The sequence below is a fragment of the Cherax quadricarinatus genome, chromosome 31, assembly GCF_038502225.1.
Source record: "Cherax quadricarinatus isolate ZL_2023a chromosome 31, ASM3850222v1, whole genome shotgun sequence".
Lineage (NCBI taxonomy): Eukaryota > Metazoa > Arthropoda > Malacostraca > Decapoda > Parastacidae > Cherax > Cherax quadricarinatus.
The window spans coordinates 10,329,750-10,401,445 of record NC_091322.1 but is presented as its reverse complement, the minus strand read 5'-3'; the positions used below and the strand labels follow the sequence as shown (position 1 = coordinate 10,401,445).

Here is a 71,696-nt window from a genome sequence, read left to right as displayed (position 1 = left end):
CAGGCTAGCAGTGAGTACCCATGCTAGTAAGTCAGGCTAGCAGTGAGTACCCATGCTAGTAAGTCAGGCTAGTAGTGAGTACCCATGCTAGTAAGTCAGGCTAGTAGTGAGTACCCATGCTAGTAAGTCAGGCTAGCAGTGAGTACCCATGCTAGTAAGTCAGGCTAGCAGTGAGTACCCATGCTAGTAAGTCAGGCTAGTAGTGAGTACCCATGCTAGTAAGTCAGGCTAGTAGTGAGTACCCATGCTAGTAAGTCAGGCTAGTAGTGAGTACCCATGCTAGTAAGTCAGGCTAGTAGTGAGTACCCATGCTAGTAAGTCAGGCTAGTAGTGAGTACCCATGCTAGTAAGTCAGGCTAGCAGTGAGTACCCATGCTAGTAAGTCAGGCTAGCAGTGAGTACCCATGCTAGTAATGCAGGCTAGTAGTGAGTACCCATGCTATTAAGTTAGGCTAGTAGTGAGTACCCATGCTAGTAAGTCAGGCTAGTAGTGAGGACCCATGCTAGTAAGTCAGGCTAGCAGTGAGTACCCATGCTAGTAAGTCAGGCTAGCAGTGAGTACCCATGCTAGTAAGTCAGGCTAGTAGTGAGTACCCATGCTAGTAAGTCAGGCTAGTAGTGAGTACCCATGCTAGTAAGTCAGGCTAGTAGTGAGTACCCATGCTAGTAAGTCAGGCTAGTAGTGAGTACCCATGCTAGTAAGTCAGGCTAGTAGTGAGTACCCATGCTAGTAAGTCAGGCTAGTAGTGAGTACCCATGCTAGTAAGTCAGGCTAGTAGTGAGTACCCATGCTAGTAAGTCAGGCTAGTAGTGAGTACCCATGCTAGTAAGTCAGGCTAGTAGTGAGTACCCATGCTAGTAAGTCAGGCTAGCAGTGAGTACCCATGCTAGTAAGTCAGGCTAGTAGTGAGTACCCATGCTAGTAAGTCAGGCTAGTAGTGAGTACCCATGCTAGTAAGTCAGGCTAGTAGTGAGTACCCATGCTAGTAAGTCAGGCTAGTAGTGAGTACCCATGCTAGTAAGTCAGGCTAGTAGTGAGTACCCATGCTAGTAAGTCAGGCTAGCAGTGAGTACCCATGCTAGTAAGTCAGGCTAGCAGTGAGTACCCATGCTAGTAAGTCAGGCTAGTAGTGAGTACCCATGCTAGTAAGTCAGGCTAGTAGTGAGTACCCATGCTAGTAAGTCAGGCTAGCAGTGAGTACCCATGCTAGTAAGTCAGGCTAGTAGTGAGTACCCATGCTAGTAAGTCAGGCTAGTAGTGAGTACCCATGCTAGTAAGTCAGGCTAGTAGTGAGTACCCATGCTAGTAAGTCAGGCTAGTAGTGAGTACCCATGCTAGTAAGTCAGGCTAGTAGTGAGTACCCATGCTAGTAAGTCAGGCTAGCAGTGAGTACCCATGCTAGTAAGTCAGGCTAGCAGTGAGTACCCATGCTAGTAAGTCAGGCTAGTAGTGAGTACCCATGCTAGTAAGTCAGGCTAGTAGTGAGTACCCATGCTAGTAAGTCAGGCTAGTAGTGAGTACCCATGCTAGTAAGTCAGGCTAGCAGTGAGTACCCATGCTAGTAAGTCAGGCTAGTAGTGAGTACCCATGCTAGTAAGTCAGGCTAGCAGTGAGTACCCATGCTAGTAAGTCAGGCTAGTAGTGAGTACCCATGCTAGTAAGTCAGGCTAGTAGTGAGTACCCATGCTAGTAAGTCAGGCTAGTAGTGAGTACCCATGCTAGTAAGTCAGGCTAGCAGTGAGTACCCATGCTAGTAAGTCAGGCTAGTAGTGAGTACCCATGCTAGTAAGTCAGGCTAGTAGTGAGTACCCATGCTAGTAAGTCAGGCTAGTAGTGAGTACCCATGCTAGTAAGTCAGGCTAGTAGTGAGTACCCATGCTAGTAAGTCGGGCTAGTAGTGAGTACCCATGCTAGTTAGTCAGGCTAGTAGTGAGTACCCATGCTAGTAAGTCAGGCTAGTAGTGAGTACCCATGCTAGTAAGTCAGGCTAGTAGTGAGTACCCATGCTAGTAAGTCAGGCTAGTAGTGAGTACCCATGCTAGTAAGTCAGGCTAGTAGTGAGTACCCATGCTAGTAAGTCAGGCTAGTAGTGAGTACCCATGCTAGTAAGTCAGGCTAGTAGTGAGTACCCATGCTAGTAAGTCAGGCTAGTAGTGAGTACCCATGCTAGTAAGTCAGGCTAGTAGTGAGTACCCATGCTAGTAAGTCAGGCTAGTAGTGAGTACCCATGCTAGTAAGTCAGGCTAGTAGTGAGTACCCATGCTAGTAAGTCAGGCTAGTAGTGAGTACCCATGCTAGTAAGTCAGGCTAGTAGTGAGTACCCATGCTAGTAAGTCAGGCTAGCAGTGAGTACCCATGCTAGTAAGTCAGGCTAGTAGTGAGTACCCATGCTAGTAAGTCAGGCTAGTAGTGAGTACCCATGCTAGTAAGTCAGGCTAGTAGTGAGTACCCATGCTAGTAAGTCAGGCTAGTAGTGAGCTAGTAAGTCAGGCTAGTAGTGAGTACCCATAGTAAGTCAGGCTAGCAGTGAGTACCCATGCTAGTAAGTCAGGCTAGCAGTGAGTACCCATGCTAGTAAGTCAGGCTAGTAGTGAGTACCCATGCTAGTAAGTCAGGCTAGTAGTGAGTACCCATGCTAGTAAGTCAGGCTAGCAGTGAGTACCCATGCTAGTAAGTCAGGCTAGCAGTGAGTACCCATGCTAGTAAGTCAGGCTAGTAGTGAGTACCCATGCTAGTAAGTCAGGCTAGTAGTGAGTACCCATGCTAGTAAGTCAGGCTAGTAGTGAGTACCCATGCTAGTAAGTCAGGCTAGCAGTGAGTACCCATGCTAGTAAGTCAGGCTAGTAGTGAGTACCCATGCTAGTAAGTCAGGCTAGCAGTGAGTACCCATGCTAGTAAGTCAGGCTAGTAGTGAGTACCCATGCTAGTAAGTCAGGCTAGTAGTGAGTACCCATGCTAGTAAGTCAGGCTAGTAGTGAGTACCCATGCTAGTAAGTCAGGCTAGCAGTGAGTACCCATGCTAGTAAGTCAGGCTAGTAGTGAGTACCCATGCTAGTAAGTCAGGCTAGTAGTAAGTGAGTACCCATGCTAGTAAGTCAGGCTAGTAGTGAGTACCCATGCTAGTAAGTCAGGCTAGTAGTGAGTACCCATGCTAGTAAGTCAGGCTAGTAGTGAGTACCCATGCTAGTAAGTCAGGCTAGTAGTGAGTACCCATGCTAGTAAGTCAGGCTAGTAGTGAGTACCCATGCTAGTAAGTCAGGCTAGTAGTGAGTACCCATGCTAGTAAGTCAGGCTAGTAGTGAGTACCCATGCTAGTAAGTCAGGCTAGTAGTGAGTACCCATGCTAGTAAGTCAGGCTAGTAGTGAGTACCCATGCTAGTAAGTCAGGCTAGTAGTGAGTACCCATGCTAGTAAGTCAGGCTAGTAGTGAGTACCCATGCTAGTAAGTCAGGCTAGTAGTGAGTACCCATGCTAGTAAGTCAGGCTAGCAGTGAGTACCCATGCTAGTAAGTCAGGCTAGCAGTGAGTACCCATGCTAGTAAGTCAGGCTAGTAGTGAGTACCCATGCTAGTAAGTCAGGCTAGTAGTGAGTACCCATGCTAGTAAGTCAGGCTAGTAGTGAGTACCCATGCTAGTAAGTCAGGCAAGTAGTGAGTACAGGCTAGTAGTGAGTACCCATGCTAGTAAGTCAGGCTAGTAGTGAGTACCCATGCTAGTAAGTCAGGCTAGTAGTGAGTACCCATGCTAGTAAGTCAGGCTAGTAGTGAGTACCCATGCTAGTAAGTCAGGCTAGTAGTGAGTACCCATGCTAGTAAGTCAGGCTAGTAGTGAGTACCCATGCTAGTAAGTCAGGCTAGTAGTGAGTACCCATGCTAGTAAGTCAGGCTAGTAGTGAGTACCCATGCTAGTAAGTCAGGCTAGTAGTGAGTACCCATGCTAGTAAGTCAGGCTAGTAGTGAGTACCCATGCTAGTAAGTCAGGCTAGTAGTGAGTACCCATGCTAGTAAGTCAGGCTAGTAGTGAGTACCCATGCTAGTAAGTCAGGCTAGTAGTGAGTACCCATGCTAGTAAGTCAGGCTAGCAGTGAGTACCCATGCTAGTAAGTCAGGCTAGTAGTGAGTACCCATGCTAGTAAGTCAGGCTAGTAGTGAGTACCCATGCTAGTAAGTCAGGCTAGCAGTGAGTACCCATGCTAGTAAGTCAGGCTAGCAGTGAGTACCCATGCTAGTAAGTCAGGCTAGTAGTGAGTACCCATGCTAGTAAGTCAGGCTAGTAGTGAGTACCCATGCTAGTAAGTCAGGCTAGTAGTGAGTACCCATGCTAGTAAGTCAGGCTAGTAGTGAGTACCCATGCTAGTAAGTCAGGCTAGTAGTGAGTACCCATGCTAGTAAGTCAGGCTAGTAGTGAGTACCCATGCTAGTAAGTCAGGCTAGTAGTGAGTACCCATGCTAGTAAGTCAGGCTAGTAGTGAGTACCCATGCTAGTAAGTCAGGCTAGTAGTGAGTACCCATGCTAGTAAGTCAGGCTAGTAGTGAGTACCCATGCTAGTAAGTCAGGCTAGCAGTGAGTACCCATGCTAGTAAGTCAGGCTAGCAGTGAGTACCCATGCTAGTAAGTCAGGCTAGTAGTGAGTACCCATGCTAGTAAGTCAGGCTAGTAGTGAGTACCCATGCTAGTAAGTCAGGCTAGCAGTGAGTACCCATGCTAGTAAGTCAGGCTAGCAGTGAGTACCCATGCTAGTAAGTCAGGCTAGTAGTGAGTACCCATGCTAGTAAGTCAGGCTAGCAGTGAGTACCCATGCTAGTAAGTCAGGCTAGTAGTGAGTACCCATGCTAGTAAGTCAGGCTAGTAGTGAGTACCCATGCTAGTAAGTCAGGCTACTAGTGAGTACCCATGCTAGTAAGTCAGGCTAGTAGTGAGTACCCATGCTAGTAAGTCAGGCTAGCAGTGAGTACCCATGCTAGTAAGTCAGGCTAGTAGTGAGTACCCATGCTAGTAAGTCAGGCTAGTAGTGAGTACCCATGCTAGTAAGTCAGGCTAGTAGTGAGTACCCATGCTAGTAAGTCAGGCTAGTAGTGAGTACCCATGCTAGTAAGTCAGGCTAGTAGTGAGTACCCATGCTAGTAAGTCAGGCTAGTAGTGAGTACCCATGCTAGTAAGTCAGGCTAGTAGTGAGTACCCATGCTAGTAAGTCAGGCTAGTAGTGAGTACCCATGCTAGTAAGTCAGGCTAGTAGTGAGTACCCATGCTAGTAAGTCAGGCTAGTAGTGAGTACCCATGCTAGTAAGTCAGGCTAGTAGTGAGTACCCATGCTAGTAAGTCAGGATAGTAGTGAGTACCCATGCTAGTAAGTCAGGCTAGTAGTGAGTACCCATGCTAGTAAGTCAGGCTAGTAGTGAGTACCCATGCTAGTAAGTCAGGCTAGTAGTGAGTACCCATGCTAGTAAGTCAGGCTAGTAGTGAGTACCCATGCTAGTAAGTCAGGCTAGTAGTGAGTACCCATGCTAGTAAGTCAGGCTAGTAGTGAGTACCCATGCTAGTAAGTCAGGCTAGTAGTGAGTACCCATGCTAGTAAGTCAGGCTAGTAGTGAGTACCCATGCTAGTAAGTCAGGCTAGTAGTGAGTACCCATGCTAGTAAGTCAGGCTAGTAGTGAGTACCCATGCTAGTAAGTCAGGCTAGTAGTGAGTACCCATGCTAGTAAGTCAGGCTAGCAGTGAGTACCCATGCTAGTAAGTCAGGCTAGCAGTGAGTACCCATGCTAGTAAGTCAGGCTAGCAGTGAGTACCCATGCTAGTAAGTCAGGCTAGTAGTGAGTACCCATGCTAGTAAGTCAGGCTAGTAGTGAGTACCCATGCTAGTAAGTCAGGCTAGTAGTGAGTACCCATGCTAGTAAGTCAGGCTAGTAGTGAGTACCCATGCTAGTAAGTCAGGCTAGTAGTGAGTACCCATGCTAGTAAGTCAGGCTAGTAGTGAGTACCCATGCTAGTAAGTCAGGCTAGTAGTACCAATGCTAGTAAGCCAGGCTACCAGTGAGTACCCATGCTAGTAAGTCAGGCTAGTAGTGAGTACCCATGCTAGTAAGTCAGGCTAGTAGTGAGTACCCATGCTAGTAAGTCAGGCTAGTAGTGAGTACCCATGCTAGTAAGTCAGGCTAGTAGTGTGTACCCATGCTAGTAACTCTGTCTATATGTGAGTACCCATGCTAGTAAGTCAGGCTAGCAGTGAGTACCCATGCTAGTAAGTCAGGCTAGTAGTGAGTACCCATGCTAGTAAGTCAGGCTAGTAGTGAGTACCCATGCTAGTAAGTCAGGCTAGTAGTGAGTACCCATGCTAGTAAATCAGGCTCCCAGTGAGTACCCATGCTAGTAAGTCAGGCTAGCAGTGAGTACCCATGCTAGTAAGTCAGGCTAGTAGTGAGTACCCATGCTAGTAAGTCAGGCTAGTAGTGAGTACCCATGCTAGTAAGTCAGGCTAGTAGTGAGTACCCATGCTAGTAAGTCAGGCTAGTAGTGAGTACCCATGCTAGTAAGTCAGGCTAGCAGTGAGTACCCATGCTAGTAAGTCAGGCTAGTAGTGAGTACCCATGCTAGTAAGTCAGGCTAGTAGTGAGTACCCATGCTAGTAAGTCAGGCTAGCAGTGAGTACCCATGCTAGTAAGTCAGGCTAGTAGTGAGTACCCATGCTAGTAAGTCAGGCTAGTAGTGAGTACCCATGCTAGTAAGTCAGGCTAGCAGTGAGTACCCATGCTAGTAAGTCAGGCTAGTGAGTACCCATGCTAGTAAGTCTAGTAGTGAGTACCCATGCTAGTAAGTCAGGCTAGTAGTGAGTACCCATGCTAGTAAGTCAGGCTAGTAGTGAGTACCCATGCTAGTAAGTCAGGCTAGTAGTGAGTACCCATGCTAGTAAGTCAGGCTAGTAGTGAGTACCCATGCTAGTAAGTCAGGCTAGTAGTGAGTACCCATGCTAGTAAGTCAGGCTAGTAGTGAGTACCCATGCTAGTAAGTCAGGCTAGTAGTGAGTACCCATGCTAGTAAGTCAGGCTGCTAGTAGTGAGTACCCATGCTAGTAAGTCAGGCTAGTAGTGAGTACCCATGCTAGTAAGTCAGGCTAGTAGTGAGTACCCATGCTAGTAAGTCAGGCTAGTAGTGAGTACCCATGCTAGTAAGTCAGGCTAGCAGTGAGTACCCATGCTAGTAAGTCAGGCTAGTAAGTCAGGCTAGCAGTGAGTACCCATGCTAGTAAGTCAGGCTAGTAGTGAGTACCCATGCTAGTAAGTCAGGCTAGCAGTGAGTACCCATGCTAGTAAGTCAGGCTAGTAGTGAGTACCCATGCTAGTAAGTCAGGCTAGGAGTGAGTACCCATGCTAGTAAGTCAGGCTAGTAGTGAGTACCCATGCTAGTAAGTCAGGCTAGTAGTGAGTACCCATGCTAGTAAGTCAGGCTAGCAGTGAGTACCCATGCTAGTAAGTCAGGCTAGTAGTGAGTACCCATGCTAGTAAGTCAGGCTAGTAGTGAGTACCCATGCTAGTAAGTCCCATGCTAGTAAGTCAGGCTAGTAGTGAGTACCCATGCTAGTAAGTCAGGCTAGTAGTGAGTACCCATGCTAGTAAGTCAGGCTAGTAGTGAGTACCCATGCTAGTAAGTCAGGCTAGTAGTGAGTACCCATGCTAGTAAGTCAGGCTAGCAGTGAGTACCCATGCTAGTAAGTCAGGCTAGCAGTGAGTACCCATGCTAGTAAGTCCCATGCTAGTAAGTCAGGCTAGTAGTGAGTACCCATGCTAGTAAGTCAGGCTAGTAGTGAGTACCCATGCTAGTAAGTCAGGCTAGTAGTGAGTACCCATGCTAGTAAGTCAGGCTAGTAGTGAGTACCCATGCTAGTAAGTCAGGCTAGTAGTGAGTACCCATGCTAGTAAGTCAGGCTAGTAGTGAGTACCCATGCTAGTAAGTCAGGCTAGTAGTGAGTACCCATGCTAGTAAGTCAGGCTAGCAGTGAGTACCCATGCTAGTAAGTCAGGCTACTAGTGAGTACCCATGCTAGTAAGTCAGGCTAGTAGTGAGTACCCATGCTAGTAAGTCAGGCTAGTAGTGAGTACCCATGCTAGTAAGTCAGGCTAGTAGTGAGTACCCATGCTAGTAAGTCAGGCTAGTAGTGAGTACCCATGCTAGTAAGTCAGGCTAGCAGTGAGTACCCATGCTAGTAAGTCAGGCTAGTAGTGAGTACCCATGCTAGTAAGTCAGGCTAGTAGTGAGTACCCATGCTAGTAAGTCAGGCTAGTAGTGAGTACCCATGCTAGTAAGTCAGGCTAGTAGTGAGTACCCATGCTAGTAAGTCAGGCTAGTAGTGAGTACCCATGCTAGTAAGTCAGGCTAGTAGTGAGTACCCATGCTAGTAAGTCAGGCTAGTAGTGAGTACCCATGCTAGTAAGTCAGGCTAGTAGTGAGTACCCATGCTAGTAAGTCAGGCTAGTAGTGAGTACCCATGCTAGTAAGTCAGGCTAGTAGTGAGTACCCATGCTAGTAAGTCAGGCTAGTAGTGAGTACCCATGCTAGTAAGTCAGGCTAGTAGTGAGTACCCATGCTAGTAAGTCAGGCTAGTAGTGAGTACCCATGCTAGTAAGTCAGGCTAGTAGTGAGTACCCTTGCCAGTAAGTCAGGCTAGTAGTGAGTACCCATGCTTTTAAGTCAAGCTAGTAGAGAGTACCCATGCTAGTAAGTCAGGCTAGTAGTGAGTACCCATGCTAGTAAGTCAGGCTAGTAGTGAGTACCCATGCTAGTAAGTCAGGCTAGTAGTGAGTACCCATGCTAGTAAGTCAGGCTAGCAGTGAGTACCCATGCTAGTAAGTCAGGCTAGTAGTGAGTACCCATGCTAGTAAGTCAGGCTAGCAGTGAGTACCCATGCTAGTAAGTCAGGCTAGTAGTGAGTACCCATGCTAGTAAGTCAGGCTAGTAGTGAGTACCCATGCTAGTAAGTCAGGCTAGCAGTGAGTACCCATGCTAGTAAGTCAGGCTAGTAGTGAGTACCCATGCTAGTAAGTCAGGCTAGTAGTGAGTACCCATGCTAGTAAGTCAGTGAGTGAGTACCAATGCTAGTAAGTCAGGCTAGCAGTGAGTACCCATGCTAGTAAGTCAGGCTAGCAGTGAGTACCCATGCTAGTAAGTCAGGCTAGTAGTGAGTACCCATGCTAGTAAGTCAGGCTAGTAGTGAGTACCCATGCTAGTAAGTCAGGCTAGTAGTGAGTACCCATGCTAGTAAGTCAGGCTAGCAGTGAGTACCCATGCTAGTAAGTCAGGCTAGCAGTGAGTACCCATGCTAGTAAGTCAGGCTAGTAGTGAGTACCCATGCTAGTAAGTCAGGCTAGTAGTGAGTACCCATGCTAGTAAGTCAGGCTAGCAGTGAGTACCCATGCTAGTAAGTCAGGCTAGTAGTGAGTACCCATGCTAGTAAGTCAGGCTAGTAGTGAGTACCCATGCTAGTAAGTCAGGCTAGTAGTGAGTACCCATGCTAGTAAGTCAGGCTAGTAGTGAGTACCCATGCTAGTAAGTCAGGCTAGTAGTGAGTACCCATGCTAGTAAGTCAGGCTAGTAGTGAGTACCCATGCTAGTAAGTCAGGCTAGTAGTGAGTACCCATGCTAGTAAGTCAGGCTAGTAGTGAGTACCCATGCTAGTAAGTCAGGCTAGCAGTGAGTACCCATGCTAGTAAGTCAGGCTAGTAGTGAGTACCCATGCTAGTAAGTCAGGCTAGTAGTGAGTACCCATGCTAGTAAGTCAGGCTAGCAGTGAGTACCCATGCTAGTAAGTCAGGCTAGTAGTGAGTACCCATGCTAGTAAGTCAGGCTAGCAAACATATTTATTAGAAAACGTTTCGGTCCTGGGACCTTGATCACTTACGTGTTTGCTTACGTGTCTTTCTAAACCAACTTGTCGGTATTTATTACCAAGGTTTATACCATGCTCAAGTTTCCATAACCTCTCCTCACCTATTATCCTTGCCCATTTAATACATAAAATGTGTTAGTACACTGTGGATGGCATCCAGGAGGGAAGCGCTTAGAAAACAGGTTCTGCTGGAACTGTACAAGGAAACGCTGTATCTGCTGCAATCTTTGGTAAATGACGTTGACCCAATCTTTAAAGAAACTTAACACAAGACTTTAAAGTGAAAAGCACAATTTGCAGAGGAACATATTAAACCTTAGACGTTTAACATGTTCCAGAAGAATAAATTTCTCAGCACGAGCCCTCTGCCAAATCTTGTAGAAACATCTTTCCTAAATGACCTGGCTGAACTTAGTGTAGCCTTGTTAAGCGAGATTTTAAAATATGTAATGTTTAATATTGGTAAATGTCTGCAGTTTTACATAAATTTCTGGTTTGATCTAAACCAGTGTTAGACATGGCTTGTGATATTATTTACATTGAAAAATCTTTGTGCTTTTAGGAGCCAAGAAGAGAGCTGGTATATGATGGTTACTGAAGCAATGCTAAAGAGGGCTAGTGATAAAATCTCCCTGACTGCCAACTTAAGAACATAAGAAAGGAGGAACACTGCAGCAGGCCTGTTGGCCCATACTAGGCAGGTCCTTTACAATTCATCCCACTAACAAAACATTTGCCCAACCCAATTTTCAATGTTACCCAAGAAATAAGCTCTGGTATGAAAGTCCCACTCAAATCCAACCCTTCCCACTCATGAACTTATCCAACCTAAATTTGAAACTACCCAAAGTCCTAGCCTCAATAACCCAACTAGGTAGACTGTTCCACTCATCAACTACCCTATTTCCAAACCAATACTTTCCTATGTCCTTTCTAAATCTAAACTTATCCAATTTAAATCCATTACTGCGGGTTCTCTTTTCGAGAGATATCCTCAAGACCTTGTTAATATCCCCTTTATTAATACCCATCTTCCACTTATACACTTCGATCAGGTCTCCCCTCATTCTTCGTCTAACAAGTGAATGTAACTTAAGAGTCTTCAATCTTTCTTCATAAGGAAGATTTCTAATGCTATGTATTAATTTAGTAATCCTACGATGAATGTTTTCTAACGAATTTATATCCATTCTGTAATATGGAGACCAGAATTGAGCTGCATAATCTAGGTGAGGCCTTACTAATGATGTATAAAGCTGCAGTATGACCTCTGGACTTCTGTTGCTTACACTTCTTGATATAAATCCCAGAATCTATTTGCCTTATTACGTACACTCAGGCATTGCTGTCTTGGTTTAAGGTTGCTGCTTACCATAACCCCCAAGTCCTTTTCGCAATCTGTATGGCTAAGTTCTACATTATTTAACTTATAAGTGCTAGGGTTATGGACACTCCCGAGCTTCAGAACCTTGCATTTATCTACATTGAACTGCATCTGCCACTTTTCTGACCAAGAATAGAGTTTGTCTAAATCCTCCTGAAGTTCCCTAACATCTACGTTTGAATCAATTATCCTACCTATCTTCGTGTCATAGGCGAATTTGCTCATATCACTAGTAATTCCTTCATCAAGATCATTGATATATATTATAAACAACAACGGGCCCAAGACTGATCCCTGTGGAACGCCACTCGTTACTGATCCCCACTCGGATTTAACCCCATTTATGGACACTCTCTGCTTCCTGTCTGTGAGCCATGATTCGATCCACGAGAGCACCCTTCCCCCAATGCCATGAGCTGCTACTTTCTTCAACAGTCTTTGGTGCGGAACTCTATCAAATGCCTTACTAAAATCTAAGTAAATAATATCAAATTCTTTATCGTGGTCAACAGCCTCAAAAGCTTTACTGAAGAAAGTTAATAAATTAGTTAGACAAGACCGGCCTCTTGTGAATCCATGCTGAGTATCATTAATCAAGCTATGCTTATCGAGATGGATTCTTATAATCTCAGCTATAATTGACTCTAGTAATTTGCCTACAATTGAGGTCAGGCTTATTGGGCGGTAATTTGACGGTAACGACTTGTCCCCTGTTTTAAAAATAGGAATTACATTAGCCATCTTCCACATATCAGACACTACACCTGTTTGAAGAGATAAATTAAAAATATTAGTTAATGGTTCACAGACTTCCATTTTGCATTCCTTAAGAACCCTTGAAAAAACCTCATCAGGACCCAGTGACTTATTTTGCTTCAGTCGGTCTATCTGCTTCACAACCATTTCACTAGTGACTGTGATGTTACATAATTTATCTTCTTCTGGCCCACTGTAAAAAATAATTACCGGAATATTATTAGTGTCTTCCTGTGTAAAAACCGAGATAAAATAATTATTTAAAATCGAACACATTTCATTCTCTTTGTCAGTAAGATGCCCATAGTTATTTTTAAGGGGACCTATCTTATCTCTGACTTTTGTTCTATATACCTGGAAAAAACTTTTTGGGTTAGTTTTAGAATCCCTAGCAACTTTAATTTCATAGTCCCTTTTAGCTTTTCTTATCCCCTTTTTAATGTACCTCTTAATGTCAATATACTGATTCATAAGATGACCCTCGCCTCTTTTGATACGCCTATAAATTCCTTTCTTATGCCCTAGTAGATATTTCAGCCTATTATTCATCCATTTTGGGTCATTTCTATTTGATCTAATTTCTTTATATGGGATAAACGTTCTTTGAGCAGCATGTATAGTGTTCAGAAAACTCTCATATTGATAGCTCTCTTCGTTACCCCAGTCTACAGATGATAAGTGTTCTCTAAGCCCATCGTAATCTGCTAAGCGAAAATCTGGGACTGTTACTGAGCTATCCCTACTATCGTATTTCCATTCAATGCTAAATGTAATTGATTTGTGGTCGCTAGCACCCAGTTCTTCTGAAACTTCTAAATTATTAACAAGGGATTCATTGTTTGCCAGAACTAAGTAGGTTCAGACACAAACTGCTTCAAAAAACAATCCTGAGCTACTTCTAAGAAGTCGTATGATTGTAAATTCCCAGTCAAGAAATTCCAATCAATATGACTAAAGTTAAAGTCTCCTAGAATTACTACATTATCGTGCCTTGTGGCCTTAAGAATTTTCTCCCATAGTAGTCTCCCCTGGTCCCTTTCTAAATTTGGGGGACGGTATATCACACCTAAAATTAATTTTTCATGCCCCTCTGAAAATTCTATCCAAACAGACTCTGTATGTGTTACTTCAGACTTAATACCCGTTTTTATGCAACAGTTCAAGCGATCTCGGACATACAATGCCACCCCACCCCCCTTCCCGACACTTCTATCTACTTGGAACAATTTAAAACCCTGAATGTGACATTCTGCAGGCATGTCCCGACTTTTTGAATTAAACCACGTCTCAGTAATGGCAAATACATCAATGTTACCTGCACTAGCAACTAGTCTCAACTCGTCCATCTTATTCCTAGCACTGCGACTATTTGTGTAATAAATATTTAAAGACCCTCCTCTTTCTTTACCCTTCCTGCTCCTTTCTGTTACTCCACTAAACCTATTACTGTCCTTGTCAATTAGTGCCACTGGCTTTCCAATATCCACCTCATTTTGCCTATTACTAGTTCTCCTAGTACTCATGTTACATCCCTGCGACTTCACAGTTTTCCCGCCAAAACCCATACCACTAACTATTCCTAGTTTAAAGACCTAACAGCTCCCTCCACTGCGTTAGCCAGTGCTCCCACCCCACACCTAGATAAGTGAACCCCATCCCTGGCATACATGTCATTTCTGCCATAGAAGAGGTCCCAGTTGTCAATGAATGTTACCGCATTTTCCTTACAGTATTTGTCCAGCCAGCAATTGACACCAATTGCTCTGGACAACCATTCATTTCCAACTCCACAAGACTACCACCTTCTCCCATCATGGACTACAGTCCCACTACTCGCACCCTCTTCCACCCTTCCGTACAACCACCACCTATCACACCACTTCTACCGCTGGACTGGCCAATACTTTGACATGATCCACAAGCTACCAGGCACCTACCCAACGTCAATTCTCCGCTTCAAAACCAAGAACCTTAATTTCATTGCTATGGCCAACTTCATGAACAATAAAGGTAAAAATGCAGAACATTCGTTAGCACTAGATGCAAAAAATAAATTAAATATCGTTAAGTTTTAAATTGAAATAAATTAAACAGCTTTGAGATTTATGGAACTGTTTTTTTTTTTTTTGTCCTCGAAATACTAGTTAAAATGTATCCTTTAGAATTCTCTGGCTAAGATAGGTTACTGTATCTATATTTTTTTTCTTTATCTAGATTTTTTGAGTCTCAAAATCGGGCCTCTTATTAGCATGTGCTGCCGGTGCCTCGTGACTGGATCCTCTTTCGTTTTACAGTTGTGTAGGGCATTATGGGAGTAATTGATATTTTACTTTGGCATCTAAATGTAAAAACTAAGGAAAACACTAAATATAAGTGAAATGTAATTAGATAAAGGTGTAAAAGATGTATTCGTAAGAGAACGCTGACATAATCGTTAATTAAAAAATTTCCTTCACGCGGTCAGCAGTGTTTGTCATTGATCACCGGCACCGTCAAACCTTCACATTTCGTAGAGTACTAATCAGATCTCTTAATTGACTATTACTAAAGCCACAGAATTTTGTTGCTTATTTTTAATTTAAAAATGTTAGACATTTAGGGCAAGTTTTAGATTCTTTGAAGTTGGAGTTAATTGATGATGGCTATTTTAATTTGATATGTTTACTCGAGTAGTTCTTTTATATTTTTCGTACATTTATGCTTAAGAACTGTTATCGTTGTGCTACATTAATTTAGATGCGAAATAGTGATAAAGCAAGTTGCCTAAAGAATTTCCAAATTTTCAGTCAAGCTTCTAATAGATCTTGCATGTACGCAAGGACAGGCTTGAAGAATGCATCCACTAAAGATTACAAGTTCATAATGGTTTTGGCAATTTATTAATGGTTTCAGGGGAGCACAACTGCTACAGTTACATCTTCCACCACTCCCTGGACATGGAACGCTACGAGCTTCACCAGCAGGTGTTTACAATGGGAGCTTTGAACTTTGAGGCCTTCACTCTGGGCAGTGGACTAGACCCACACACCTACCTCGCCGTAGCTAACTCCAGCAAGGATGTTAACGATGGGTTGGGTAAGTAACTATTAACATTGTTTGAATAATGGTGAATACATATTTATCTTGGTTCTCGAGCAACTGTTATCGAGGTTCTTAAGAGCTCTTGGCCAAAGGCATTAGAAGTATTCTTGGCTTACTCTAGAGTATTTCATTACCCAATCGCTGTTTAACCCCTACATGGTTTAGCGATCAAAAATGAATATAATCGGGCTCTGCCCAATTAAACCATACCAATTATTTAATTAGTACGTTCCAAAATACCACTGCAAATACCAAATATTTATTCATTCAAGTTATAAGGGAAACTTATAACTATCGCTTTTATAATGGAAAGTTCGTACTCTTCCAGGAGATCCCCACCGCTCACGCTGTTCAGTGGCTAGCTATCCAGGTACGCTCTTGTCTACTGATCTTAGTAAAACGTTAAGTGTTTTAGGCTCCTGACGTAAGGTATTCGTATTGATAAAACAGGCCTACATATGTTTTTGCTCATCTCTATGAACTCTTTCCATAAATGCTCACACTGTATATTTTTACCCAATCCCCTACAAAGTAGTTACCATTAACCCTCGTTATATAAGAGTCTTGACATGAATGTTGGTAGTGGGGGAGAGGTTGAGGGAGAAGAGGGTTAAAAGTGAAGAGTACACATTTAAAAATTTATTGGAACTTCTCCGGTACAAAGTTGATAATTTATAACTGTTTTGTGATTAAATTTCCTTACCCTAGGTAACATTTTAAGGGAATACACTGGTTTACAGGAAACGTTAGTACTTACTAACGTTAGTACTTGTTTCTTAATTAAAAATTGAGGTTAAAGGCTAGTTAAAATTGTTACATCATATCATGTAATCTATCTTAAAACTGCCTATTCGTGCCAATACTTCAATGCACCTTTATCCAGTAAGCGTTGTAAAGGTAATTAAAGTTGCCCAATGTCTTTTATAAAAAAGTTTCTGTGAAGAGCTTTAAAATCTTGCCGTGCCAAGTCGCTTTTCACTTTTCAACAAAGTGGTCGTATCCCACAGGCAGGGTGACCCAAAAGAAAAAAGTTTCTCCTTATAAACTTGATATATACGGGAGAAGAGGTTACTAGTCCCACGCTCCCGACATAGTAGTCGCCTCTTAAGACACGGATGGCTCACGAGGTTACTAGTCCCACGCTCCCGACATAGTAGTCGCCTCTTAAGACACGGATGGCTCACGAGGTTACTAGTCCCACGCTCCCGACATAGTAGTCGCCTCTTAAGACACGGATGGCTCACGAGGTTACTAGTCCCACGCTCCCGACATAGTAGTCGCCTCTTAAGACACGGATGGCTCACGAGGTTACTAGTCCCACGCTCCCGACATAGTAGTCGCCTCTTAAGACACGGATGGCTCACGAGGTTACTAGTCCCACGCTCCCGACATAGTAGTCGCCTCTTAAGACACGGATGGCTCACGAGGTTACTAGTCCCATGTTCCCGACATCATAGTCGCCTCTTAAGACACGGATGGCTCACGGAGGAAGAATTGTTCCACTTCCCCATTTAGATAAGACGAAATAACAAAAAAAAAACTGGTAATATAACAGAGGAAAAGTCAGTCACCCACACACACACACTCTCTCTCTCTCTCTCTCTCTCTCTCTCTCTCTCTCTCTCTCTCTCTCTCTCTCTCTCTCTCTCTCTCTCTCTCGCTCTTTATCTCGCTCTCTCTCGCTCGCTCTTTCTCGCTCTTTCTCTCTCGCTCTTTCTCTCTCGCTCTTTCTCTCGCTCTTTCTCTCTCTCGCTCTTTCTCTCTCTCGCTCTTTCTCTCTCTCGCTCTTTCTCTCTCTCGCTCTTTCTCTCTCTCGCTCTTTCTCTCTCTTGCTTTCTCTCTCTCGCTCTTTCTCTCTCTCGCTCTTTCTCTCTCTCGCTCTTTCTCTCTCGCTCTTTCTCTCTCTCGCTCTTTCCCTCTCTCGCTCTCTCTCTCGCTCTTTCTCTCTCTCGCTCTTTCTCTCTCTCGCTCTTTCTCTCTCTTGCTTTCTCTCTCTCGCTCTTTCTCTCTCTCGCTCTTTCTCTCTCTCGCTCTTTTTCTTTCTCGCTCTTTCTCTTTCTCGCTCTTTCTCTCTCTTGCTTTCTTTCTCTCGCTCTTTCTCTCTCTCGCTCTTTCTCTCTCTCGCTCTTTCTCTCTCTCGCTCTTTCTCTCTCTCGCTCTTTCTCTTTCTCGCTCTTTCTCTCCCTTGTTTTCTCTCTCTCGCTCTTTCTCTCTCTCGCTCTTTTCCTTTCTCGCTCTTTCTCTTTCTCGCTCTTTCTCTCTCTTGCTTTCTCTCTCTCGCTCTTTCTCTCTCTCGCTCTTTTTCTTTCTCGCTCTTTCTCTTTCTCGCTCTTTCTCTCTCTTGCTTTCTCTCTCTCGCTCTTTCTCTCTCTCGCTCTTTCTCTCTCTCGCTCTTTCTCTCTCTCGCTCTTTTTCTTTCTCGCTCTTTCTCTCTCGCTCTTTCTCTTTCTCGCTCTCTCTTTCTCGCTCTTTCTCTTTCTCTCGCTTTCTCTCGCTCTTTCTCTCGCTCTTTCTCTCGCTCCTTCTCTCACTCTTTCTCTCTCGCTCTTTCTCGCTCTTTCTCTCGCTCTTTCTCTCTCTCGCTCTTTTTCTCTCGCTCTTTCGCTCTCGCTCTCGCTCTTTCTTTCTCTCGCTCTTTCGCTCGCTCTCTCTCGCTCTTTCTCTCGCTCGCTCTCTCGCTTTCTCTCGCTCTTTCTCTCTCGCTTTCTCTCGCTCTTTCTCTCTCGCTCTTTCTCTCGCTCTTTCGATCTTTCTCTCTCGCTCTTTCTTTCACTCTCTCTCCCTCTTTCTCTCGCTCTTTCGCTCTCGCTCTCGCTCTTTCTCTCGCTCTTTCTCTCGCTCTTTCTCGCTCTTTCGCTCGCTCTCTCTCGCTCTTTCTCTTTCGCTCTTTCTCTCGCTCTTTCGCTCGCTCTCTCGCTTTCGCTCTTTCTCTCTCGCTTTCGCTCTTTCTCTCTCGCTTTCTCTCGCTCTTTCTCTCGCTCTTTCGCTCTTTCTCTCGCTCTCTCTCTCTCGCTCTTTCTCTCGCTCTCTCGCTCTTTCTCTCTCTCTCTCTCTCTCTCTCTCTCTCTCTTTTTACACAGGGTTTGACAAGGTTGAGGATCCCTAGCTTTATTGACAAGCTATTTACAGGTTAAGGATTCCTAACTTTACTGGCAAGCTAAGAGCTGTTACCTACATCAGCTCATTTGAGAGCATTTTTATTGTTATGAGACATAAAAGTAGGGAACAGGATGAAGTTGGAGCCATCTGTGGGCCAGCATTTTCATTTGATCAACTGACTTTATCTCGTTGACATCATTATGCTGTACGAATGTGTTCCATACTCGAGTCATCCTGGGTATGTATGATCTCAGATGGAGTGATGTTTTGGAGAAGGGTACAGCCAGAGTGAAGTTGCTGCTGGCTGCCCGTCTTGTGGCATAAAAGCTTGTTTCACACTGTCCTCGAAGTGGATCCAAGTGTGGTACTTTGACAATATTGACCTTGTACATAACAGTAAGGCCACCCACATCCCTCCTATGTTGAATGCTCTGCTGAAATGACAGATCTATCCAGGATGGGTCCAGGCGAGAGATGAGACGTCTTGCTCTGTTCTCTACTGTCAAGCAGTCGCAAATAAAAGGGGGGGGGCAGGCAAACCAAGAAAGTGGAGCATACTCAAAGTGTGAGCGTACTTGTGCCTCGTACAGGATCTTGCAACCCCTACTGTCAAGCAGATGCGAGATACGGCGAAGTGCTGTAAGCTTCCTGGCTGCCTTGTTTGCAAGATTTACAACATGGTTCTTCATGGTTAGTTTGGAGTCATATTTCACCCCAAGGATATCAACTTCTCCAGGTGCCAACACCCTCCCATTCATCCTTACTACTGCACCAGCATTACCATTATGGTGCCTAGAGACGATCATCATTTGCGTTTTCTCAGGTGCAAATGTTACTTGCCATCTATTTCCCCAAGCTGATATAGCTCTCAGCTGGTGATTGATGTAGCTTAGAGCAGCTGGCATTTCTTCTCTTGGATAAGTGAATGTCAGTGTACAGTCGTCTGCATATGCATGTGATTCTGGGATGAGATGAAGAAGGTCGTTGAAGTAGACATTCCATAACAATGGACCCAGCACGCTTCCTTGTGGAACACTTGCCCCAATAGGATGTCTTGCTGATTCTGTTCCATTGAGAACTACACTTAGAGATCTACCATGAAGGTAATCACTGAGGAAACATAGCGTAGAGCCTGCAATTCAAAGTGCTTGAAGTTTTGCCAAGAGGCCCTGGTGCCACACCCGGTCGAAAGCGCCAGCAATGTCCAGTGCTACCACACAGCTGACTTTGGATTCATCCAGTGACTGGTGCCACTTAGTGGAGAGGTTTAACAACAGATCAGCAGCAGAGTAACCTTTCCTAAAGCCATATTGACGATCACAAAGTAGAGTGGTAGTCAAAAAATTCTGTCATTTGTCTTGAGATTATCGTCTCAAGGATCTTACCAGTGATTGACAGGAGTGACACTGGTCTGTAGTTGCTGATTTCTGCTCTGCTCTTCTTTTTGTGAACAGGGACTACATTTGCCTCTTTCCATAGAGAGGGCCATTTACACTGTACTAGGCAGTGCTGAAAGATGCGAGTTAGAGGTGCTGTTAGCTGGTCTGCACATCTTCTCAGCAATCTTGGGCTCAACTTGTCTGGGCCCACAGCCTTTTCTTGGTCAAGCGATTTAAGAAGGAAATGCACCTCCTCCTGCCTTATTGTCACCTGGAGTTTACCTGGAGAGAGTTCCGGGGGTCAACGCCCCCGCGGCCCGGTCTGTGACCAGGCCTCCTGGTGGATCAGAGCCTGATCAACCAGGCTGTTGCTGCTGGCTGCACGCAAACCAACGTACGAGCCACAGCCCGGCTGATCAGGAACTGACTTTAGGTGCTTGTCCAGTGCCAGCTTGAAGACTGCCAGGGGTCTGTTGGTAATCCCCCTTATGTGTGCTGGGAGGCAGTTGAACAGTCTCGGGCCCCTGACACTTACTGTATGGTCTCTTAACGTGCTAGTGACACCCCTGCTTTTCATTGGGGGGATGGTGCATCGTCTGCCAAGTCTTTTGCTTTCGTAGTGAGTGATTTTCGTGTGCAAGTTCGGTACTAGTCCCTCTAGGATTTTCCAGGTGTATATAATCATGTATGTCTCCCTCCTGCGTTCCAGGGAATACAGGTTTAGGAACCTCAAGCGCTCCCAGTAATTGAGGTGTTTTATCTCCGTTATGCGCGCCGTGAAAGTTCTCTGTACATTTTCTAGGTCGGCAATTTCACCTGCCTTGAAAGGTGCTGTTAGTGTGCAGCAATATTCCAGCCTAGATAGAACAAGTGACCTGAAGAGTGTCATCATGGGCTTGGCCTCCCTAGTTTTGAAGGTTCTCATTATCCATCCTGTCATTTTTCTAGCAGATGCAATTGATACAATGTTATGGTCCTTGAAGGTGAGATCCTCCGACATGATCACTCCCAGGTCTTTGACATTGGTGTTTCGCTCTATTTTGTGGCCAGAATTTGTTTTGTACTCTGATGAAGATTTAATTTCTTCATGTTTACCATATCTGAGTAATTGAAATTTCTCATCGTTGAACTTCATATTGTTTTCTGCAGCCCACTGAAAGATTTGGTTGATGTCCGCCTGGAGCCTTGCAGTGTCTGCAATGGAAGACACTGTCATGCAGATTCGGGTGTCATCTGCAAAGGAAGACACGGTGCTGTGGCTGACATCCTTGTCTATGTCGGATATGAGGATGAGGAACAAGATGGGAGCGAGTACTGTGCCTTGTGGAACAGAGCTTTTCACCGTAGCTGCCTCGGACTTTACTCTGTTGACGACTACTCTCTGTGTTCTGTTAGTGAGGAAATTATAGATCCATCGACCGACTTTTCCTGTTATTCCTTTAGCACGCATTTTGTGCGCTATTACGCCATGGTCACACTTGTCGAAGGCTTTTGCAAAGTCTGTATATATTACATCTGCATTCTTTTTGTCTTCTAGTGCATTTAGTGATCCAATAGTTGAGACAGACAGGAGCGACCTGTTCTAAACCCATGTTGCCCTGGGTTGTGTAACTGATGGGTTTCTAGGTGATCTTGCTTCTTAGGACCCTTTCAAAGATTTTTATGATATGGGATGTTAGTGCTATTGGTCTGTAGTCCTTTGCTGTTGCTTTACTGCCCCCTTTGTGGAGTGGGGCTATGTCTGTTGTTTTTAGTAACTGTGGGACGACCCCCGTGTCCATGCTCCCTCTCCATAGGATGGAAAAGGCTCGTGATAGGGGCTTCTTGCAGTTCTTGATGAACACAGAGTTCCATGAGTCTGGCCCTGGGGCAGAGTGCATGGGCATGTCATTTATCGCCTGTTCGAAGTCATTTGGCGTCAGGATAACATCGGATAGGCTTGTGTTAATCAAATTTTGTGGCTCTGTCATAAAAAATTCATTTTGATCTTCGACTCTCAGTCTGGTTAGCGGCTTGCTAAAAACTGAGTCATATTGGGACTTGAGTAGCTCACTCATTTCCTTGCTGTCATCTGTGTAGGACCCATCTTGTTTAAGTAGGGGCCCAATACTGGACGTTGTTCTCGATTTTGATTTGGCATAGGAGAAGAAATACTTTGGGTTTCTTTCGATTTCATTTATGGCTTTTAGTTCTTCCCACGATTCCTGACTCCTAAAGGATTCTTTTAGCTTAAGTTCGATGCTTGCTATTTCTCTGACCAGTGTCTCCCTACGCATTTCAGATATATTGACCTCTTTTAGCCGCTCTGTTATCCTTTTCCGTCGCCTGTAAAGGGAGCGCCTGTCTCTTTCTATTTTACATCTACTCCTCCTTTTTCTTAGAGGAATAAGCCTTGTGCATACATCGAGTGCCACCGAGTTAATCTGTTCTAGGCATAAGTTGGGGTCTGTGTTGCTTAGTATATCTTCCCAGCTTATATCGGTTAGGACTTGGTTTACTTGGTCCCACTTTATGTTTTTGTTATTGAAGTTGAATTTGGTGAATGCTCCCTCGTGACTAGTCTCATTATGTCGGTCTGGGGCTCCACGCATACATGTCTGAACCTCAATTATGTTGTGATCTGAGTATATTGTTTTTGATATGGTGACATTTCTTATCAGATCATCATTGTTAGTGAAGATGAAGTCTAGTGTATTCTCCAGTCTAGTAGGCTCTATTATTTGCTGGTTTAAATTTAATTTTGTGCAGAGATTTAAAAGCTCGTGTGAGTGTGAGTTTTCATCAGAGCTGCCTCCTGGTGTTATTACTGCAACAATATTATTTGCTATATTCCTCCATTTTAGGTGCCTTAAGTTGAAATCCCCCAGGAGCAAGATGCTGGGTGCAGGAGCTGGAAGATTTTCCAGACAGTGGTCAATTTTTAACAGCTGTTCCTGGAATTGCTGGGATGTTGCATCCGGAGGCTTGTAGACTACCACAATGACTAGGTTTTGGTTCTCGACCTTTACTGCTAAAACTTCCACTACATCATTTGAGGCATTAAGCAGTTCTGTGCAAACAAGTGACTCTGCAATGTACAGGCCAACCCCCCCCCTTTTGCCTGTTCACTCTGTCACATCTGTATAGGTTGTAACCTGGGATCCATATTTCGTTGTCCAAATGATCCTTTATGTGGGTCTCAGTGAAAGCCGCGAACATTGCCTTTGCCTCTGCAAGCAGTCCACGGATGAAAGGTATTTTGTTGTTTGTTGCTGGCTTTAGACCCTGTATATTTGCAAAGAAGAATGTTATCGGACTGGTGGTATTGTTGGTACTGGGGGGGGATTTTTTTTTCCGGCATTAGTATCTGTATCTGTTGGTTTGGAGTGGAGGCCATCGACTGTGGTTCCACTCCAGGAATGACTGGATTTGGTGTACGATTTCTGCCATTTCCTGCCAGTTTTTTTTCCTTCCTGGCACTAAAAACCTCTCCCTCTTGAGTGGCTGTGGCTACCCAGGTTTTCCCATGGCCTGGATGTTTTGTATCTTTTTGTCCCCTTTAGATGGTATGCCTGGCAATTTAAGTTATAGCACAGTCTTTCCTGTACTGAAGAGGTACACAGTTCAGGGTGAAAAAGCTTACAGGAAGGGAGTTTGCATTTTCCTGTTGTCATATGGGCATGGCATTTTCTAGGGTGGTCATAGTTGCATCGTCCCAGACGATCACCACTGACAGTTTTGACACAGTTCTTGCAGCTAGCCAATGAGGGTCCCTTGCTGCATCAGGAACTTGCATTTTGGTAGCAAAGTGTTCGGCAAAGAGGTCCACCTTCTCTTGACTGCTAGTAGAGATGGTCCCATCCTGTCGATTTAGAGGTGGAATGAGTTCATCAGGCAGATAACCTTGTCTGTCCTTGACCAGGGACCATCAGGTTTTGGAGCCTACCCTACCTGATGCTAGCTTTCTTTTAGTGTCCACCTCCCATTTAGCAATGGCCCACTTTTGAACGTCACCATATGCCTACAGGCTTGCCTATGCAAGTTCCTGTTATAGGTGGTAGAATGTCTCTTATACCTTCGCCGTGCTTTGTACTTAGCAGTAGCAGCCTCTCTACAACGAAAGCCAAACCAAGGCTGATGTGTAGGCTTCGTCACATTGCCGGTGAGGAATGTGTTCTTGTTGTAGATTAAGGATGTGTCCAGTGACGGTTTTCACTTGGTTGCCAACATTCCCTTGGAGAAGAGCATTCCAATCGGTGGTGGCGAGCTCAGAGCAAAGGGCTGGCCAATTACCTCTTTCCCATAGCCAGGTTGTGCGTGTGGACTCCTCATCTCGCTCTGTTGGGATCTTAAGTGTCGTAAAAACAGCCTTGTGGTCAGACGATCCAACGTAGCCGAGGGGTTGACAAGTGACTATGCCTTCTGCCAGATCACTCACCACTGGATCAAGGGAGGAGCCAGAGATGTGAGTAGGGAAATCAACAATGTTTCTCATGTCAAATACTGCAAGAAGGTCATCAAAGTCCCTCTGTATAAGGTGTTGGTTGAGGTCACCAACAATTGTGATATGTTGACAGTTGTGTTGTAGCAGAAGGGAGTCAATATTTTCCATTAGGAAGTTGATGGGGTCTGCATGTTGCCACTGAGGTCTGTACATTGCACATGCTAGTACAGAGGTACTAGTGTTTATGCAGAGCTCTTTCTTTCTCTCTCTTGCTCTCTCGCTCTTTCTCTCGCTCTTTCTCTCTCTCGCTCTGTCTCGCTCTTTCTCTCTCTCGCTCTTTCGCTCGCTCTTTCTCTCTCTCGCTCTCTCTCGCTCTTTCTCTCGCTCTCTCTCACTCTCCCGCTCTTTCTCTCTCGCTCTTTCTCTCGCTCTCTCGCTCTTTTTCTCTCTCGCTCTTTCTCTCTCTCGCTCTTTCTCTCTCTCGCTCTTTTTCTCTCTCGCTCTTTCTCTCTCTCGCTCTTTCTCTCTCTCGCTTTTACTCTCGCTCTTTCTCGCTCTCTCTCTCTCTCGCTCTTTCTCTCTCGCTCTTTCTCTCCCGCTCTTTCTCTCCCGCTCTTTCTCTCGCTCTCGCTGTTTCTCGCTCTTTCTCTCTCTCGCTCTTTCTCTCGCTCTTTCTCTCGCTCTTTCTCTCTCTCGCGCTCTTTCTCTCTCGCGCTCTTTCTCTCTCGCGCTCTTTCTCTCGTACTCTTTCTCTCTCGCGCTCTTTCTCTCACTCTCTCACATGCATGTGTAGTGCGAGATATGCATGTGTAGTGTTTGAGACAGAAAAGACACCAGTAATCCTAACATATAAAACAATTACAGGGTTTGTTTCTCACAATTGGCAGGACGGTAGTACCTCCCTGGGCGGTTGCTGTCTACCAACCTACTACCACAGGACGGTAGTGCCTCCCTGGGTGGTTGCTGTCTACCAACCTACTACCACAGGATGGTAGTACCTCCCTGGGTGGTTGCTGTCTACCAACCTTCTACCACAGGACGGTAGTACCTCCCTGGGTGGTTGCTGTCTACCAACCTACTACCACAGGACGGTAGTACCTCCCTGGGTGGTTGCTGTCTACCAACCTACTACCACAGGACGGTAGTACCTCCCTGGGTGGTTGCTGTCTACCAACCTACTACCACAGGATGGTAGTACCTCCCTGGGTGGTTGCTGTCTACCAACCTACTACCTCCATCGTTTCTCACTATTGTCCTAACTGCGCTATTTGGGTCAGAAATGTTAATGATCCACACTAAGCGTACTTGGCATTGTAATTAAAGATGTATGAAGCGCACACTGGATATATTGTGTATCTGATTATGGTTTTGAGTGTCTGATTATGAGGCTTCATGGTGAATGGAGAAATGTGATGGGTGGGTGGACGCTGCACATAGAGAGGGAGGCTTGGGGGAAGTAGGACAGGGACGACGAATGGAGAATTATTAGAGATCGAGAATAACGGTAATAGGGTGGGTGTTTCATATAGGGGTTGGTTGTGGTGGGAGAGGTTAAAAAAAAAAAACAAGTGTTTTTTAAATCTTGTTTATGTAATGGCTGACACTGATATTGCGAAACTTTTTTTTTTATTTACACTAGAAAAGTTGGCAGCTTTAGTTGAATACCCAACCAAATGACTAAGTTTGCTCTCGTGGAAAGAGATAATTTGGGGAAGAGGTATCTAACTTCTTTGGTAGTGGACATGATTTTGCTAGCCTTCACTTGAGAAGACTGAGCTTTTAAAACAAATAGGTCAAGGACCCTAAGGGGAATCACATCTCTAGCTCGTGTTTCCTGCTATGAGTGGAAGGCTTCAGCGTCGGGTGATCTGAAGGCTGACTGCCTTCCATGAAGGGTATGTTTAATAAATGACGTTAATCTCTAATGGAAAATGTTCAAATTTTTCATGTGTGGTTGTCAGACGCAGCAACATTTTGTGATCTTTATGCAAGGACGGAAATTATTTCCTAACCTATAAGTATGACTTCAACCCTGGTTTCCCCCCTGCCCCCAACTGGTGACTCCTCCAGCTGCTTCATATCACATGTGCCGTATATAAACCCCCATTTTCCGTGCACATGCCCGACTGAATCTCTCCAGGCTGAGGCACTGATTACCTAAAACTTTTATACTGTTCTCTGTATTGTCCGGAAGTCACCGGCTGGCGAAGTTTCCACAGTAATACCCAAGTGTTCTCATTCATCAACTTGTCCGTTTTTATAAACTATTATATAAAGTAACTGCTTCGGCTCATTTCAAAAGCACAGTCTTGTCTAAGGTATTCTAACCTCCTTTCCCCTGGTATGCGACCCACAGCAGCCGACTAATACCCAGGTATCTGCTTATTGCTAGGTGAACAAGAGTAAGGAAGCTTTACCAACGTTTAAACCTTTGCCGGGTATCAAAGCACGGACCCTCAGTACGCGGGTGGTGTACGCTACCAAACGAGCCACGGAATGAAATTTATCTTGTAACGATTATAAATGTACAAAAAATTACTGTCATAGAGGTCTTAAGTCTTGGTCAAATACTTCCCTACATTATAATTGAAGTCTTGGGATAATCTGGCCTTAAAAAGTTTACAAAAACACAGATCCTTATTGAACTAGATCTAACTTCTCTCAAACATAATAGACTGGTGACTGCAGACAGTAATTATATTGTGGTTTCATGAAGGGGAGGGGGAGGAGGAAACGGCAAAAGTTGAGCATACTACCTGAAGACGTCCAAGAATCTTTAGAATAAAATTAATTTGCAACATTTGCTATTCCAACAACTCGCTCTTGTCAAAATTTCAGAAAAATAAATAAGTTTACTCATCATTAGGGAATGTGCTAACGTTTACAAATGTTAACTGTTGCGCCTCGGATAGTCTTGCCTAAAAGTAAATGGCTTATTAACGAACGTCAGTGAGTGATACTGCATTTTTTTGCTCCAAGTTTTAACACGGTGAAATACAAAATACAAAAACGTTAGATGCCTTGTTAAATAATTCCCATCAGTTTTAATAGTTTAAATGGTAAAATCAAGGCTGTTCTGTATCTTCCGTAAGTTCTAAAATACTTGCAAAAAGACTGCTCGAACAAGAATAGGTCTAATCTCTAATCGTGCAATTTTTTTTGACTATTTTCAGAAGCTGGGAAATACTAATCTCTAAATTCAGCCTCGGGAACTAATACCAGTGTATTTCAGGTGGAGGACGGTGTGTTAGTGGCTGTGGCTAATGCACTCTCGGGAGTCAAGTTCTACCAGTACAACGGGTGGAGGTTCATTCCCACCACACGTCAACACACTGGTGGCCCTTTCAGTGCTGGCGTTACCTCCATGGCTGCACTCTCCTGGAACGGCAACATCATGATGGGTGAGTGGATCAAGAGGTGTTATGTGGAATGGGAAAGAGCGTTGTTGTGGATGTTCATTATAAGTACTAAGCTCTGGCAGGTCATTCAGTGCAGTAAGCGAGGCATGCTCCTCTATCAACAAAAGACTGAAGTTAACCTACCTATCTACCTACCTGGGTTGGGGGGGTTAAATTTGATTGTATCGGTTAATGCATGGGCGCGTTGGCAGTGGTATATACGAGGAAAGGTACTTTAACAAGGTGAGCGAGGTGATGGTAAAATGTTAAGTGCATCAGGTCATGATTAGTGAGCAAGGTGATAAAGATGGATGAAACATTGTTGTAAACGAATGAGTTGGTCTGTAAAGCAGGTGACTGGGAGAGGGAGGAAAACATTCAGATGATGGATAGCTAGCCAGATAGCTTAAAAATTTGGTAAAAGCGTTAGACTCCAGAGGTCCTTGGTCAGACTCATAGACGACCAAATGACAACCCCACTTATCGCAACAGTAAATGCTTACCTGGGATTCTCCTATCCATAGCTAGGTTTAGGCTGCGGAAAATTAGCTGAAGTATATATTTGCCTCAAAAGGATGAACACAGTCTGGACACAAACTTGTATTTTAAGATTGGAAAATAAAAATAAAAAAAATTCTGGAGGTGTGACCAACCACAATACGGAATACTCTTCCCCACAAGTATCTTCTCTTTACACTTTGACTTTCAGCAGAGACACTACTCTAGAGGTGAGTGGATGTTGTGTTAGTATTGCAGAGGGTGTAGGGTTCATTTGGTAGAAGGCTATAATCAGATTTGAAGGTTTGCCTGACAATTTTCTTAAGATTAAACTCCTGATAAGGTTTGCGATATGAAAGATTTCACTTTGATTTTCTTTAATTCAGCTCCTGAAACTTCTTTAATTTACCACAAAGGCATAATGTAGTACCATAAACTCCCCTGATTACACTTAGTGAGGGGCACTAAGGAGTCTGATTCAGTTAAATTTGGAGTTTTAATACCTATAGTAGAGTAACACTAGTCTACCTCTTTACCCGAATGATTCCAAAACTGTTTGCGTCTTTCTCCACTAGGAGTTTCATATGAGAGCAGAGAGTTGGTGTAGAGAACGTATTGCCCAGCTGAAGAATGAAAACCTGTTGACGCTGGTGCACCAGGTGGAAGGAACCCCGAAAGTAGCTCAAACCTATACCTTCACTGTGCCTGTGACCATCGTTGGCAACCTTAATGTGCAAGGGCAGAGTAGTGCCCTCCAGGTAAATTTAATTTTTTGCTTCCTCTTCACGATACCTTAAAGCTGGTGAACTGTTCTTGATTCAAAGAGCTGAAGCAGTTTCCCCTTCATAGGATTTTTTTTATTAACCTGTCAACAAAGCCACCGGTAATAATTTAGGTACTAAGTTATTGGGGGTTACAGATTTACATTAGAGGACGCGACCAGTGGCTCCCTGACCGTGTGAACCTGCTGGAGAGCCTCAGGGTGATGCTCTATGACAAGCTGCAGCAAGTGCGTCAACGTCTTGACGATACTATACCCTTGACTGGCCCTACCACCTGGCCTGGTAAGATCTTGACACTGATGCTCCAAATCTTTAAGGTATTCAAATCGAACGATTGTACTTAGTGCAATACTATGAATTAATATAGTTGACTAAGAATAATTCCTTGTAGTTCATCATATCTCGTTATCGTTCAGTTGAGTACTTCAATTATAAAGGTGCATAAAACAAACAAGATAGAAGTTTTCCTTGTACGGTATGTCATAGAAATATAAAAATCTTCTTAAGATGCTAATTTTTTTTAAGGCCATGAACAGAGGTGTATAAATTTAACTTTGCGCAAAAAAATTTGTTAAAGCATAGCGTACTTATAGTAAAGGCATTTTTACGTAAAGAATAGTTTCAGGCGGCATTTATTAGGCTGCTGTTGTGTACCTGCTAATCTGTTGATGGTTCTGGGGGTTGTGGCCCGGTCCTAAATCAGACCCCCCCCTTCCTGCTTACTGGTCTGATCAGTAGCACAACTGGCAATAACATTTCTGTCAACAATAATCATCAGCATGCAGACTAAAATTTCCCAGGCTAATAAAGGTCGGGCGGGGCTGGGGCTGATGCAACATTGGCACAGTCAAGTTGAACAGCATGAGGCTGCTAACCCTGGGATGACACTTTCAGGTATATTTTGCAGGATTTTGCTTGGGTAGATGTGCATAAAAAGCAAACAAGGTCGTAGTTGTAATACTCGTTCGAAATGTCTTCCTCAGCTGATTTGCACTTAGCCCATTTAGAGGCTCGGGGGACTGACAGCATTTCTGTGGTTGACCTTCTGGGATCTCTTGTTAATAACAAGGTCATGGAAAAAGGAACGTGTATATCTAAGACTATCCGACCTGTCTCATCTGAAGCTTGACCACATTCACTTCCAGCATATGGAAATGCAGGTGCGTCAAGCAGAAATTAGCTACGTATTTCACTTTGGGTTAAGTTTAACTTTAGACTTTAAACCATGTGGCTGTTAATGTATTCAATTTTTCATTAAATGTCATACTCTGGATAGTTTTCAAATGTATGATGTGCTGTACTTTGTCCTGAAGCTGTGCTGCTAAAACTGATTGAACTTTTAGATATTAAGTTTAGATTAACTTTACTTTTTAAAGGTCAGGCGTTTCTCTATATAGTATAAAGCTGTAAAATAAGTTTATAATTTCACAGGCGAATGTGGAAGTAGCTATGCTACAGAATCGAGCAATAGCTGAGTATGTCACCCTGGGAGGTACACACACAATGAGTGGCCAGGTGACTTTTCTTAGGGTCATCAATGCTTCGCAGGTGACTTCAAGTGGATCACTTGATACAATCTTTGTCAGCCCCAGCACACTGCTGCTTGTAAACACCTCACAGACGCATACTGGTACGTCTGCGTCTGTGCTTTAAACTGTTTACTGCAGGAAATTATGTAGATTTGCCCCCATTACCCTTGACTTCTTAAAATACGTCCCATTTAAACTAAGCATACTCTTGATTCACTTCTCTTAACTTTATGTACTGTGTTTGCCCATACCAATATTTCTAACTCAAAATTTCGCTCTAATCTGCCCACGTCTTTCTTTTGTCCAATACACACTTTGCTCCCGTCACCATACACCTGCCCTCAATTATCACCACACTTGTCATATACATGTTTGTACCCGCCACATACGTAATTCCTCTTGGTTCCGCAGGGTTGATCAGGTGTACTACCCTGGAGGCTGTAGCTCTCAACGTCCACACCATTAATAACATAAACACTGAGCAGCTGTTTGAGAACCTCGTCACCAGTGACAACTCTGCCATCATCACTGGTAAGACGTGCGACTGTATTCCTGAAGGAATTTTAAGCTCTGTTCCTGACCCATCCTTTTTCTTATGAGAGGGCTTAAAGGCGAAAAATATGAAAATAATTTTCAGAACAAGTTTGTGTAGTTTTCTTAGTGGTTGAGATAAGTTATTGCGTAAAAGCACTACTGAAGGCAAGATGAAAGTAATGAGTCTTGGTTTTGAGTTTGCGGTTTTTAATTTTCAATTTACTAGTCTTCCCTTTAGGGTGAAAATTTGTCCAAAAAATTTAGTATACAGATATGTGGTGATAGATCAGAGACCCGGCATGTGCTGGTAATTTTAGTTTGTTCCCTTGAAAGCCATTCAAAATGTATTATAATTTTTTAAACTATTGAGTAATTTTATAAATGGTCAAATGGCCAAGAATTTATATTTGTAATATGCGGGTGAACTTTTTTTGGATGTCCTGTACTTAGCGGTATATAAACTACAAATTAGCTCTCGATACAAAGGCACTGAAATGTCTAGTCAATCCTTATTTTCCTTAATCTAACGAGTCTAGTACGTTGCTTACTGACCTCGGCAACTATAACTTTCCCCACACCTTGCTCATGGTAGCAGTATACCCGATTCATACACCAGCAAACCGAAAATTGTAGCAGTCGACACTACTTGCTACCTCTTCTGGCTCGAATTCTCCACCCTCTAAGTTTCTTAGGCTTGGTGCAGAAGCAGTGCAGGTGGGACTTCAACGCATTTTTCAATAGTTGGTCTTAGGGCGTTTTTAACATGAAAGTAAACCAGTTTGAGACTGGTAATATATTACCTGTGGTTTTAATGACTGCTGATAAATTTTAATGGAAAGTACTGAATTTTGTTTTCGGTCTTCGATATTTCAAGTTTCTCAAGTTGACCTAAAATTGGAATGCATATTAAAGATGGTCTGGTTTTCAATAACACATTTTAGTGTACTTTCAGGTGTTTGTAGGTGAACATTAATTAGCCCGTTAAATTTATCAACCGTTTATAGAGGATGTTTTGCATGAGTGCTAAATAAATTCCACAGCTGTTTTTTTTTATCTCCTATGACTTAAAAAAAAATTTTTAGTATCGACGGTATGCCCAGGTTCAGGTTACTGACAGTCTCGGCTGAGTGGTTGAGGGGAGTAGACGTGTGCTGGGGATCTGGACCTACTAATTCGCAGGCCTACCCATTTCTCCCGACTGATAAGTCATCATTAAAACTTCTAATGTTGGAAGACAGCTTCAGTGTTGTGAGAACTCTTATGTGCGAGTTGTGACTAAGGATATACCTAGTGAAACACTGGAAATAGTTTCCCTTTTTGCAAAGGTCCTCACAGGCCTCTGCTTCCCCTCTGCCTTTCATTTGACCTCAGCCTTTCGCCTCTATCAACATACAGTGTAGAGGCGAATTTTGCTAGTCCACTGCTAGTCGTGCCTCTCAAAATGCTCACAACTCATCGCTTTACCAACCTGAGGAATAAGGACGAGTTTGCAGTCCTACGTGAGTTGGTAACCCAGGTGTCCACACACTGAAAATTCGTCTTTCACTCCAAGACACGTGTGCTAGAAGTTCTGCAAGTTTGGGAGTGAGTAACAATTTGTATGAGTATTGCAGTGTTTGGTAACTCTTGAGAAGTCTGCCTCAGCCTGTGACCTTGAGCGAGGCACTGCATCACCTGTCTGAGACTTTCGCCCATATTGACTATGTGAAGAAAGGCGAATGTGTGTGCTCAGTTACCCCTGCTGTTCTCCTGTATCCCCAACTCTCCGCCTTTAAACTCGGCCGTTCGCCTCTATCAACGACGTGCAGTGTAGAGGTGTATTTTGCTGCCCCGCTGGTACTCGAATATGTGAGTTCCGCAAGTGCTGCAGATTTGTTGTAACTATTTGCATGAGTGAATTACGCTGACTTAGGACATTGTGCTACCATCAGTACCTACGTAGGCTTAAAATGAGTGAGGAATGTCTGGCCTGCTGGGTGACCTTGAAAATGGCACTATAAGACCCGCATGCCACTTACACCCATACTGCGTGTGTCTAGTGAGGTGAACGTCCCTTCCTCGACTTTCCTATTCACCGGTATCCCTTAACTCGTCGTCATTATCTACATATGGGATAAGGGCGAGTTTAGCTGATCCAGGCCAAACAGCGCTCCAAGCCAGCCAGTGAAGGCCGAGGCTACATCTGTTCTGAATCCCAGAATGCCTTTGTGAACGTTCTACAGTGTTCCGGCCGTACCTTCGGTGTTGTGAGAACTAGTTCTTATGTAGTGAAAATTTGTCTGTCATTCCAAGACACGTGTGCTAGATGTGTTAAGTGCTGCGGGTTTGGAGTAATTAACAAGTAGTACAGGGTTGGTAACTCTCGAGACGACTGTGGGCCCAGTGAATGACCTTGAAAATTGCACTGCGACCTGCAGGCCACTACACCCATATTGCCTGTGTCTAGCGAGGTGAAATCCCTTCCTTGTCCCTTCTCCTTCCTTGACTTGGAACTCAGCCGTTTGCCTCTACTTGCTTGTGGTCTAGAGGCGGTTTTTGTCAGACCACATGGGTGCTTGAGTGCCCATGTCCTCTGTGCCGCACTCCGCTCATCTTGCGAGTGTCTCCTGTGTGCCTGCCTGCCTGCTGCAAGCAGGTGTCCGGGTGGTTGGCGCGGGCTTGGCGAGCACAGTCAAGCAAGCTTGAGGGCAGCACTAAAAGCTAGCCAGAACAAGCTAAGGCAGCCTGCAGTTATAGCTGTCCTAGGGCCCAGCACGTCTGTGTCTATGTTCTGCAGTGCTGCTGGCATACCAGTGTTTCCTGTAGTGGCTTGATAACAATTTGACGAGCATTGCAGTGCTGACATTTTGAGTGGGACAAGCCAGAGGTTCACTTATAAACATAGTAAGTTTGTGGTGATTGGCTTGTACACAGTGAACATTCATCTGTCATACGTGTGCTATAAGCGTTAAGTGCTGCTTTCCCCAACAGTTAATTGTCATTTGTAAGCCTGTATTAAGACTTTAAAAGGCTCAGAGTGTGCTTCAGTGTAGCGACTCCTTACATTTGATAAATCAGTGTAATACATGCTCTGCTCAGTGTAACTGAACTATTAAATACGGTTACATAATTAAGTTGCTTGTCCTAGTGTCATTGTTGTGTTTTCTAATACATTTTCTCGTTCAGACTGAAACTTTACTGCTAAATTCCCAGTAATATTTCAAATTGCAGTGTTCATCTGTGGTGTGAGTGTGTAACTTATGCTTTGTATTTTTACTGTGTACAAGCTTACTGCTGCATAATGTTCAGTTTCATGAATACTTTCTCTCTTGAGTAATTCGGTTACCTTTCAACTGTGTTAAGCAAGAGTCAGCCTGTTAACATCTATGTTCCTTGCCATCCCATCTAGTGGGTCTAGCGCCTAGTTAAAATTGTAATAGTAACAATTTGCAATCATTATACTTCTAGTTATACATTGTGTAAATTGTTTTAGACTATTTGATCAACTGGATTGTAGTGTTGAACTTCTGATACACCAATTTAATGACTGCAGACTCGCACTGACACATAATAAACACATTAAAAGGCTGGTACCTCTACAGAAGCTGGGCCTAGTGTGTGACTTTGAGAAGTTGAGTGTGTTTATTACGACCAGCGGTGTACCACTCTCTTATATTTACATCAACACAAGTATATTCTAAGTGATAAAGTGTACACTTGATGTACTTGGTAACACTTGTCATGCATAGTAACGCGTGTGTAAGTGAGATTGTTTAGGTACTGGTTCATCTATCTACAGCTGCACACTTATGCTTCATACATATATAACATAGTAATGTGTGAGTTACCCAGGATGGACCAAGCAAGTCGACCAGAGTGATTTATCTCATTGTCATTGTAACATTACCTATTTTTTTTTTTTTTTTTTTTTTTTTTTTTTTTTTTTTTTTTTTTTTTTTTTAATTTTTTTTTTTTAGTAATACTGTTTACAATCTATGGTTGGGGGTAAGAGGTTGTCTTCAGCATTCACTGTGATGTCTGCTATATTATTATTTCAGTGAGGTACATTAGGTGGCAGTAGCCTGAACTAACTCAAGTGGAAGTTATCATTGAATTTGAACCTCATGTTTAATGTGATGTATGACAGAATTCTAATTTTATGCTCAATATTGCCTACTTTGTCTCTCTCTCTCTCTCTTTCTCTCTCTCTCTCTCTCTCTCTCTCTCTCTCTCTCTCTCTCTCTCTCTCTCTCTCTCTCTCTCTCTTTTCATCTTTGTAATTTGTGATAAGGTGTAAGACCTCGCCTGTACCATCCATTATATCATTATATGTACCATATTATTAACACACATACAAGAGGTCTCTGAGTGTGTTTTTGGTGGGGTGTGTGTCGTATTGAGTGGTGGTGGTCTGGGTTGAGTATGGTTGGAGGTGTTCATTGAACTTGTGCACTTGTGTCTTGTGATCTATTTTGGACTTCTGACTTTGTAGTGAATATTTGCTCTTGCATAAGCTATAAGGGAAAGATAAGCGAGGAATTCTTGTGTTGTGAGTCTTACACCAGATATCATCACTGGCAAACATGGCAACTGTCATAGAGGAAACTATTTCTGCAGGTGATGGAAATGATGACAGCTTCCAAACCTTTAAAAGTAAACAAAAGAGAAAAAGCGAGAAAGGGCTAGAGCGTCGACGTAGTCAGACTCACTTGACTCGTACACAATGTGATACTAAACGTCCTTGGTGCACAGAGGCTGCAAGAAGTCTTTCTTCAAAGGAAGAATGTGTTAAGCTGAACTTCCCTGACAACACCCCACTGCCTGCTAACTGTGCATGGCTAATGGCAGCTGTAAACAAGCATCCTAACTCAAGGATCCAATTTAGGAAAAACACACACAACTTTGTGTTTGTGGAACAGAATGCAGAACTGATCAATGATCTACTTAGTACACCTTATGGGGGTATTAAGCTGCTCCGACCTCCATCAGACACTAACCACTTTAAAAAATGGGTCAGTATCATAATCTTTGGATACCCTCTCTGCATGGACCCATCCCATCTGACTCTAAGTGAGCATATCATCAAGCCTAAAAGACTTAAAGGAAAATCCCAAATTATTGCCGGTTGGGTGAGTCCTGTGCCCCTCCCCCAGAATATCTGGGTGCATGGTTTACGTTTCCTAAACATCGAAGTGTACCTACCCCCTAAACGTAGGTGTTACAAATGCCAGCACTATGGCCATGTTGCAGTAGACTGTGGAATACTACATTCTTGGTGTGGTAAGTGTGCTGGGAAACATTCCACTAGAGAATGCACAGTAGGCCCTGACAGCCAAAAAATTAAGTGTATTAACTGTAAAGAAGTTGGGGTTACAGTTTCCCACAAGGACTGCAGTCAGAACCCAAACAACCTTCGATGTAAACCTGATAACAGTCCTTTAATGGTAACTGAGGATGGGGCCATCCAGTCTACCACAGCCAGATCTGAGACTGAACCTCTGCAAAGTGTGCAAGAACCCCACCTCACTGCAAAGGATTCTGGTGATACCAGAATGCCATCACACACACCAGCTGTGGAGGAGCTAGCCATCCCTGCTAGCACATATGGAACTACTGGTCTGCCACTACAGATACCTATGGCTACACCTGAATATGGGGATGAGTTTGTCATTTCTCCCAATACACACAACTACAACAGTCAGACGGACACCACACAGGTAACCTCCCTGGAAATTGGAGATGAGTCAGATGCACAGGACCTACCTACAATGAATGATGAAACAGAGAACACTAATGTAACCATGGTACCTGTTAAGGTGATAGGTGTTAAAGAAAGCACTAACCCAGAAGTACTATCCTCCGGAGAGGCATTGGATTCGCCTGACCTTCCTCATATTATAACAAATTTCCAGAAAAAAATTGAGCATCTTGAACAGATCCTGACAAGTTTAATAAATATATGTAATCAGGATGATGCTCTTGAGCATGGTGATGATGTCAAAAGTGCAGCAATCTCCGTTCAGCTTCCAGCAATTTGTGAGAAAGAAGCCCATAACTCTTGCCTTCAAGACTTGCCTTTTAACTGGCTGTCAAAATGCCGAAAAATGCTTAAAAATAAAGGTCCTGAAGATAAAGAAGTACAAACTATGCTATTTGCTCTTAAGTGTCTGCACACTGTAGTCAAAGCATAATAGTTTTACCATCTTATGAGCAAGAGATTGTAATAACTAACTACAATGGATACATTACAAATCTTTTCATGGAACATTGCTTCCATCAGGAAGCGGTTGCCTGACTTACATCATATTAGTGCAACCAAGAATATTGATGTCATCTGTTTGCAGGAATGTAGATTGAAAGATGGAGCACCTCCACCAAACTTGCCTGGATATGCAGCTTATAACCTAAGGTCAACCAACTGTTGTGTGGTGTATGTCAGAAAGAACTTGCCACATTCACTCCTTTCCTTGCAGAGTCGAGTTAACATGCAGTATCATGGTGTCAAAGTATATGCAGGCGATTTTTCCATAAACATTTTTAATCTCTATGCCCCAGCGAACCAGCTTCGATCTGATGCTTTACCAGATCGCATCAATAGTGAACCTACCATCATTCTTGGAGATTTTAATGCCAGACATAAGAATATTGGTGGGTCTATAACAAACACCAATGGAACTAAACTAGCGAGATTGCTAAATGAGCATGATAATGTTCGAATTGTGGGCACTACTGAACCTACTCACATATATGGTGGCATACTAGATCTGTGTCTTGGATTTAATACATCATGTACGATGCATGACTCTGTCATAGTTGATGATCTTCTGTCTGATCACTTTCCAAGACTAACAACTGTCAATCTTGATCACATCTCCAGCAATCAAGGAGCTAAATACAGAAGGAGGAAACTTATTCTCAAACCAGAACACAGAGACAACTTTATTAACCACTTGGATCAATGGTATAAGAATTACGAGCCCATTGGCACACAAAAATTTAATGATGATTTAATTACCACTATTGAGAGTGTTCTCACAGATCAAGTGGGCAGGAATAGGAAACAAAGACCCTCCACTATAAATAACAATAAAAACCAATGTAAATACTATAATGATCCACAGCTGCGCAATCTAACACGTGCAGCTAGTAGGATTGGTAAAGCATACCGTGAATGTAGAACCCCAGACCTGCTCAGAACGTTCCAAGCTGCACTATCAAATGCAAGGAATAGAAAGGAAGAACTTAGGCAACAGGAATGGGAACAGTTTGTTAGTGGATTAAATAGGTCCACCCCTTTGAGTTTGGCTTGGAAAGGTATAAATAAAATAACCAGGAAAAACACTGGCAATGTTGCTCATCCCTTTCCTCTTGAAAAAGCAAATGACCTCATAAATGACTGGTCCAAAACATCCAGGCATGAAAGCCTTCCATCTCATATTAGAAAAAATTTAGAGAGTACTTCTGAAGAAATGTTGAAACTGATTAATTTTATGAGCCAAAATATTGATGAGAGTGATTGCCTCTTTACCGAGTATGAATTAGATAATGCATTAACCAAAGGTCGATCAACTGCTCCTGGAGAGGATGGTGTAACCTATGATATTCTCAGAACTCTAAGGCACGTGCCTGATAACCCTTTGTTGGCACTGTATAATCTCAATTACATTGAGGGCGTTCTTCCTACTTCCTGGACCAATAGTCTCATAGTGCCTATCCCTAAGCCCCAACAGCCTGATACATTTAGGCCGATCTCCTTAACTAGTTGTCTTTGTAAAACTTTTGAAAGAATGATGCTTAACAGACTGTACTACAGAATCAGACATCAACTTTCCCCCTACCTCTATGGGTTCATGAAAGGTAAAAGTGTGCAGAACTGTATTTCCACCTTTCTCACTGCACACACCTCTACTAGTTTTACCACTTTTCTTGATCTAAAATCTGCATTTGATATTGCGAACAGAACCGTTATACTACATGAACTAGCCAAAATGAATATTGGTGGTAGCTTACTCTGCTGGATAATAGGATACCTGTCAAATAGAGTATCCTCTGTCCTTTACCAAGGCTTCAGAAGTGATTCTAAAGAAATGTCTTTAGGTACACCGCAGGGAGGAGTTCTTAGTCCCATACTATTTAATATTCTGATTAATGCTCTCCTAAATGCTCTACCTGCCTCACCTAAACATATAGCTATAAGCTATGCTGATGATATCATGATCCATACAACAGGGCATAAGAAGATGAATACCATTCTTAATGAAGTTCAAGCAATTTGTAATCGACTAGGCCTCATAATATCTTCCTCTAAAACAAAGATATTAACAAGCAAACGACATCCCCCACCCATCTATTTGCAGGGTGAAATCATTAGCTACGTTAAAACTTACAGATATCTTGGTGTAGATGTACCCTTTAACAAATCCACTATACCACAACTAAACAAGAAATGTAAAGCTAGGCTAAATGCTCTCAAAGCTGTTGCTGGCTACAATCCCAACTATGGTGCTAATGTGAGAATCGTGAGAATGATGTACATAGCCTATGTTAGGTCCTTAATTGATTATGCTACTCCCATGTTGATATTAGCTAGAGAAAGTTCTCTCCGACCCTTGGAGTTAATGCAAAATGAAGCTCTCAGGATTATTCTTGGCTGTTCCAGATCTACAAAAGTTCTTAACATGAGGAAGGAGCTTGGTATTTCTAGTATCAGTGAAAGGATTGTTGAAATTAACACTGTACTCGGTATTAGAATGTTGAGAAACGAACCAGACACTGTCACAGTGAATCTTACCAAGTGTCTAGAGGTAAATACACACAGATCTAAATGGATTGTGAAAACGTGCAATTGCATTAAGTTTTATAACCTACATGAACTGTATTACTGTAGGCAACAAGAGCATTTCACCCCTGCATGGAAGATGTGTTCATTTAATATCACATACCTACAAGTCCCTCCCAAGAAGCTCATTGCTAGTAATCCCTTCCTTAAATCTCTTGTTAGAGCAACTGCTCAAGAAGAAATTTCTCACCTAGCTGGTAGTAATAAGTTATCACAAGTTATATACACTGATAGATCTAAACAGGAGTCTTCTGGCAGGGCTGCATCTGCTCTTGTTGCCACCTCCCTAGTTAAGAACGATAATAAATTTGTTGAGTTAGGCATAAGAATTAACAACTGGGCGTCTACACTGCAAACTGAATTGTTTGCAATCCTAATGGCGCTAAAGCTAACCTATGACACTGAGCTTGACTCTGTCATCATTACTGATTCTATGTCATCATTGAAGGCTCTTGACTCATATAATGACTCCAACAACATGCTCATTGGGGAAGCCAGGTATAGATACTCAAAAATTAGGGACAAAGGAATTAATGTACAATTGCTATGGATCCCATCACACATTGGATTACTCCTTCATGATAAAGTTGATATGTTAGCCAAGAAGAGTACCCAGAAGGAGAATGTAGAATATAACTTTGGTATAACTGTGTCTAGCATTAGAAATAATATTAGGAGAGAAGTAAATAATGAAAATGATTGTTATAGGAATGCAGTTAGAAGCCTGAGTAGATCTATAACCCACTATGATAACATGAACGTAGATAAGTATGTTTATGGAGCAACTTGCAATGTGAACAGACTGACTGATGTTGTAGTGGCCAGGCTTAGGCTTGGTTACAAGTACTTCTGGCAGTTTGGGAGACACACAGATGATGATCAAACTAAATGTAAATTATGTGATCAGGCATATGGTCACTCTCTTGAACACTATGTGCTTAATTGTCCACTTATTGAGGAATACAGAGACAGACAGTATAATAACCTATGTGACATGTCAAGATATCTTATTAATGAAAATAAGATACCAGATATACTAAGCAAATTTCCTAAATTTGCTTGTAACAGATAAGTGAACTATAGATATGTAGATATAAATCCATATGTATTCCTGTTAACCCTTTGGGGCCTAGTTCCTAGGCCTTTTGTGTATCCATATGCTCTCGCGCTACCGTCCACAGGATGGATATGGGGTGCACAATAAACTAGCCACTTTGGTGGCAAAATCTAAAAAAAAAATCAGGTTACTGACTTAATATAAGCCAGACGGGTACAGCTTTTTCTGGAGGGCTTTCATGCAGAATAAGGTTTTATTCGGCTTTGGGTACTTTTCAAAATGGTTTGTAGAGAAGAGAGACCTGGGGCTGAGTTAACTCTCAGTTGCCCTGTTAAAAAATACTGTGTACCGCTCATCCACTTAACATTATATTGCTGCTACTTCAGAAAAACGGATATGAACCCCAACCATAGATTAATTGACTTCTTGCGATTTCTGTTCGCACGTCATAACTAAAGTTTTATATTTTGTTACGTTGGTTAATATTTTGAGACACTAACCTACATAAACCTGTGCTATATAGCTTGAGACTTCCTGGAAAGTGAGAATCCCCAATTTAAGATGATGGGTTGGAATGAACATCTTTCCTACTGTCGATAATTAAAAGATCGACTGGGTATTAAGTTGTATATATAAAAAAAATAAGAAAAAAAAACACACAAAAAAAAGCTACTAGGATATCAGTTCTCAACTGCAATCACTCAACTGTAATCTGACGTAGTTACAATTTTTACTAAACCTGGAGAATGAGAGGTTCATTATTTTTGGGGAACTTCGTGTTTTATTAAGTTTTTGCTAGGAGCGCTCGTTCATTACCTCTTGCTATTTAATATTCTGGCTATGGTAATGTAAAGCTATAAAATTGTTTAATAAGTCTAGGTATGTTGTTGAAATAAGGACAAGATGGAAAAGTAGATACGAATGGAGTATACAGCATTCCTTTGACAGCTACGCCCACAGCAAGATTAAGTAGAAAATATATGGGGAGTGTAGTGACGGGAAGGGCCAGGTGAGGAATGTTTAAAGTTGATTAATAGAGAGGCTGATTTTGAGAAAAACCCTCCTGGCATGGGTCAAAGGGTCATTTGCTCTGTAGGATAACGATAAAGTTTCTTGACAAGAAGTTCAACTGTTGTAAAAGCATTTCTGGTTGAAATTATTATATACAGATGAGCGATGATTCAAAGATTCTGCGTCCCTGGGTATCTTCCCTGACGAGGAGTCTTGAGTTTGTAGCTAAATCGTCGTAAGCGTATTGGTGTTCCGAAATTATTGCTTGGAAGTCTGGATGCTTCTCCCTTGTATCATTGGTTGCAATCGTGGAAAGGGATTGTATACCCTGTAGAGGATTGAACTTGTCCCTTACTGGTGATTTCTTTGTGGTCGATGTAGTGGTAGATACTTGGAATACAATATTGGAAGAGAAGTGTCTGGTAACAGAGTTAGTAAGGGGTATACAGTCAACTCGGCAATCAACTTGAACAATCCTCACCTGACCCTTAGTCACCATGCTTCCTACATATAATCCAGGTACTCTGCTCAAGTAATCTGTTGACTTGGGCGAGACTGTCAATAAAGGATAGAATATTATGGCATTTGTCTAAGTTTCCATAGTGTCAGTATTTTAAACCATTCTTCATCGTGTCCGACACTGCAGTATATATGGATCCTTCAAGAGAATTCCTGGACATCTTCCTAAAAGCTACTCCATGATAGTCACAATCACGATTGTGTGTGTCCAATTTTATAAGTGACTGTGCAACGAAGTAAGCTTCTGTCACAAGTTTTGTTAATCTTCATGTAAATACTGTCTTAGTTCGGATTATATATAACTACTTGAAATTATTTATCGAACGCTCGTGCTTAATTTACCAGGAGCAGTGTTTGATAGTCTATCATGGTTAATTTGAATCTACTGTATATCAGCTTGGCAACGAAAAATTACTCGCGCACCTGGAAAAATATTTAAAATACGCAAACATTAATATATCCTGCATCCAAGGTGAGCTGGTGATTCGCGCTGACCTGCGAGCCAGCAATCTGAAGGCCAGCGTCACTAACCTGGACCTCCACAACCCACTGAAGATAGACGAGACAGAAGTTCAAGTTGTTACAGGTAATGCTAAATTTCTTTGGAAAATTCCCTGGCAGTTTATTGGTGGCGGAGAGTTTTGGATATCTGCATTGTAAGAAGCAATTACTTGTTTACAAAATATATAGCTGACGATAACATTTGCCCACGATAAAGGCTGGTAAATGTTATCTTAGTTCACTGAATGAAGTCTCTCCACGAGCAGGGCATCACCAGGTGGGCGGCTTGTGGTGTCAGTCAACAAGGGTGGCCGGGAAGATCAATGGGGTAAGTATACCTACAGAAGTGTTCCTGAGTCGGTCCGACTATTCCTACAGCGTCTCTTCAGCAGCCTTCACCAAACTCCACTCAGACGCCATACACATCAACACTGCTTTCCACACCATTACTGTAAGTATTTGTCACAATCAGAGCCGGAGGTGGAGGGAAAAATTGTCATTAAGGGTAGGTACGAGTTGAAATTAGTGGTTAATAGTGGTGATAGGATGAAGGGAAGTTGTTGGTTCTTGACACAGTAAGTATGGCTAAGGACCTAGTCTCAAACTTGGTAGATAATCTCTCACGTTTAATTGCAGATTGTATCTTTGTGATCTTGTAGAATTTTATTCTATACCGAAAGCCCATTAAATGTTTGTTGTACATGCACATATGCTTCACAGGTGAGTAATGGCTACCTGGATGTGCTGAGAGTAACAGGAAGCCAGACAGTGACTGCCAAAAAAACGTTCACTTACATGCGTTTACTTCAAAGGCACACCTCAGAGTTAACGTACAGCGGGCGCAGAAAATGTGATGTTAATATGACACAGATTTGCGGGTTCCTGGATGACCACGAACTGATAGAGGGAGAACACAGTCGAGAGGCGCTGCTGTGGAGCCTCAGGCGTGTGGCCGCTGCCCGAGATGTGCTGACATTCTTGGCTAATATACCACCAGGCAAGGTTACTCCTCTTCAACACAGCGCCTCCTTCTATACTAAACTAAGTGAAAATGTTCCTTGTGCCTTCTCTAGAGTAGATACAGACGAAGGCTTAATAACTTTTGATGTCAGCAATTTAGCCTGGAGAAAGGAAGAAGAGGCAGGTATAGAACTTCTAGAGAACAATATTAAAGCTATCATGAGCAACATTGAAAAATATAAGGAAGATAATTACAAAAGCCTTGCCAATAGTTCACTATCTTGGCATGACCTTTTTGTAATGTTTGATGAAGCAAGGACGGCAAACCATATAATAGATAAAAAGGATCTTATTGCTTTACGCACATTGATTCTTGTCAATAATAAACACAAGAACTTGGATCCTCAACTTGACAGTGAATACTGCAAGATGGTTTGCGCAGGGAAAAAAATGTCCCCACTCATTGCCACGAGTAACTGTCTACCAGGATTACTGCACACTAACAATGTATTGAAGCGAATAAATATGTATGCAGTTATTGTAAGCAATCTGACACGGCTCTCGAGCAATCAACGGCAGGTGTTGGAAGCCGTGGTGGTGGAACGTGGTGTAAAGAAACTCCTGGAGATGGTAAGAAGAGACTTGCAGCTTGGTGAAGAAATAAGAGTAGCAAGTGTGTGCGGGACTGAAGCAGATAGTGTAGAAGTCTATGAGGATATAGCAAGGATGTTGGAGTCTTATGAGCGAGAACTCAAGGAAGCTGCGATGACTGGCACGAGGAAGAAGAGGGAGACTACAGTAACTAGTAAGACTGCTGACCTGCCTTTTGTGCAGCTTTGTTTTATAATTTTAGGAAACTAAATTTGCTGTGTAAGACTATACAAAACTTTACGTTAATCCTTTAGAATAGATATATTTTAAGTGATGTATTTTTTCCAAACTACAGTTTCAAAAGGATAAGGAAGGCAAGTGCAGTCAAATTGAGATTGCTGCTTTAGTTTTAACTAAAACAGTAGATAGAATGATAACATTTATAACAGGCTAGTATAGGCTTTAAGTAATTAGGATAAAAGGCTGAAGCTTCAGTTAGATCTTCGTACACTAGTTTAGCTAGCATGCACTAGTCTACAGATGTTGCTAGATTACGTGATCCCTGTGCAAGAATGTGACCCACAAAGGCACTTTTTACAATTACTAGTGATTAAAGGGAATAAATATAACCTGTGGAAAATACTGTATATTTTCTGGAAAAAACGGTAATTTATATGTAAATAGATGGCCTATATTGTATTTAATAAAATTTATGTTATCGAAAACGGGAAAAAACCCGGCGCCTGCGCAGTAGCAGAGTGGCCATTGTTTGTTTTGAATTTTGGATTAGAAACGTTGGTGAATGGGGAAGAATTTTTTGTGCTCTAGAGTTTAAAATTGGGTTGACACCTCTCAAATAGGAGGCGAAATTGTTGGATGTGCATTCCTGCATAACTTGAGATATCAGACGACTGGACAAGGCCTCTCCAGGAACCTCAGATAAGCTCTCTAGATTTGTGTATAATTCTGGCCAGTATTATTTTCATAGATTTAGTTAGAGTGAGGTTTTCTGAGTATGATACACCTTGATCTCCAGTCAAATTGGTGAGTGTTATGATTAAGATATATTCTCCTTCTGTCATGTAAATGTGTGTATATATAATCCTTTTTTAATTTTTATATACAGTCCACAAATTTATATATTTACCAGCATTCCTGGTGATGTATAATTCATTTAATTAATAGGTCCAGAGCAACTTGTGGATATGACAATGGTAGGTATCGAAGGGGGACATTTTTTGCGACCTAGGTGTCCCAAATTCCTACTTGTCTAACTAATAAATAATAATTATCTATGTTCATTTACTGTTATGTATATAATGAAACATTCAGCTAGATGCAATTTTCCACATAACCGTTCTGAACCGTAATCGTCGTACAATGCATTTATTTCTAAAACTGTAAGTTATACTTACTATTTTGAAATCTGTTAGCTTTTAAAGAAATATTTAAAAGTCGCATATAAAATTGAGGGGCTCTTGATCCAAAAAATTGGACTTATCCTCTCATTGAAGAAACTAATTACTCTCATTCCCAGGCGCTGTATGGTCCTTGTGGATTTTGCTTTTCTAATTAAAATGGATTAAAAATACATTAACTATTATTTTTTTTATGCTTGCTGTTTGAAGTTAAACATGGATTCCTATCCACTAATATTTGTCAGGTTAAATTTTTCCATACAGTAAGTGTTTTAAAAATTTTTATATAAATATGAAATGTGCTTTTCAGCAGACTCCAGCTGAGCAAATGGAGAAGTCGTGTGCCACAGCCTACCATCCCACTACCGTGATAACATCACTAGTGCTGCGGGGATGCTCTCGCAACTTCACACTGCTCAAAATTTCCTCCAAAACATAAATTCCACAATGACTTCGAACGTGAAAGTGTCTGCAAGTGTTCAGGATGTCGGGTTTGAGTCTTACTTCGCACATCATACAGGAAAGGTTTACAACATACTGAAAAGTCTGAGTATGAATCCTATTCAGAGCATTCACAATATCGACACTACCAATTTGGATACCCAAGCGACGTTCTTCATTCATCTTCTGGATTTTGCTACGAGGTTCGAGCCTCCTATGTCTTCAGCCATTAAAAAGCAGCTAGACTCCTTGAATTCACTCCTTCCTGTCTGCATGTTGAAAGTGACTAAGGTAGTGAAGTGTCTCAACCTAGTGATGTTGAACAGAAATTCCTCGCAATATACCACAAGTACAACTTTTAGAGCATCGGGAGATAGAGCTCGCCGTCACACGTCTTCATCTGCTACTTCTACGTTCTTGGTCCAGGGTAGCAAAACTGATACAGCCTCTACGACTACACCCATGCCACGTTCAGGAGTGTCAGGATCATGGGTGGTGGGGAAAGTGGCTGGCTACAAGCTTGAAGATCTAACCCTCTACCACTCCATTCATTCACTCTCTACCAGTGATCCAGTTAAGTTTATTGGTATGTATTATGAACCAATACGTTGCTGCTAGTCTCCCAAGCACACTGTATGTTCTTAGTGATAATTGTAGTATTGATTTTCTTCCATTTATATCACTTATTAATGCAACTTAAAATTGTTCACATTTCAAGAATTTCAGTGCCTCAGAGAATCTGTGATTCTTCAAAATTTGGTTAATGAAGTTTTATCCAGTGAACATTTGACTTCAAAATTTAATAAGCTACAACTGTACCAAAGATGGTCATAAATATCTCCCACCCACATAACTCTCTGACAATAATAGTTTATTTACCCAAAGTAAATTTCTACTTTCCGCAAAGTATTAATTTTACGTTTCGTAAACATGTAATTTAACCTTAATGCTGCTAGGTGTCAGAAGTGGGTAACTATACATAACCAGCAAAAGTTGAAATTTGCAAGATATCACTCGTACGAGAATTAGTTGATATACCTGTGTAGACTCTCTCCTTTTTCTTTACTCAGTAACTCGCCTAGCCAGGGTGAAGAACCTGGTATTTGAGGCAGTGTTAGATGTGCCTCTGGTGAACACTGTGGAGTTGGCGCGCCTGCGTCACCACGCTCTCCTGCTCGACACGCAAACATTAACAGTTTCACTGTCATTTTCCCGGCCTGTTAACGTGAGTATCCTTCCTGCTTTGATCTTTCATAAGCTCTAATTGTGTGCCGGGAAAGGGATGGGGGCATGTGCACAGTGAGTGAAGTGTTACATGTGCACAGTGAGTGAAGTGTTACATGTGCACAGTGAGTGAAGTGTTACATGTGCACAGTGAGTGAAGTGTTACATGTGCACAGTGAGTGAAGTGTTACATGTGCACAGCATGAAGTGTTGAGCTACGTAGCACGTGTACTGGGGTGTTACGCGTATAGTTTAATTAAAGCAGTTGTATTCTGTGATTTGGTGTTAATTTTACATAGCAGATGTCTGCTGTAAATTACGAAGTTTAAAAATAGTGGCATATTGATATTAAAATTCAGAAACTACCCATGATAACTTGTAAATTTATTCCAAAAGAACTCCAAAGATAATTTTGTCTACATTTGTGTTGCTGTCCAGACGGATGTGCATATTACCAATTAGATGCTCCAACGGCAGGCTTAATCTACATATTTGTTGATTCAGGTTGGTGGGGAGGTGGTGGTGACTGATATTACCAACCAAGTAGAAGCATCATCCTACGTCACTTTGAGTGGATCGTGTGTTTTTTCCCAGCTTGTCACCTTCACGGTCTGTTCATTTATTTTTTTTCTTCTAGACTCTTAAATATAGATGCCATTTTCACAGACGCAAAAATAATTCTTCAGCAGCCCTAAACTGGAAAAAAATCTAAATTTTTCTTTCTCCTTTTAACTCGGAATTTGCCCATAGATTATTAAAATTTAAATTATTAGAAAGTGAAATAAAAATTGTTCATTTGCCGGGTTTTAATAATAAACTGAGCAATAATCTTTGTTACATGCCGAATGACGTAGAAGTTCAGGGGGAGGCGAGGGTACAATCTACAATAAATAGCATTGACTTGGTGACTCTAAGAGATAGTGCAGCTCTGACAACCTCAAGTGCCCAAGTGTTCCTCACCCACGTCACCTTCCTCGAAGTAGCTGCCTTCAGGTGAGCCCTCTCCCTAGCTACCTTCTGAACGCAAATCCCCCTTCAGGAGAGTACTTTCTCCTTCACCTTAACATGGACGTCCAAGGTGTTCCATGCAGATATTGACTGCTGGACTACCTTCAAGAACTGAAATTAATTATTCTGAACATCCCATTGACGCTGGATTGTTGAACCTGAGATAATTTTTATGATACGTAATTTTTCCTAGTGTTAGTTGTGTATCCTTGTGTATTGCTCAAATTGTACAGAATAAAATGTTTTGGTCACAGCGCTCTGAAAATTATGAAGCAGTGTCCGTAGTGTGGCTCTTTGTAGTCTCCGCCATCTTGGAACTTATGACATTGACATTGATCCTGGTAATAACCGCAGCTTTTTATAGAGATAAATATTTTAATCAGTGACACAATGTATGTATTGGTATTCCAGGAACGCATTCTGATTACTGGAAAAAAGTTTGTATGCATTGTTTAAGGGTAGTTTATTTAATGCCAAATTTTAGGCTGAACTCTTCACTATATATATATATATATATATATATATATATATATATATATATATATATATATATATATATATATATATATATATATATATATATATATATATATATTATGAAAAAGAGGATAAATAAATATACAAGGTATGATGTAGCACGTAATGAAAGTAGTTTGTTAGATTATGTATTGGTGGATAAAAGGTTGATGGGTAGGCTCCAGGATGTACATGTTTATTATGTATTGGTGGATAAAAGGTTGATGGGTAGGCTCCAGGATGTACATGTTTATAGAGGGGCAACTGATATATCGGACCATTATTTACTTGTAGCTACAGTTAGAGTAAGAGGTAGATGGGACAAGCGGAAGGTGGCAACAACAAGTAAGAGAGAGGTGAAAGTGTATAAACTAAGGGAGGAGGAAGTTCGGGTGAGATATAAGCGACTATTGGCAGAAAGGTGGGCTAGTGCAAAGATGAGTAGTGGGGGGGTTGAAGAGGGTTGGAATAGTTTTAAAAATGCAGTATTAGAATGTGGGGCAGAAGTTTGTGGTTATAGGAGGGTGGGGGCAGGAGGAAAGAGAAGTGATTGGTGGAATGATGAAGTAAAGGGTGTGATAAAAGAGAAAAAGTTAGCTTATGAGAGGTTTTTACAAAGCAGAAGTGTTATAAGAAGACCAGAGTATATGGAGAGTAAAAGAAAGGTGAAGAGAGTGGTGAGAGAGTGCAAAAGGAGAGCAGATGATAGAGTGGGAGAGGCACTGGCAAGAAATTTTAATGAAAATAAGAAAAAATTTTGGAGTGAGTTAAACAAGTTAAGAAAGCCTAGGGAAAGTATGGATTTGTCAGTTAAGAACAGAGTAGGGGAGTTAGTAGATGGGGAGAGGGAGGTAGATGGGGAGAATATTTTGAGGAACTTTTAAATGTTGAGGAAGAACGGGAGGCGGTAATTTCATGCACTGGCCAGGGAGGTATACCATCTTTTAGAAGTGACGAAGAGCAGAATGTAAGTGTGGGGGAGGTACGTGAGGCATTATGTAGAATGAAAGGAGGTAAAGCAGCTGGAGCTGATGGGATCATGACAGAAATGTTAAAAGCTGGGGGGGATATAGTGTTGGAGTGGTTGGTACTTTTGTTTAATAAATGTATGAAAGAGGGGAAGGTACCTAGGGATTGGCAGAGAGCATGTATAGTCCCTTTATATAAAGGGAAGGGGGACAAAAGAGATTGTAAAAATTATAGAGGAATAAGTTTACTGAGTATACCAGGAAAAGTGTACGGTAGGGTTATAATTGAAAGAATTAGAGGTAAGACAGAATGTAGGATTGCGGAGGAGCAAGGAGGCTTCAGAGTGGGTAGGGGATGTGTAGATCAAGTGTTTACATTGAAGCATATATGTGAACAGTATTTAGATAAGGGTAGGGAAGTTTTTATTGCATTTATGGATTTAGAAAAGGCATATGATAGAGTGGATAGGGGAGCAATGTGGCAGATGTTGCAAGTATATGGAATAGGTGGTAAGTTATTAAATGCTGTAAAGAGTTTTTATGAGGATAGTGAGGCTCAGGTTAGGGTGTGTAGAAGAGAGGGAGAATACTTCCCGGTAAAAGTAGGTCTTAGACAGGGATGTGTAATGTCACCATGGTTCTTTAATATATTTATAGATGGGGTTGTAAAAAAAGTAAATGCTAGGGTGTTCGGGAGAGGAGTGGGATTAAATTATGGGGGATCAAATTCAAAATGGGAAGTGACACAGTTACTTTTTGCTGATGATACTGTGCTTATGGGAGATTCTAAAGAAAAATTGCAACGGCTAGTGGATGAGTTTGGGAATGTGTGTAAAGGTAGAAAATTGAAAGTGAACATAGAAAAGAGTAAGGTGATGAGGGTATCAAATGATTTAGATAAAGAAAAATTGGATATCAAATTGGGGAGGAGGAGTATGGAAGAAGTGAATGTTTTCAGATACTTGGGAGTTGACGTGTCGGCGGATGGATTTATGAAGGATGAGGTTAATCATAGAATTGATGAGGGAAAAAAGGTGAGTGGTGCATTGAGGTATATGTGGAGTCAAAAAACGTTATCTATGGAGGCAAAGAAGGGAATGTATGAAAGTATAGTAGTACCAACACTCTTATATGGATGTGAAGCTTGGGTGGTAAATGCAGCAGCGAGGAGACGGTTGGAGGCAGTGGAGATGTCCTGTCTAAGGGCAATGTGTGGTGCAAATATTATGCAGAAAATTCGGAGTGTGGAAATTAGGAAAAGGTGTGGAGTTAATAAAAGTATTAGTCAGAGGGCAGAAGAGGGGTTGTTGAGGTGGTTTGGTCATATAGAGAGAATGGATCAAAGTAGAATGACATGGAGAGCATATAAATCTATAGGGGAAGGAAGGCGGGGTAGGGGTCGTCCTCGAAAGGGTTGGAGAGAGGGGGTAAAGGAGGTTTTGTGGGCGAGGGGCTTGGACTTCCAGCAAGTGTGCGTGAGCGTGTTAGATAGGAGTGAATGGAGACGAATGATACTTGGGACCTGACGATCTGTTGGAGTGTGAGCAGGGTAATATTTAGTGAAGGGATTCAGGGAAACCGGTTATTTTCATATAGTCGGACTTGAGTCCTGGAAATGGGAAGTACAATGCCTGCACTTTAAAGGAGGGGTTTGGGATATTAGCAGTTTGGAGGGATATGTTGTGTATCTTTATACATATATGCTTCTAAACTGTTGTATTCTGAGCACCTCTGCAAAAACAGTGATAATGTGTGAGTGAGGTGAAAGTGTTGAATGATGATGAAAGCATTTTCTTTTTTGGGATTTTCTTTCTTTTTTGGGTCACCCTGCCTCGGTGGGAGACGGCCGACTTGTTGAAATATATATATATATATATATATATATATATATATATATATATATATATATATATATATATATATATATATATATATATATATATATATATATATATAATATAATTTATATATATTATACATATATTTCAGGAGCATCAAACTCTGAAAGAATGTCTAGGTATGCTCCGAAAAGGGATTTTTTTTGAATCCTCTCTACGATAATTTAGTGCTTGTGGATAGGTTAACATATCATCGCTGGCATAACTTGGAAGGTTCTGAAAGTTCAGAGGCTGTGTAATTGCACATTTTGTATATGCAAATAGTTTAGCTATTTTTCGTGCCACAACATAAACTTCTGTTCTTAAGACTTCAACATTCTAATACCAATGTGTTCTAGATTTAGAAATTAACTTTTGACTAAGTGGTTAAGCTAAAATGCTAGCAAGTGATTAAAAAGCTAATATTTAATTATATATGTAGGAATGTTTGTACAGGTTAATATTTAATTATATATGTAGGAATGTTTGTACAGGTTTTAAAAAATAAGAGTAAATAGTTGACTAAAGCTTTTCCTTAAATGTTTAGCCATTGATAAACATTCGTAGAAAGTCCATTTATTTTGATCTAGGATGAACGTGTAGTAACTTGTGCAAATGACATTTTTTCTAATATTAACGTCCATATAAAGAAAGTTTGAACTAACAAAATTTAGTTCTAACGGTAGCTTAGTCAGGATAACTACACAAATGAATACAAACCTAAATGTTTATAAATAGTTTCAAACAGGTTTCAGACTACGGAAGACTGAAATACACCTTTCATCCAACAGCTTCTAAGCTTCTAACGTATCTTTACTAATCAGTGTTGTAGTAGTGGCTTTGATTTATATTCTATCGTAACTTTTAATACAACCTATTATCAGATGTTCATAAATATTAAAATTGTCTAGTATATAAACTGACAAAATATAGCAGAATTACAGAATTTGTAGATTGATGGTAGAAAGCTATGAAACTTGCAGGTTTTATTACAGGACGTTTTTGATGTCTTAAAATTTATAGGCAAGTAAGATTACTGCAACTAATATTACAACCATAATGTTCTTAGTGTGACGTTTGAGAGCGGTAGTGTGGCTGGTGTGCATGGGCATGTCATTTATCGCCTGTTCCAAGTCATTTGGCGTCAGGATAACATCGGATAGGCTTGTGTTAATCAAATTTTGTGGCTTTCTCATAAAAAAATAATTTTGATCTTCGACTCTCAGTCTGGTTAGCGGCTTGCTAAAAACTGAGTCATATTGGGACTTGAGTAGCTCACTCATTTCCTTGCTGTCATCTGTGTAGGACCCATCTTGTTTAAGTAGGGGCCCAATACTGGACGTTGTTCTCGACTTTGATTTGGCATAGGAGAAGAAATACTTTGGGTTTCTTTCGATTTCATTTATGGCTTTTAGTTCTTCCCGTGATTCCTGACTCCTATAAGATTCCTTTAGCTTAAAATCGATGCTTGCTATTTCTCTGACATAGAGAAACACTGCAATAGGCCTGTTACCCCATACTGGACAGATCCTTTACAAATCCAACCCACTAACAGAATATTTGCCCAAATGACAAAAGTATTTAGAGAATAAATATGCACAATACCACGATTGGGAAAAATGCACTAACCCGCTTGTAACAGTTTCAGTACGACTTGCACCATTAACTAGCCACACGAAAGAGCTTCTCTGTGACAGTTAGTGGTTAGTCTGACCGAAACTTATCAGGTTTCTCCTAAATGCAGGTTATTTAGCTTTCAGTGCTGTAGGACCCTTTTGGGTTTAGCGCTTTGTTTGATTATATTTAGCTTCCCAACTTCCAATATGGCAAAGTTCATGATAGTGGTTAACGCCAACGTGGGATGTAGTGGGAACTTAAGTACTTGTTGAAGATGTGTATCTTTACATTCGAAACTTTTGAGACTTTTATCAACTTTTGTTGACATTTAGAATAAAAATAGTTACGCAGTAATGACTATTGTGTATCTAGGAGTATTCAGAAAACCACACTAGTGCCCTTGTCTATTAATAACTAAACTGTTCTTCCGCCAGGAAAGAAAAGATTCCATGAGGTGGTTGTGAAGGAAGGCGAAGTGAAGGTACGCAGTCTCAAGGTGGACTTCGTAAATGATGTAAACATCACAGCACTCTTTCTCCACTCGCTCAAAAAGAACTCTGGTTAGTTCAATTGATAGGTAACGTTGCTATTAGCGTGTTCTGCGATAGGCAGCCTCGCACGATATGGCATTTCATAGTATTGATTAGTAAGATGACGGTAGGTTTTGATACTGTAATCAGCAGGCGGTGCCCAGGTGTTAAGTGCATCCGTGAAGCTAAGAAAGCTGCTGGTGTTGCGGAACTTGACAACGAGAGGCTTCAGCACATTATCTTCTAACGAAGTCTTTGACATATCTAGGTAAAACATGACTGAAGTTTTAATGCAAATCTTGAGGTTTTTAAAGAATGACTATTACTTCCTGCTTAAGTAAATTTCCTGGTAGTTTGGAATCAAGAGTTTTCGACTCACCCCCAGATTATATAAAAGATTCCTTGATTGTGTAGAGCACTATAATAAACAAAGTAACTTACCAATATTTGTCCCGGTCCTAGGATACAGCGTCATCTGGTGTACCTGGATCAGACTACCATCATCTCCGGCAAACTACTACTCAGAGGTGCCACCTCAGTCACCATATTCACCTTCCTCGGTAAGCTCTTGTACATTATGTAGCTTTGGATAAGGTAAAAAATATTTAGATAGTTACTCGTGCACATATGCAGGATTATTTATGCATTCCCTTGCAGATTTAAAAAAAAAAGCCTGTTTAGAATAGTTTTAATATTGGCAACGGAAATCCAAAATAATTTAACATTTTCCAAACTCCTCAGGCACATTTGATGGTGTACCAGCAACGCGCTACAAGAACAAATGGCTGCTGAAGACGCTGTTGAGAATTTTTGGCCTTACCTGCTGTGTTTATTATAACTATATATAATGAACACTTAGCTGATAAATGACAGCAAATCGTCTACACAGCCGCCCCTGCAGACGAGGTCTAGAAGCTGTCGAAACCATCACAACAGTGGGCTGTCAAGAGATACAATTTGTAAGTATAAATTACCCCTAGGGGGTGTTATGTCAGCATATTTCATTCGATGATGGCTGACGAAATACTTACTTGTTTGGACTCAAAAGTCCACACCTTACTGCCGATTATAGGTTGATTACAAACTCCTTGTGACTCAAGAATTGCGCAATCCCCCGATCTACAAGAAATTCGTAACATACCTTGCTCTTTGTAACGTGAGCTATGGTGTTCTCAACACCTTCGACAGATATCGGTGACTTGATAGAAGCTGAAGTGTCCTTGGATGTCCACGTCTTCCATTGTCTAGGAAACGCACACTGGTACACTATGTTCCACAAGATTTGTCTTTATTGTTCACAATGTATCACAAGAGAAGCTGATCACACTTCTCCTATGTTTATCGTGTTTTGTGAGACACTTTGTCCACACTAACGCACAGATCAGTGTTCTTTGTTGGTTATCCTGGCGTCAGTGTCACTCGTAGTAGAGTCAAAGATAGTCTGGCCAGACGCCACAGCTCTCCATGCCGTCACTGCCCCCAGCACAAAAAAAAAAAACGCTGACCTAGTACCTTGCATCCTTGTCACCTCCTCGATGAAGCAAAGCAGAATGTTTGTTTCTTGCTGTCTTAATCATAGACAACAATGTACACTAGTTTTACTATGGTAATAAAGTGGGAGCAGGATTTTCCTTAATTGTCCTGCTAAGTAGGGTGGCCCGGTGGCCTGGTGGCTAAAGCTCCCGCTTCACACACGGAGGGCCCGGGTTCGATTCCCGGCGGGTGGAAACATTTCGACACGTTTCCTTACACCTGTTGTCCTGTTCACCTAGCAGCAAATAGGTACCTGGGTGTTAGTCGACTGGTGTGGGTCGCATCCTGGGGGACAAGATTAAGGACCCCAATGGAAATAAGTTAGACAGTCCTCGATGACGCACTGACTTTCTTGGGTTATCCTGGGTGGCTAACCCTCCGGGGTTAAAAATCCGAACGAAATCTTATCTTATCTTATCTGCGGTAATGTCAACACAGCGCCAGGCGTGAAGATCCAGGGAGAGATCTCGCACACTTTCTAGGCTCCAACTTAGTGATTACGCACTCTGAGGTTGTGCACTTCCCAGTGATTTTTGGTGTGACTGAAATGCAAGAGACCTGGTTTTTAATAGAATTTATTTTCAACACTATAGCTAAAGTAACTAAAGTAATATACCTCTTGAGGCTGGGTCACCCAAGTGATAACTGGGTAAGAGACCTAGCACACAGTTCGCCCTGATCAGCGACTTTACACTGGTTTGATTTTTTCCTGCAGTTGTGATAATATAATCTGGAGTGTTATAATAGCATCGAAACTATTGATAGCTAATTTAAATATCTGGAAATGGGTAATAGCAATGCATATGTTAGTTGTAAATAACTAGGCAGCTTTGATTTGTAGAACCTACAGTCATGTTAGTAAATTAACTAGGCTTGCGCCATTGTAGTGTTTTAATTTAAATTTAACAAATTACCTTTTGCAATGGAAAATGTTTAATAATTATTTTGGATGTTTAAAAGTAATTACAGTACTCATTTTTCAGGTTAAGTGATATCGTCGTGGGTGAGCGTCTCAGGGTTGGTGCAGGGATGGGATCTCTCAGAGGAATCAGTCCTCGGTACAGCATCGAACGTAGTCTTCACAGCCTCCAAGACCTTTCTTGCCTCTGTCAACATCAGCGGCAGCTTCCTAGCCACGCAGGGGATCAGCGGAGTCGACCTAGATTCCCTCTGTGGCCACATCTCCGTACACACACTAAAAGTTCATGGTAAAACAATTGTCCCCAAAAAACGTGCATTGGTTTATGCAGCCTAAATTTTAAAATTTGCAAGATAAATTTTGGAATCCTGAACTTAAATATTTGAATTTGTGGAGGGGGAAAATGTACTGCAGAAAGTAATATAATGCTGTAAAGCCAACAGGCTGCAACCCCAAGCATTATTTAATCATACATGTGTAATTTAAGCAGCATCAACATTATTTATGCTTGTTCATAATGTGAAATAAGGAACCAGGTGCCCTGCAGCAGGTTACTTACGTCTGGCAGGAGCAATGGAGCCACAATAACCTTGGTACCGTCCTACAGGCACGGTGACTTTCATTAGAAGTGTGAGCACGTACTTTGCGCACCTGGGACATTACGGGATCACGGATGGGGCCATGAAGGAATTCTGGATGAAAGACGAGAACGTTATCCTAAGAGTCTGTAACAATACAGCTGCTAGAAGCTGCTAATGTCTACCTCATCACAGTAAGTAACTATTGTTTTATTAAAGGTTGGGCACCTTGATGGCACTTTAAACCTCTGAGCCATGAAAATGGCGCACTCTACCATTCTCTTGGCTCAAACCTTTGGATCAAGCCTTCCTGCATCCCATTCTCCAGGAGCTGTATGATCCCTAAGGGATTTGTGGTACTATTTCAAATAGTTATTAAAACAGAGTATATCAAGGGTGTGCTGCTGCCCTGCAAAAGCTACAATTCGACATGTACTTTTAGATGGCTTTTGCGTATCAGGTAATATGTCAGTTAAGACCTTCAGACGATTAGGATATCAATTTCTATTTTTGTGTGAAATAGCTTCGGCATCTTTAAGATTTCGTTCCAGCGGAGTGAAGTTGCTATTGGGAATTACCCTTTCTCACAACGATAAATTAATTATAACAGGAAAATAGTTTTTTTGATGCAAACTTGCTGTTGCAATAACTTCACTGTAGCTTGAAAATCACAAAATATTTCACGGATGCTAAGCTAAATAATTTAAGTTGACCCAAAATAATTTTGGCAGGGTTTCATGAATGCTAATTTCTGAAATTAAATAAATAAAAAGGCACAATACCGTGACTAGAACAATACACAAATAACCCGCACATAGAAGAGAGGATCTTACGACGTCGTAAGCTCCTCTCTTCTATGTGCGGGTTATTTGTGTGTCTAATTTCAGAGGTAATAAATGTTGCTTAAGCTAATCTGGCGCAAATAAAAGTCATTAAAATGTACAGTTAATGTGACACTTGGTATTTTTACGCTCGACAGTCTCAATATTGACAGCCTGGAAGAGGCCAGATGAAAGATGTCGTTAAAATGGACGTCAGTCTTAATTTACTCGTATATCATTTTTGGGAAGTTGCTCACACATGTAAGTACTGCCGAACATTGACCTAACTTTTTTTCCTTTTCGATTGATTTACCAAGTTGGTATATATAGCAGTTTTAAGAAATTTCTTGTATTCAAGCCCGTTGCATTAAATTTTGATCTTAATCCATCGCTGCACTGAATCTCAAGTTCCTCTTTAACATTTTCTGGTGCGATGTCTGTCCACGTCAAATGGAGTGGCAAACAGCCTGTGAAGCCACGTATGTCACAAATGTGTTGTTTTAATTTTTAAACACGCACTGGGTTGTAACACCGCTGAGTCTCTTCCCGCCACAGCTAATTTTTCCAGGCTTCACTCTCGGCGCTTGATCTGGAATTAAAAATGACTGAAGCCCTTAAAAATTGGCCCGGGTTGATATCTCTTCAGGGACTGCGGGCCGGTATATTTCGGGTTATGGGCCGGGTCAGGGACACGAGCCATAGGTTGTCGACCCCTAGCTGTAAAGAGAGACGCAACAGAACAGAACATGGGATGGGAGGTGTATGTTGTAAACTTTTTGAAGGTTAATTGCGGATATTCCTTCTCGTAAAGAAACTCCATCTTATAATGGAAGTACTTTTTGATTGGCAGGTCAACGAGGTAGACTTGCTGGACTTGAGTGCTCATATTCTGCACCGGAATTTCAGCAGCACTCAGATCGTGTCTGGAGTCTTCACTTTAGACTTCCTCAATGTCAATTCATTGTATGTGGACACAGTAAAGGTAAGGATCGATAAGAATAGTTATTTAGTGTTGAAAATAGCAAGAGTAACCTGGTTTCCAGATAAGCAAAGATATTTTTTTCTATTAAAGTTAAGCTAGCACTACAAGTATTTTAAAATAATATAACAGGCATTGAAACAATGAGTTTTGGGTTACGGCCTACTACTGCAAGGTCATTAAGGCTGAATTTTAACTATACACCAATAAAAAAAATATTTAAATATCTAAATTGGGTATTAAATTGCATACACACGCGTAGCTGTATAAACTCTTGTGTACAATAGACAACAATCACCCTTATTTTTTGTACTTGTGCCAAACAAGGCTTATTCGTTCAGTACTCACTACGAAAGCAAAAGACTTGGCAGACGATGCAACATCCCCCCAATGAAAAGCAGGAGTGTCACTAGCACGTTAAGAGACCATACAATAAGTGTCAGGGGCCCGAGACTGTTCAACTGCCTCCCAGCATACATGAGGGGGATTACCAACAGACCCCTGGCAGTCTTCAAGCTGGCACTGGATAAGCACCTAAAGTCGGTTCCTGACCAGCCGGGCTGTGGCTCGTACGTTGGTTTGCGTGCAGCCAGCAGCAACTGCCTGGTTGATCAGGCTCTGATCCACCAGGAGGCCTGGTCACAGACCGGGCCGCGGGGGCGTTGACCCCCGGAACTCTCTCCAGGTAAACTCCAGGTAAACTAATGTATTAGTCGTGAGCAGAAGTTCTAATCATTCGGAATTTCATATTGATTGTTGTAACCTTTATCTTCAGACTGACACACTGAATGGTGGCTCTGTCAGTGATTTGCTTAACATCTTTACTATTGAAGGTCAGGTCGTCACAGGTCAGGTCGTCACTGGTCACTGGAAGCTGAGAAACTTGCGTATGCTTGGTGAGTGCATCGGCTTGAGTGTGATAATCAGTTTTAAGCTGATTTTCATGCACATTTTATCTATTTATCCTCTAAAGAAAAATGGGTAGTCACTACTGTTAACAAATTGTTGACAACCTAAACAGTTGCATGATTCTGATTGTCTACTGTTGATTTAAGCCAGTCTGCTTGAACTCTGAGTAAAACTTCTTAAAACACAGGTAACCTAATGACATCAGGGCTGGTGAACGGAATGAGGATGACTCGGTTCTGTCAGATGAGGCAGAAGTGTTTTGTTCATACCAGAAAGACATTTACTCAAGACCTTTCAGTCGGTGGAAACCACTACGTCCTAGAAGAAATGTAAATTATAAATTGGACTTGTCTAGGGGTAGTCTTTGGGATTCACTATAAATAACAACACTAATATTACTGCTTTTATCTGCAATGTTTAATCAAATACTATTGAATGATACTAATAGCTACACTAATGCGTATTAACTCGTTGATATATTTAGTTTTAGTGTGTCTATCGTGCTGTCGTATCTTAAAATAGATTATTACTGCAGGAGAGTGCAGGACGTGGACGTGTCTGAATCCTTTAGCTCTGTGGTGAGTGAAGAATCCTGTGGGTACATCCCTGGGCTCACCACCTTCAAATACTCCTTAATCATCGACGAGAACGCAGTGTTCAATCTCGACGGAAGGTAAGTCTTTACAGTACGTCCTTCGAATTTTACTTCAGGACTCCACTAACAAATCTGCCTATTAACACTGAAAATGCTGAGAGTCCATCACTCACAAAATAAACGTGAAGTAATCTGCAGTAATCTGCTTTAAAAAAATTAGTTATGTGGAATTATTTTAAAGACTTTAGTCAAAATCTACTGAAGTTGAAAACGAAGCAACACCACCTTCCTCTACTCCACCACCGCCTTCTCTACTTAGCTCACGTCGACCACCTGGAACACCATGCTTTAAACACAAAGGACTCGTATTCTACACCACGAGGCTATACCCTGCAAGCATGACTCGCCTAGAACTTATCCAACATTTCCAAGACAACACTGTATTGTACCAAAGCGAAGAAAGACCATTCCCTACCTACAACCAGATACTCCACCACCTCCAAACCAACGAATACTACTACAGCTCTCCCATAAGTGTGATACAACTCTCTCGAAAACAATATACCGCACTGATAAACGGTTTAAGACCATAACCAACTCATCCTGCTTGCTGCCTTCTGACACTCCCAGCTCCTACCGCTGCCTTCGCCATCCTCTCCTAGTGAGCCAAGCAATGACATCAGTCAAGCCTCTCTATCTACGTCTCCAGTACTTTTGTACCACATGTCCCAAAGTGGTTGGACCACTTGCCTTGATTCCTCCTCTTCCCCTCCTCCCCATCCTTTTCCAGTTATTTCCATCCTTCCTTATCCTTCTTCCTTCCCATCTTACGACAGCTCTCGTCGTCCTCGATCCGATCCGAGTCAAAATAAATAAATTAAATATTTAAGTCTTTAATCTTGCATATTCAATTTTAATTTAATTGTATTTTATATTGTTCATAGGCCACCTGTTCCATAATCATCTAAAAAAAGTTTTTTGTAGCGCAATGAAGAAACGGGAATAATACTACTTGTAGATGGCAGGCCTTTCATTTAGCACTTTCAGATGGCACTGTGTGCCGAACAGTAACTCAAGTTTACAAATGTTAATTAACTAAAAATTTTTTTATTTTTTTTAATTTTATTTAAAAGCCACAGATACATAAACCATAAAAGAAAAACACAAGCTGACAATTAGCAAATAAAAACAACAACAACGGTGCCAGACAATGTCAGTACACACTCAAAACAAAATACATTTTAACACGTAGACATAACAAAATTCTACTGAAAAAAACATACCGACTTCCAAACAAACAGGCGGAGTCATTATAAAACATATAGGAATAAGTCCTATAATCATATATGTATGTATATATATACACATGCATATACACACATACGTGTATGTGCACATGTGTTCGTCCAGAACAAACTGGATTATACAAGAAATAATAAGCCAATAACTTGTCACTAAAGAAACTAGATATATATTACATCCACTAATAGAACTATACCTAAGACATTGGTTCCCACAAACACACCTACACCCACACAAAGTTAATGTTGCCGATTAACATTCAATATATAATATGACCTTCCACATAAATAGAAGGGTATATATAAACCCCAAAAATACTTACATAGTCTCATACAGCGTGCTTAAACTGCAAGAGTAATGATCACCATACACTGGCAGCAAAATGTCCTACAAGAAAGGATATTGTGAAGAAAACACAAGATGCAGCAAAGAAAAAACCTACTAGCAACACTCCAACGTATGCAGCAATTGCAAAATTACAAGCAGACACTACAAAATTACTTCAAGCATCTACTCAGCCCGCCTCCACCACCACCACTACCATCACTCCTCCAACATGTGACGTAACGAAGATTCACTACTGTCTACTATACGCTCATATGCAAAACATGGCTGTACCTGGATCATTTAACTCTACCATCAACGAGTTATTTGCATTAAATAACATGCCTTCATTTACATTTCCAGCATCTCCATCTTCTGAAGAAATTCTCAAATTCACCAAACCTTAATCACCAACTCTTCTGCAGAAGTTCCATCAACACCACCAACTAGTGACGTCAATCCAACAACGACCAATGAGAAGCCTCCACCGCCACCACCTCTCACTGAATTCAACCAATCAGAAGCCTTGCCACCAGAAACATCTTCTAATTCGTCTACTGAAGTTGAAAACGAAGCAACACCACCTTCCTCTACTCCACCACCGCCTTCTCTACTTAGCTCACGTCGATTACCTGGAACACCATGGGTTAAACACAAAGAACTCATATTCTACACCACGAGGCAATACCCCACAAGCATGACTCGCCTAGAACTCATCCAACATCTCCAAGACAACACTGCATCGTACCAAAGCGAAGACAGACCATTCCCTACCTACAACCAGATACTCCACCATCTCCAAACCAATGAACACTACTACAGCTCTCCCATACGTGTGATACAACTCTCTCGAAAACAATTTAACGCACTGATAAATGGTTTAAGACCATAACCAACTCATCCTGCTTGCTGCCTTCTGACACTCCCAGCTCCTACCACTGCCTTCGCCATCCTCTCCTAGTGAGCCAAGCAATGACATCATTCAAGCCTCTCTATCTACGTCTCCAGTACTTTTGTACCACATGTCCCAAAGTGGTTGGGCCACTTGCCTTGATTCCTCCTCTTCCCCTCCTCCCCATCCTTTTCCAGTTATTTCCATCCTTCCTTATCCTTCTTCCTTCCCATCTTATGACAGCTCTCGTCGTCCTCGATTCCAGATTCCCCTTCAATTATACAACAAAAAAAAAGACGTATGACAAGGATAAAGCTATCATCAGATTCGAATATATAAAGCATATCCTCACATATACATATGAATATAACCCCTATATAAAATGGTTCTTACAACAATAAAAGAAAAAACAGAACATGACATACAACTTTTAACTCTGTGTTTTACAAAATTCATAAGGTCTTCATACCCCGGAGCCCCCGACGGCTCCCTGCAAATAAACTTTACCCACATCAAACACCTTGCAAACCAGTCAACCTTCCTCATCAGGCATCCAATCACTCCAAGAGGACACACCACTGAAGAGACCAACCCCTTGCCTCTCACCCCATCACCAAGCGGAGTAGACGTTCAACAGTAAGTTCACGATATCCCTCCGGAAAACTAGTTACCCACCTTTCCCCATATAATTGTTTGTTCCTACACGTTGTCCTATAAAAACACGCCACTAACGTTTTTATCCTAATGTTTCCCTCCACCTCCCTCATCCCCCAAGAGACATACAAGTAATCAACTATTACGTATCTGAGAGCCCTCCCCACCTCGTTGGGCATCCCTCCCATATCTAACATTAAAGCCCTAAGGGGTGATATCTGACCCCCCCCAATAAAAGGAAAACCCTCTTCAACCACAATCTTACCATCTCCAAAGCAGAACAAAAATATACTACATGGAAAGCAGTTTCAACTTCCCCACAAAAACAGCGTGACGCCTCTCTCACAAAACCCTTTTGTCTTAGCACCTCTTTCGATGTCAAAGTCCCCATAAGAAATCTATATACTAATTCCCTCACTCTTGCCTTTATTCTTAATTTACTAAATTCCACCCATATCATTCGCCAATCATATGTGGGATACACTGCCATCCCCTGCAGTGATTCCTGACGACGACTCACTCCCACCAACCGTTTTACCTTGAGTTTTTTAACATTGCGAACCTTTAACATAAACCTCAACATATCTTCACACTCAACTAAGTCCCTGCCCCCCCACCATTTGCGGACATCCCCCATCACCTCCCCCACTTGAAGACCCCTTTCCCCCCCTGCCCGAATATACCTCTGCTTCACATATAGCGCCTTCACCCTAGATCCTAATGCCATCAATCCCAACCCTCCCTGTCTTACCACAGTCATTACCACATCTTTGCCCAATCATGCCCTCCCAAAACCCCACACATACCTTAATACTCTCCTTTGTAATTCCATAATATCCTGACTTCGTAAGGGATAAATTTCCACCACTCCCCACACCTTACTATAAATCAGCGTATTCACCACCACAACCCTTTGATGCAAGGTTACGTCCCTGGCCCAGAGACTCCTAAGCCTACTCAAAACTCTGTCCATTACCATTTCTGAATTAACCCTCCTGCTCTCCTGTGCATCTGCTAAGTACAAAATCCCACAAATCTTTAGCCTGTCTACAGTTATCCAGCCAAACTCCTCCCCCAACGTCCCGCCTACCCAAGCACCTACCTCCAGCAACCGTGATTTCTGCTTATTAACTCTCATCCCAGTAGCATTCCCAAAAATCTCAAGTACCCTTCCCACTGTACTTAAATCTTCTATCTCATTAAGTAAAACAGTTGTATCATCTACATAACCCACAATATTCCCACAAAAACCTCCACTCTCTCTCATCCTTCCCATCCCACCATCAACCAGAACATAGAAAGGATTCTGCATACATGCAAAGAGTATTTGGGAGAGCGGAAACCCCTGCCTTAAACCCCTCCCCATGTTTACAGGACTACCCAACCTACCATTTACCTGTGCTCTCATCGATGCATCAGCATACAATGTTCTCACCCAACCCACCACTCTCCCTCCAAAACCCATTCTCACCATACTCTCAATCAAAAATTCCCTATTCACATAATCATAAGCTTTCTCCCAATCCAGACCTAGAATACCACCCTTACTACTACCCTCAAGGAAATCCCTAATACGTCCATGACCTACCCACATACTCCTCCCCGGGATTCCAAACTGTCCCCCATGTATCACCGACCCCATGACCTTCTTCAGTCTATTTCCTAAGATTTTCGCAAAAACCTTGTAATCTGCGCACATCAGAGATATTGCTCGATAAGCACTCAAAACTCTACCCCCCCTCTGCTTTGGCACCAAAACTATAACACCTGTACTTTGCGATTTTCCCAACTTCCCACTAGTTAACATATGTTCCAATACCCTAACAAGGCATTGCCTAATACACCCCCAATGTGCTCTATAAAAATCATTTGGTATTCCGTCTATCCCAGGTGTTTTCCCGGTACTCATCCCTAAAACTGCCTCTTTCACCTCAACCTCACTTATGCCACCCTCCAACCCCACTCTATCCTGCTCACTTAAAACACTAAGGAGCCTCCAAAAATTCCCTCCCAGGAACCCCCCTCCCTCCTACTCCATTTCTCCCTAAACCAACTATCAGCATAGAGACTCATACTTTCCGTGTTGGATAGGACCCTACTCTCTGGATACCCTCCCACCCCAGTGCTTGTCTCCAATTGTAGAATGGTGGTTACCGTCTGTCGATCTCGAAATTTACGTAAAACAAACCTGGACGGCTTATCACCCCACAATACATCCTCTAACCCCGCCCTGACCCTGATTGCATCAAACCTATCATTGTGTAATTCAGCTATTCTACTCCGAAGACTAGCCATGTAATCCCTCCTACCACCTCGCCCATCATAACAGTCTTGCTACTGTCCCTTCAAATAATTTTGCAACCCAAAACGCCACCTCGCCTCTTCTCATCCCCTAACCTTAAAAAAAATCACTATCTCAGGTTTGGCCTGCATTTCCCACCAATCTAACAGATCTATCCCCCTATCCCTAGCCTCCCAAAAATGCAACCACCAATCACTGAAAAAAGGCCCTTCCCCCTCCTCCCTAAGAAGCCTTGCATTTAATTTCCAGTACCCAGAATAAATACGCACTACTCCATCCCACATCAGATCTGCTATTACCGCCCTGTGATCAGAAAACCCCACATCGAAGGTTTGCACCCTCACGACATCTATACCCTGCTTAATATAGATTCTGTCCAATCGCGCCTCATATCCCCTACGGACGAACGTGTGCTCCACTTGGTATCCCCCCCTCCCTACCACATCCACCACCCCAATATCTCGCAATACATCCCTCAGAACACTCAACACACAACCCGCCCCTCTCGGTTCGACATCACTACTCCGTACTACACAATTCCAATCACCTCCTATTACTGTTATAGCAGGCAAACCTCTCAAGTGATACAGCAAAACCTCCCTAACAAAATCTACTTTTACCCTGATATTGCTAGTTGCTGGCATGTAAACACCTATGAAACTAGCCCGACTCTCACCCCAGACACCATCCACCCTCACGATCCTCCCTTCCCCCCCTCTTCCCAACCCATGACACGCAAGGGGCTGGTCTCCTTTACCGCCACTGCCACCCCACCTTTCAATTGCAAACCACTGCTAACATACATCCGATATCCATTCACCCTCAACTCACATCCAGCCTGTGATTATGCTCTTGCAAAAAACAAATGTCAACATCAAACTGCCGTAAAAACCACTCTAACCAAACTTTCTTGACCTCTGTCTTAAGGCCATTAACATTAAGTGTGACACACCTGAAATTTATAGAAGGGGCGGCTTTCCCCTATGCCACTGGGATTTGCTCACTGCACTTTTCACATTATGTGTACCCTTGTCACTCGATTTTTCCTGTGCATTCACCTCCCCCCTCCCTCTCCCACTGTGCAACTCAGTCGTGCCTCTACCACTATGAGACGTCGGCTCCACCACTGCTGCCCATGACTTCTTCCCCGGCCTCTGCCCCGGGGTAATGACCTCGTCTATCTCTGTCGCAGCAGTTCTTTTCCTAGAACTTCCGCTTACACATATATCACCATCAGGCGAATCCTCCTGGTGTACCTCCGCGACCACCACACGCTCCAGTCCAGTCTTACTCAAGGCTTCCTCGACGTTTTGTTTTCCCCCCAGTGCTCCGGCTTCACATAAACTGAGGACACCTTCTGCACAGGGCTCCTTCCCATCCAGAAAATCCTTGATCACATCTGCCAATAAACCATCCTGGGTCGAATCTTCCTGGACTAAAGACTCCTCAGATGTCACCTTCGTCTCCCCCGACGCCCCTGGGAGAGTGACACACGTCTGCGCCGCTGCCACTTCCCTTTCGACCTCCTCGCTCCAGAGGTCAGTCCTCCGTCCTCCCGAAGCACCAGAGCCAGGCACCAAATCACACGGCTGCTGTATCACAATTGGAGTCCCCAGAACTCGAGGAGCCTGCCTCCTAGGACACTGGGCTGCCATATGCTCATAAGAGCTACACAAACGACATGTTTTCCTCTGACCAGCATAGTACACAAAAACCTGTGTTCTGTAACCGGTCACCGTAACATAGGATGGTATAGGCCTTGTTAAAGACATTTTGAGGGTGTAAGAACCCTCCGGCAGCCCTTCATATGGACCATCCCTCCACACTCCCATGGTTGCAGAATGCACTGTCCCATAACTGCTGAAAAACTCCTGTAGTCCATACGCCGTAGCCTCGAAGGGTACATTTCGTACCTTCACCCATGTGAAGTACTTAGAGACGTCATGTAAAACGACATCCACTGCTGGATTCACACTCACACGTTGTTCCTGGTAATGCTCGACAATTCTTGTGTAGAAGCCGGCACGTACAAATTTCACGAAGATTCGTGTCAAACCATTAAGAGCAACGCCATACAATTCCTCATTGGGAATATCATATGCATCCCTGATGATGCCAGGGAGAAGGACGTTCATCGTAGCGCCACTTAAGGTACCACGAACCAGCTCAATGCAGACAGTATTTATTCTCCGTCCTGTACATTCCGCCATGTTGAATCCAAGTGAAAACAGGTAAACTGCGCAAAAGCCAACTCAATCAGGAGCTACTGCGCAGCTGGTCCGCACGGCCCAATAGCGATGCGAACAATAATTAACAAAAATTTGATTATAAATGACAGATTCTAAATTCTGCTAAAAACAAGTCCTTTACCAGTACAAAGTTTAGTGAAATACTAATTACGGAATTTAGTTTCTATGGTCGGAATTAAATGTCAGTTTATTAAAATATTAAAATCTCCAGGATCAAATATAAAATACTACCACTTGTATATAATGAAAGTTTCGTATAAACCGTGACGTGAGGAAGACCCATCAAAGAAAACCAGGGGATTTATTTTGCAGAGCAATGTTTAGACTTTAAAGTAATTGTAAAATCTTGAAAAGGCAAAGCAAATTTAAAGTCATTGAATAATAGTCAATAGCAAACCTTCAGTTAAAAAGTAAATAATCTCGGGAGACGCGTCAAGCAATGAAATTACATCAAAATCGATTTAAAAAAAAATATACTGAATTTACTTCAGTGGAAGAAAATCAGTAATTAGGACACCGATCACTTTATTTAAAGTACATTTAGTGGTAACAGTAGAAACTTTAAAATAGCATCACAGGTGTTCATAAATGGCTGGTCGCTGCTTTATTTTTCGTTATTTTTGAAATGGCAGTGTATACTGTTAACTGCTTTATAACTTGGTCCAAAATGGCAGTGTATACTGTTAACTGCTTTATAACTTGGTCCAAAATGGCAGTGTATACTGTTAACTGCTTTATAACTTGGTCCAAAATGGCAGTGTATACTGTTAACTGCTTTATAACTTGGTCCAAAATGACAGTGTATACTGTTAACTGCTTTATAACTTGGTCCAAAATGACAGTGTATACTGTTAACTGCTTTATAACTTGGTCCAAAATGACAGTGTATACTGTTAACTGCTTTATAACTTGGTCCAAAATGACAGTGTATACTGTTAACTGCTTTATAACTTGGTCCAAAATGGCAGTGTATACTGTTAACTGCTTTATAACTTGGTCCAAAATGACAGTGTATACTGTTAATTGCTTTATAACTTGGTCCAAAATGACAGTGTATACTGTTAACTGCTTTATAACTTGGTCCAAAATGGCAGTGTATACTGTTAACTGCTTTATAACTTGGTCCAAAATGACAGTGTATACTGTTAACTGCTTTATAACTTGGTCCAAAATGACAGTGTATACTGTTAACTGCTTTATAACTTGGTCCAAAATGGCAGTGTATACCTGGAGTTTACCTGGAGAGAGTTCCGGGGGTCAACGCCCCCACGGCCCGGTCTGTGACCAGGCCTCCTGGTGGATCAGAGCCTGATCAACCAGGCTGTTGCTGCTGGCTGCACGCAAACCAACGTACGAGCCACAGCCCGGCTGATCAGGAACCGACTTTAGGTGCTTGTCCAGTGCCAGCTTGAAGACTGCCAGGGGTCTGTTGGTAATCCCCCTTATGTGTGCTGGGAGGCAGTTGAACAGTCTCGGGCCCCTGACGCTTATTGTATGGTCTCTTAACGTGCTAGTGACACCCCTGCTTTTCATTGGGGGGATGGTGCATCGTCTGCCAAGTCTTTTGCTTTCGTAGTGAGTGATTTTCGTGTGCAAGTTCAGTACTAGTCCCTCTATGATTTTCCAGGTGTATATAATCATGTATCTCTCCCTCCTGCGTTCCAGGGAATACAGGTTCAGGAACCTCAAGCGCTCCCAGTAATTGAGGTGTTTTATCTCCGTTATGCGCGCCGTGAAGGTTCTCTGTACATTTTCTAGGTCAGCAATTTCACCTGCCTTGAAAGGTGCTGTTAGTGTGCAGCAATATTCCAGCCTAGATAGAACAAGTGACCTGAAGAGTGTCATCATGGGCTTGGCCTCCCTAGTTTTGAAGGTTCTCATTATCCATTCTGTCATTTTTCTAGCAGATGCGATTGATACAATGTTATGGTCCTTGAAGGTGAGATCCTCCGACATGATCACTCCCAGGTCTTTGACGTTGGTGTTTCGCTCTATTTTGTGGCCAGAATTTGTTTTGTACTCTGATGAAGATTTAATTTCCTCGTGTTTACCATATCTGAGTAACTGGTTTATAACTTAGTCCAAAATGACAGTGTATACTGTTAACTGCTTTATAACTTGGTCCAAAATGACAGTGTATACTGTTAACTGCTTTATAACTTGGTCCAAAATGACAGTGTATACTGTTAACTGCTTTATAACTTGGTCCAAAATGGCAGTGTATACTGTTAACTGCTTTATAACTTGGTCCAAAATGACAGTGTATACTGTTAACTGGTTTATAACTTGGTCCACAATGGCAGTAAACAGAAATGTCTGTACAGAAGTGGTGGTCCACGAGTTATTCTTGGTAAAGGAAAATATTCTTAGATGACCGGCAGTGGATCCTAGTCCGTAGAATTGATATTTTTTTTTTGTATATTTTTTATTTAGAACAAATACAAGGATATATAAGAGTATAATAAAATTAAAAACTATACTGGATATTTACAATAACCTATATTACACAATCCCAGTACAGAAAATAAACACTATATTACAACCAGATACACAACCCACAACATATCCTACAAACCCTTCCTTTTACAATAATTACCTTTGTCAGTGCAGACACACAGCTGACACTTCTCCCCCCCCTTAAAATATTTACGTTCACCGTTCTAAGAAACGTACCATTAATTATCCTAAAATTTAGAATCATACCCTGACCTCATCAAAAACTTAACGAGTATTTACCAAATGTTGGTGATGCATGAACAACAAAAACAGGAAATTACAGACTAAAACAGATATGAACATTACATTCCTGTACACCCATATACCTTTATAAGTAGAAGAATATACACCGACATTATATAATATCAATATTAATGTAACAACCATGAAAAACAAACTTTTATAACAACATTGTATAACGTGAAGTTCACGCTTAAAATGCAAGAAAATACACCACATGCTACTTTATCAGTAAAATACCAGGATATGTAAATATTTTAAAAGAATCCAAGACGAGGACATGAATAAGATTATCCAAATGTTTCATCATGATTTTAGTAAGATAACAACACCAAACTCCTTATAACACCTAACACCACATACAAACATACCAAAACTTAACACACATTCCACCAGACTAGACTTTCACTGTGCCTTCCAGCACGTTCCTAACTAGTATTACTTACAAATATATATACAATGAATATTAATTTAGGTTACTAATCCTTATTCACACATGACTACATAATAAGTAATTACTTCAAAACTGATGCAGGAACACGTTACAAAAATTGCAAAAAACCTGAATGTTTCAAGGAACATGGTGATAGGAATATCCTCTCAAGAAAAGTTAAAATTCACTTGCATGACTAATACAAGCGGGACATAATTCTCTACCAAAGAAAATATTCATGTTATACATTTTGTTATATATTTCGTAGAATTGGAATTGGCAGATACGTGCAAAACGCATTTTTAAGAAGAGCATAAATATGAAAAATTAAAATCGGGGAGAATTGTTCGAAAATAACTCAAGATTTTTTACTTATCTAATGTATCATTAAATTCTTCCCAAATTTTATTAATTATAAAAGATCTCAATTTATATAAACCGAAAGAAATATTCATATTATTTTCAAAACTGCTTTTTATAAAATATGATTCTATTATATTCCTGTCGACCATTGGGTTGCTTGATACAACTTTCTCAGACTTTTGACAATCAATTGGATGGTTAAAATCACACGAATATTCCCAATTGTCCTCAGAGATTCTTTAACTCTTATGATACACTTATTAATAATAAGAAATTGCACCTTACTAAAGCAGATAAAATAAATGCAAT

At 41.9% G+C, this 71,696-nt stretch overlaps 2 protein-coding genes and 2 long non-coding RNA genes across 4 annotated transcripts; all 4 read left to right on the top strand.

Moving 5' to 3' along the window:
• Nucleotides 1–15,370: 15,370 nt before the first annotated feature.
• On the top strand, nt 15,371–30,246 carry LOC128687789 (uncharacterized). Its single transcript, XM_070090173.1, has 7 exons — nt 15,371–15,470; nt 27,234–27,402; nt 28,042–28,127; nt 28,473–28,655; nt 28,817–28,961; nt 29,663–29,839; nt 30,111–30,246. Exons 2-6 carry the CDS (start codon nt 27,366–27,368, stop codon nt 29,806–29,808), a joined length of 597 nt encoding a protein of 198 aa, XP_069946274.1. The 5' UTR covers nt 15,371–15,470; nt 27,234–27,365; the 3' UTR covers nt 29,809–29,839; nt 30,111–30,246.
• LOC128687790 (uncharacterized) lies at nt 30,129–47,895 on the top strand. Its single transcript, XM_053775355.2, has 8 exons — nt 30,129–30,309; nt 30,620–30,739; nt 42,620–42,733; nt 42,915–43,099; nt 43,369–44,413; nt 45,928–46,644; nt 47,129–47,283; nt 47,787–47,895. Exons 1-6 carry the CDS (start codon nt 30,129–30,131, stop codon nt 45,939–45,941), a joined length of 1,659 nt encoding a protein of 552 aa, XP_053631330.2. The 3' UTR covers nt 45,942–46,644; nt 47,129–47,283; nt 47,787–47,895.
• Nucleotides 47,896–53,699: 5,804 nt separating this feature from the next.
• On the top strand, nt 53,700–54,359 carry LOC138853494 (uncharacterized). Its single transcript, XR_011392671.1, has 3 exons — nt 53,700–53,828; nt 53,952–54,066; nt 54,261–54,359. It is a non-coding gene; the product is annotated as an uncharacterized lncRNA (long non-coding RNA).
• Nucleotides 54,360–59,473: 5,114 nt separating this feature from the next.
• Nucleotides 59,474–60,210, top strand: LOC138853493 (uncharacterized). Its single transcript, XR_011392670.1, has 3 exons — nt 59,474–59,524; nt 59,725–59,866; nt 60,073–60,210. It is a non-coding gene; the product is annotated as an uncharacterized lncRNA (long non-coding RNA).
• Nucleotides 60,211–71,696: the final 11,486 nt, after the last annotated feature.

What these genes read in the sequence shown, in the direction of transcription:
- LOC128687789 (XM_070090173.1), top strand. Translation starts at nt 27,366, where the DNA reads ATGGCTGCACTCTCCTGGAACGGCAACATCATGATGG. An exon ending in GCAGAGACACTACTCTAGAG is followed by an intron (nt 28,128 to 28,472) that starts GTGAGTGGATGT and finishes TTTCTCCACTAG; the next exon opens with GAGTTTCATATGAGAGCAGA. An exon ending in TGGCCCTACCACCTGGCCTG is followed by an intron (nt 28,962 to 29,662) that starts GTAAGATCTTGA and finishes TGTCTTCCTCAG; the next exon opens with CTGATTTGCACTTAGCCCAT.
- LOC128687790 (XM_053775355.2), top strand. Translation starts at nt 30,129, where the DNA reads ATGCTACAGAATCGAGCAATAGCTGAGTATGTCACCCTGGGAGGTACA. An exon ending in CAACTCTGCCATCATCACTG is followed by an intron (nt 30,740 to 42,619) that starts GTAAGACGTGCG and finishes CCTGCATCCAAG; the next exon opens with GTGAGCTGGTGATTCGCGCT. An exon ending in CTGCTTTCCACACCATTACT is followed by an intron (nt 43,100 to 43,368) that starts GTAAGTATTTGT and finishes TATGCTTCACAG; the next exon opens with GTGAGTAATGGCTACCTGGA.